Source organism: Dryas octopetala, chromosome 5 (assembly GCF_963921425.1).
Source record: "Dryas octopetala chromosome 5, drDryOcto1.1, whole genome shotgun sequence".
NCBI lineage: Eukaryota > Viridiplantae > Streptophyta > Magnoliopsida > Rosales > Rosaceae > Dryas > Dryas octopetala.
The window spans coordinates 19,051,541-19,121,225 of record NC_141370.1 but is presented as its reverse complement, the minus strand read 5'-3'; the positions used below and the strand labels follow the sequence as shown (position 1 = coordinate 19,121,225).

Genomic DNA, 69,685 nt, shown 5'->3' with positions numbered 1-69,685 from the left:
AAATAGTTTGCTCTTGTATGGTTGGGCATTTTCGCTCTAATCCTAGTATAACTTGTAAGAAGAGACTACACATCGTTCTATCAATTGTATAGACCATGACAAACCCACTTCTATATGTCTCCTAGAAAAACAAAATCTAAGAACCTTGCTCCGGGCCATGCATCTCCTGAATTGCAGATAGCAGCAACTGCTCCCCAGTAACTGATCGAAACTGTTTGAAGAAATCATTTTTTGTTACCTTTCCAGCCTGCATCAAGACATAAAGAAGTGCAAAAAACTTATTCTTACATTCGGGTTTCTTTTCCATATATATGGAAAGACAATATGAACCACAATTTCCAACAAGTGAAAAGAAGTTAACCTACCCTTAACGCGTTGAACAGAGTGGACAATTGCTGAGCTTTCGGTGGGGGAAGGGAATTCCTAATCTTCGAAACTAATTCTGTAACAGGGTATAGTCGACGAGTAGGGCCTCTCAATTGAACTGAGAGATCCGCAACACAAAACAAGTTTCCATAAATGAAAGAAAATTTACACAATCAAAACAAACCAACACAGACAGAAAGGGAATCACACATACCTGGCACAGGATTAGACCATTTGTAGCTCACAACACACTCAGGAAGAATGTGTCGATTCATATTGGTGGACCATACCACATAACGCTTAGGATCCTTAACATCATCCGCACCCGTATCGAATTCAGGGCTAGAAGGATAGCGTTGCTGAGACCCTGCCCTCACTTTCTCGACATTGCCTAGTATAACCCGGCACAAAAGAATATGTTTTTCGCCATTATCATCGCCCTCCGATAGGCCAGCACTACACAACTCATTGAATTCAACCATTTAAACACAAGAAAATGAAAAACCACAAAACCCTGAAACTCCCAAAAAAAAACAACTATATGAAACAGGTAATTACCTTACATGGGGTAAAGATAATGGTGAGAGGTGAACACCAACACCACAAGCCTCAGACCCCGAAACCTTGTCCGGCACGCCAAACCCATGTGTCAAAATGCCTTGTATGTCTCTAGCCGAAGCGCCGTACCAAGCGTAAACCGCATTGGCTGATCCCCGAGCTGCCTTGGTCATATCAGTCTGATTCCGAAAGATCTCGAAGCGAGCCCTATCCATCGGTCCATTGCGAACGCACTGACGAATTGCAGTCACAGTAGCCCCATCAGGATCAACCTTGCTCATCCCTCCGACAAACAAATTGCCCACAACATCGTAAGCTCCCTCCCCCTTTCTCAACAGCTTCACATTCGGCCATAAACAAGTGCTCGAGCTCTTGTCTTCCTTCACAAGCTGCCGTTTTGATGAGGTCACTTCCTTCTCTTCCTCCTCAACCTCCACCACCTCGCATTTTCTCTTCCCCGAATTCCGACCCGAAGCGTCGACCCGGATCTCGATTTGGATCTTCGGATTCTCCGACCCGTCGCCGCCGCCAAACTCCTCGCTGACAAACTCCCTAGGGAAAAAGCACTTCCCTTTGTCGTCAATCCAAGAAATTGACCTCTGACTCCCAGTCTCTGAATCAATCTGCAGCATTCGCACGAAGTCAAACATATAAGTTGACCCCTCGAATTTCACGTGGACCACCACCTTGCGCTCCAAGAAACCCGACCTCACCAATTCAACGACCCGGCCCGGGAAGTCGGTCCAGGACTCGTTCTGGTAGAACATGAGCCGCGCCGGCGTGCCGCTGCGCTTGAAATTGGCGGCGTATTCGATCGGACTCCGAGCGGAGCAACAACCGGAGACGAACCTGCAGGTCTTGCTAGGGTTCAGTGGTGACGATGATGAAGAAGGCAGCTGTGGAACCCTAACTGTGACCGATTCTACGAATTTCTTGGCTCCATGGTGGTTGTGGCTCGCGGTGTTGGAAGCCATGGATTCTACACAGCAACGCTAGCTCACGACAGAACAGAACTCAGAGAAACTCGTAGAATCAATAGACCTGTACGTTTGTAAACTGATTTTATAGGTGGGGTTCCAGGTAGTGTGAAATTACTTTAATGCCCCTATAAGACGGTGCCCACTCGTTAAAGTGATAAAGTTGTTGGAGTTTTTTATTAGGATTAAGCGTTGGGTCAAAAGGTATCCGCGGGGTTTTGGCATATGGGCTTTCTGTTTACTTCGGCCCAAAGAAAATCTTGATAGAGGCATAATAAATGCGTTGGGATTTCTTCTCTTTTATAGAAAATGCGTCCGGATTCCTTTTCTTTTCTTTTATAGAAAAATGCGTTTCAATTTGTATTTACAATCATTTTGGCCATTTAGCCCTTCTAGTTTGGTTTGATTTTCCACTTGCCATGTTTGTTTGACCGTAATCCAAAATTTAGAATGAGAATTGGATTTTATTCAATGAAAACTTGATATTTAATTGACTAGAAATGGAACAAAACTAAAAAAGTGACCTTATTTAACTGTAAACCAATTTCACAAAAAATGAAGAATATAAATACTATTCCATAGTTAATATGAAGAATGTAAAAATTATCATATATATTCTTTTATTATTTGGTTATATTAAAAAAGGTCCATTGATTTTAACTACTAAATTTTAATAACTTTTTAGTTTATGTACTAAAATTAAATAGCATTTTAGATTAACTACTAGTTGAAAAGTCAAACAAATTAATAAAGTAAAAGGTATTATAATTTACAAATATTACATCACATGCTACTATAATAAAAAAATAAAAATAATATTACATCACAAATATTATATTAATTTATACTATATTGTATTAAAAAAATAAAAAATCAATTCAGTCACAACTTAACTGTGACTGTCTTGGTAAATTGAAAAAGATAACTCACATCACTATACTACATATTATTTTGAGTAAAAGTATTGTTTTGACCTCTATTTATATTATATCGTAGTATAATTTCTCTAAAAAAAATTTCAATTAAGTCACAACTTAACTGTGACTGTCTCACAACTTAGATGTGACTGTCGTTCAGTCACAACTAAATTTGAAGTTGTGAGTGTCGTACAGTCACAACTAAATGTGAAATTGATATTACATTGGCAAATTTTCAAGATAATATAAAAGTCTCAAGAACAATTTTGTCAAAACCTTATAAATTTTAACTAACACTCATAATATGTGGGCCAAAGGATAAAAATGTCAAATAGAAAAGACTCAAATCAAAGGGGCCAACATATTTGTGACCTAATCTAAAAAACTACATTTAAATTTGGTAGTTCAATTGAAATAGTATATGGTTTTCATGCTATACTAAAAAATTATTGAGATTTGATATTTAATCCTAATTTTCTATATTAAAAACTTAGAAAATATAATATGAAAGATTACCAAATGTTGAGAAATATGAAATATTGGCACATAATTATGGCACATATCTTTCCTATTATATTGACTCGTGTCAATTACCCAATTAGAAAATATAATAAGAAATATTACCAAACATTAGAATGGAAACAACAAGTCTTCTTCTAATTTTGATTATGTTTTTATTTCAAACGTTGAAATATGAATTGAAAACTCATTACATTCCGGGATAGACATAAATAGGAGTGCAATTACTATTCTTATTATAAGATTTCGGTCAAACAAACGGGGCTTTATGGTCCATATAGTTTGGTTTTGACAAATTGTATCCTGTTTATAATTTAGAAGGGTGTATTCAATCATGATTTTTAAAGACTTTAAAAGATTTTTGTTAAATTAAAAAGTATGGGGTATTCAATCATGACTTTCATAGACTTTTGAAAAGTATATGAAAATCATGGGGTATTCTATCAAGACTTTATAAGACTTTATAAGACTTTTAAAAAGTCTATGAAAGTCATAGGTATTCAAAATGTCAAAAAAAAAAAAAATGGTGTAATGTCATTTTGTTTTTCAGACTTCTAATTTAAAAAAATAAGGACTCTAATTTTTTTCAATTTTACCAATTAAGGTTATTTCGTCAATTTAAATTTTTTTTAATCTAAAGCTCCGTTTATAGAGAAATAATCAACCCAAATTTAGCAGGAAATGAAATGAGGGAAAAATGATGCATGGGAAAAAAAAAAGATAAGATTTAAATTGAAGGAACCATTTTTCCATAAAAAAGGACCCAACATGATTGGCACATGGTGCTATGCAAACTAGGGGTGGGCATCAACCCGTCCGAACCCGGCCCGCTCGCCTCCACCGACCCGCCAAGCAGCAAGCCGACCCGTCAAATCACTAACGGGCCGGTGTCGGCCCGCCCCCTTCCACCGACCGTCGAAGTCGGCCCGCCCGCCAAGCTTCCAGCCACCATCTTCTCAGGCAAGCCAGTAGCCACCATCTTCTCAGGCATTGCAAGTCTGCAACCACCTCCATTTTTGTTACCGTTCACCATCGTCCACCATTGCAGCACAAGAACCACCTCCACCAGCCACCACTTCTTAGGCGAGCCACCATTTTTCAAGCGAGCCACCTTTTCCTTCTCGTCATCTTCTCTCTTCTGCTTCTGCTTCTCTTTCCCGGCCAACCCATTTTCCGACCGTCTCCAACCCGTCCCCGACTGAGATTCGAGCCGATTAGTTGGAGATGGTTTGGGCTCCCACCCGACCCACTCGCCCGATGCCCACCCCTAATGCAAACGAAAATTTGGATAGAAAATATATAAATTAAAAGAATAAGTTCAATTGGCAAAAATAAAAAAGTCAAAGTATTTTATTTTATAAATTAAAAGTATAAGGAGTAAACTGATACAAATGTAATAGTAGGAAAAACAAAATCACATTAATTACAAAAAAAAAAAAAAAAGAAATCGACACGTTTACATTAAGGTCCAGCAATAACAGCTGCATTTTTATTTGAAGAGGCATTTAAATATCCTTTTACAATTACCCAAACTATACCCCTCTCCTGCACGCAGAAACGCAGAGCACCAATACAAAGACGCAACTCACTGAAACCCTTTCCTTTGAGAAACACAAATCACTCATCTTCATTGCCAAAAACCCTCTAATTCTCCTCATCCAAGCCAAAACCCAATTGAGAGAATCTCAGAGAAAGAAAGAAAATTGAATTTTAGGGCAAATCGCAGTCTGCCATAATTTTTCGAAACCATGTCGGCTCCATTGACACCTTCGAAGAGGCCACACGATGATGAGGACCTCACAGAGCCAAATGGGAAAGGGAAGCTGCAAAAGTCGTCTGAAAATCAACCTCCTAAACTCTCTTCCGGCGACGCTGTTTTCCGGGTACTTTGCCCCGACTTCAAAATTGGTACTTTCACTGGTGAGGGTGGCTCTTATCTCACATCAAATATTCTCCAAGAAACTCTTGTAAATGTCAGAGTTGAAGAAACCGTCCCGGGATGCGATGAAAAAGTTGTTATCATTGGTGGTTCTGATAGAGAGAATGAGAATGAAGTTGAAGAGGCAAATGTGGATGAAAAGCATGATGATGATACTAAGGACCCAAGAGAGAATGATGAAACTAAGGAGTCTGTACCCCTTGAAGCTTCGAAATCCGAAAAAGTTACTCCGTCTTTGCAGAAGGCTCTGCTACTTGTTTTTGAGAGAATGGTTGAAGGGGAAACAGAGACTGATGGAGGAGGGGATGAACAAAGTAGTAAAAAGTCTTTGACAATTGTTTTTAGGTTGCTGGTTCTTTCAACCCAAGTGGGATGCATTTTGGGAAAGGGGGGTAGTGTGATCAAACAAATGTCATCTGAAAGCGGGGCGCAAATTCGGATCCTTCCAAGAGATAAGCTTCCAGTTTGTGCAACAGCTTCTGATGAACTAGTTCAGGTAACTTTGAATGACACTATATGCTGTTTATAGTTCTATACTACCATCCATAGCCATGAAAATAACTTATTTTCAGTCATGATATGAACAAGCGAGTTATTAGTTCTTATTTAATGGGTTGCCTGCCATTGGGGTTTAGTATAATCAGTAGGGTTTGTCAAAATGCTTAAGCTTTCTGATGGGATATTTAAGCATTGGGTGATTATTTTTCTGGCAATGTGACAACTATAGAAGAAATAATCATAAATGCTGTCTTGGATCTTGGCAATGAATGCACATCACAGTTCTATATCCCATGAATCATTATTCTGCTGCAGATTACAGGGGAAGTTGATGCGGTTAGGAAAGCTCTTGAATCTGTTTCTCAGCAGCTTTTGGAGAATCTATCCCGCGATAGTGACTCGTCCCTTGCCAACTCTACAGGGCCATCATCTCAGTCATTTGGCCAACCTCTTCCTAGACCAGAAGTATATCCGCCGCCCAACCGTTCTCAAGGAGAACCTCATAGTGATCAGCCTGGTGATGTTGCCAATCCTAATTCTGCTGCTCATTCACTAATCCCCAAATTTCATGGAAGTGGCATCCCTGGTAGGATGAAGCCTTCACAGGAAGTCCTAGCCTTCCGCTTATTGTGCCATGAAGAGAGAGTAGGAGGTGTAATTGGAAAGGGTGGAACCATAATAAAGACACTTAAGAAAGAGACAGGCTGTGAAATCAAAGTTATGGATGCCGTACCTGAATCGGAGGACCGCGTTATTGTTGTATCTGGTCCTGCGGTATGGTTTTGACCTTTTTTTCTTTGGACATGAAGTGTTTGTACACATAGACATAAAGACACAAACACACACACATGCATTCACACAAACAAAAGATATGCTGTTGATAACAATGAACTATTGCAGCACCCAGATGATAGGATATCAGATGTGCAAGATGCTGTTCTTCGTGTGCAGAGTAGGATAGCCAGGGCTGCACCTAATAGCAAGGAACAATCCATGATAGCGAGGCTTCTTATTTCCTCCAATCAAATTGGTTGTCTCATTGGCAAGGGTGGTGGCATCATAGCTGAAATGAGAAAGTTCTCTCGAGCGAATATCCATATATTGAGGAAGGATCAAAATCTCAAATGCGCTTCAGTTGATGATGAAGTTGTTCAGGTGTGTTTTCTGTAGTTCATGTATGGTTCTTTGAGTTTGAAGAGGTTGGATATATCTCTATCTGGGGTATCATTATGTGAAGTTACTGCTTTCCTTTTCTGGGTTCAGTTATGACAAAGTATATGTGGACTTTTGCACGTTGCTATTAATATGCCAGCTGCCATGTTATCTCTGCTTGCATTTCAGTGTCCCTAGTTTTGTCATATTTAACAATCTTAGCCATTTTTCTACTCACTGTGCTTGTTGCTATCCTGTTCCTTTCATGACAGATAAATGGAGAATTTGAAGCCGTTAAAGATGCTCTTCTGCAGATCACCACTAGGTTGCGGCTTCATTTCTTTGGCGATGGATTTCCTTCTATAAATTATACTGCAAATCCTGCATTTTTGGATCAACCTCCATTTCAATCATTTTTGAGGAGAGACTTCTCACCTCCGGGAATGCATTCTAATTTAGGCCCATCATTTCACAAGTTTGATGCTGTTGGTGGCCTGCCTCCACATGGTGGTTTTCATCCCCATGATGATCGTGCTCCTTTTATGCACAATATTCATAGGTTAGGTGGCCCCCCGCATTTGTCTGAAAGAAGACCTTGGGATCCTCAGGTATTTAGTTTCTATGGCACTTTTGCTACTAGTTTTGCCTTAAAAGGTTTTTTTTTTCCATTACATAATTCTATTTGAACTTTTGTTGAGATTTTTCTGTTTGTCGCGCCAAAGTTTTTTATCATATGTTCAGTGCTTTAAAAACTATATTAGTTTTTACACTTTCTTGTTATTTTAGTTTTTCAGGAAGTTTGTGTTTACAATTCGAAAGAGAGAAAAGAAAATGACAGTTGATATGAGTTGCTGATTTACTTTTGTATCCTAAACTGGTTCACAGGGACATCTTGAGGGTGGTGGTCCAATAGGCTTGCCGAACTTTGCAGGTGCTCCCCAAAGAAGAAGTGCACGATTTGGAGGAAGCCAGCCAGCTATAATTACCAGCACCACTGTTGAAGTTGTTGTTCCTAGTTCCCTTGTTCCTATAATAAATGGAGAAGATGGTGAATGCTTGAAACAAATCCGTCAGGTACATTCTTTGATGTGACCAAGATTGGCATAAAAGAAGTAAGCATGGATAAATAACATATATTAAATATAGGGCTATGGGATACTTGGAAATAGAATGAAATACATCAGCACACTTTATTCTTTTTGTTAGAAATAAATTAATGACTAAGAATTCTGCTCAGCTAAGCTTTATTCCTACCTGATTGAGGTTGGCTCATAATCGTCCTTCACCATTACTTCTAATTCCATTAAAAATAGTCACCATTTTGTTTTTATTGCATTTAAATAATGTTAGTGGAGGAATGTTATGTTCATAGTCCACTTCTATCTAGAATTGGTTGCCAGGATAGAGTAGTTGATGTAGAACCAATAGGGTGGCATAGAATAGATAGAGAAATAGGAGAAAGTAGTGAGGTGACACTGAGAAAAAAGAGGCACAAGATAGAGAAGAAAAAGGGAGGAGGAGGGAGGGGATAGGCTTTATTTCAAATATCATAATCAAGTCTATTTATACAATAGACCATCCAAGCCCAAAATGGACAGTTGGGTTCTTTCCTTGGTTTTGATTGCATGATAAATTTCAATTGCAGAATTTTGTTGCAAGTGTATGCGTGGATACATACATATATTTTGATTATATTTGATGTTACTACAATTTTTGTTTTAGTAAAAACATGCTTTGATGCAAAGCATTTGCACTTCTAACATGACCAACAATGTTCCAGATTTCTGATGCAAAAGTTACCATTACTGAGCCTAAGCCTGGAGCAATGGAAACTGTGATTATAATATCTGGAACACCTGAACAAACTCATGCTGCGCAGAGTCTTATTCAAGCATTTGTGATGAGTGAGGCTGACTCTTCTTGATTTGGGGTAAAATTTTTGTTGCTTCATTTGGCCATTATAATTGGGCATATACATATGCTTAATAGCACAATATTGAGAACTGGGTATATACAGATACTCTGTGGCCCAATAGTTGAAAATATGTTTTTGTTACTGTTATTAGTTAGTTCTCTTTCGCTCTCTCTAAGTTCCATTAAAAAACATTGTATATGGTTCTTAATATGTGCTATTTGAACTTGTCAGTACCTCAGTTGAAGATTTTGAAGATTTGTGATCCCCCAGAATTTTAATGTTGCAGTTCTGCGAGTACCGTGAGATTCCTCTGAACTTAACTAGGAAAATATCTCTTTGTAAGTTCATCAGTCCATACATGATAGATGAATAGATTGCCTTTTCATTCTCAATATATGTGAGGGATCCTTTTTGGTGATTGCTTCCAAATATCAATATTGGATAATGAGATTGTAGTAAAAACTGCGAGGAAGTTCTAGTATTGCATTCTGACCTGTCATGTATCTGTGCATGTGTTAAAATTTTATATATAATGTCAGATAACCTCACCACACACAAAAAAAAAAAAAAAGTTATAAAGAATCACAACTTTGTTTTACTTCTGTGTGTATGTGTGTGTATAAAAAATCATGCCTTACCATTTATTTCCAAGTACTTGCTCAACCATCCCTTTGCAATAGGAATCTAATGAATGACTTTTAGTGTTACTATTTAAGAATATTAGCTCAAACCAGATCCTAGTCTAGTGCTTAGATGAGTTAAGTTATTTACTCTGTGGCAATGGCCATTTACAATTTCGGATCTGGTTACTGTGTTTTGAAGTAAATGTCTCAAATCAGATGACATAGAATATCTCAACCTGAAGTATATATTTTCAGGCTTGTATGCTGTCTCTGATACTTGATTTGTTTTCCTCCCCAGCTGTGGATGCAACCTGCAACATAGAATTTATAACCTCCATTGTGCTAGGCTGAAAATCTGATATTAATTAAGGCCTTCCTGTTATAGTTTATTTTACAATTGGATCTGTATGGACGATATGGTGAATGGCCTTACTTACCGTTTTCTTTTATATTGTGCTAAAATCTTTTTTTGATGAGTTAACTTTTTATATTTGAGTGGTAGTAGGAATGGTAGCAACTAAGGACAAATTAAATTTTGCGTCAATTACTTCAAAGGAATTCGCATGCAAGCTTATAATGGCTATTTTGTGTGTTTAGCAAGCTTATAATGGCAGTTTTGTGTTTAGAGCATGATAACAATCTCCATTACATATCATTATGATTTATTAATTATTCCTAAGTGAAAAATGACCCATACAAGGCTTAAAGTATGTATGTGTTGATTTTTAAATTTGAAGGACACAAAAGTTGAGCTTTTGTAATTTTAAGGACAAATTATCGTGTGCTCCTGTTTTCGTAAAACTGCCGATTTATCATAGATAAAAAACTGTAGTGTAGTGATAATTGCAGGTATACTGCAGTGCAACAAATTTTTTTTACTTATTTTCTACTAGTGTCTTAATATTTTTGTGGTTAGTTAGGGCTTCCTCAAGTATGTTTAGTTATGATTTAGTTTAAGATTCAAAATTTAGAGTTTTTTTTTTTTTTATAAAAAAAATTAGGAATACATTAGTGTAACTTAAGGAATGATAAAAGGGAATAAAATAAAAAAAACAGAGGGAAAAAAAAAAAATAATAAGTGCAGGGATAATTGCTCTGCTGATTGATGTGCAAAATTCATCCTCATGGGCTTGTCTTTGTCCTTTTAACATTTTATAATTGGTGTGTCAAGTTAGAGAGTCTTCATGGGGCATGTTTATGGGGCATCTTTTGAAAAGTTGTCAGAATTTGTATGCCAAGTTATGATAATATTGAAAAGTTGTCAGGTGTCTATCAATTAAAGGCTCTAAGTTATTCTTTTTTTTTTTTTTTGGCCAGGAAGGCTCTAAGTTATTCAATTTGCCCTTTTTATTCTATTATTTAGTAAGTTCAGACTTCAGAGTTAAAGCATGGTATGGTGGGGGGAGTTGGTCAAAATAATTGCATTTGCCTTGAATTGCTAGTAGATCAGCAAGCATATTACGGAATAGTGGGAGCTTTCCCTTGGGTATCACCTCGATCGTTCTTTGTCCTATATAAAAAATTCCAACATATAACGGGTGTATTTTACATCTCTTTTACAATATATTTCTCACATGCTAGTCACTTGATTTTGACTGGATTATATATTTTGAAAGGATATTGCATACATGAGTTTCTCACCATAAACACATAGAGGTTCCCTCAACATTTTTTAACATCACATAATAATGCTTCTCTCATCCACCAGCTTCCCCTTTTTTCATTGTTGTTTTCCAGCTCTGATATCTTAGTTTAATCAGGGTTTTGTTGATTTAGGTTTTTGTTACTTGTACAATTAAAAGCTGTGGGAGGCACATGGTAGTGGTTCTAGAAGTGAGGGAACCAGGGCTGTTGAATAGTTCCCTTTCTTTTTTGTTTTTGACAAATACATAATTGGAACTTTGACCCAGTTTGATAGCTTCAAACTTTAGGGGATATATAATTAAAATACAGACCTTTATGAATAAGGTTTTACTGGAAAGAACTAATCACACACTACTGATCAAACCCTATATAAGCTTTAGAATGGTAAACAGGGATTATTATTGCTCAGTTTTGAAGGGCTTGTATTTCTTGACATCTGTTGCGAGACCTTGAATTGATGCAGCAGCTGAAACAAGTGATATTACCAAGCAGGCCCAGCTCAAAATCTTCATCCAAGTCCAAGTGAAAGAGAACCTCTTCATCTTTGTCTTGGAAATGTACATCTCTATTGGGAAGAAGACTGTCAGTGGCCAGAATGAGGCAGCTCCAAGCAAACCCAAGAAGTCATTGAAGAATGGAAACAACATGGCCAGGATTGCAGTCATCACAACATATGCAGTCCTCCACACCAATCTGAAGGAGTTGACATAATATGCTCCACAAAAGGGTATGCTAATGGCATGCTCACTTGTTATGAACTTGCTTTCAGGCCAGCGTTTGGAGCAACTGCTCTCAACAAACCCAAATATGGGCTGGCAAAATACCTGAATAAGATGATCATGCAATGCTTGTATTAGTTTAAAAACTTGAAAATGAAGGCATAATAGTGGTTAATAGGATAAAGGCTTACCTGGTAGGCGCCGATCAGGTGGACGGCGATGCAAATGTTGGCGAGGTCAACTAGCCAAAAGGGTTCGTAGAATCCGAACCCAGTGAGGAAATTTCCCGGAGCATTGTTCCCAAATGCTGCGTAACCAACGCAACCACACAGGACGTAGAACACTGTGGTGGTTGTGATGCCAATACTAGTTGCTCTCTTCATCGCTTTGTTTTCTGCGGGAGGTGATTTTAGTGTGTCCTGTAATTATTTGGCATATTTTATGAGCCTCAATCATAATAATTAAGGTAACAAGCACACTTAAATTACCATATAATATGAAAAGAAAAAATTATCGTCTTGTCAAAATACCAACCCAAAGAAAAATACAAAAAGAAAATATGCTCGATTGTAAATTTTTTTCTTGTATAGAATCCATGTCCTACTTTAAGATGATAAAGGTACAACTTTGAGGATGTGACGAATCGCAATTCATAGATGTGACAATCCCCCATCAAGGTTCCATGATGAGAAGAAAAAGGATGGAGGACATGAAAAGTAGAAAGAATTTCACTTCTTTTTTTAAAAAAAGTCCAAACTTCTTCGGTGGCCCAAATTTGGCCTTTGTGGTCCACCTTTGATTGATGGTCCACTGGGAATCTTTCCAATAGTGCTGTACGGTACACATTGATGGTCCACTGGCTCCGTGCGTGCTCAAAGACGTAAAACAGTTACTTGGAAACTCTTTCAAGCAAATGTGCATTCCCCCCTTTTTTTGGACCGAATAGACAAATCTCTTTTTTTTTCTTTTGATATTTCCGAGCGTATGAAAAAAAATTTTAGAAATTTGATGTGGACAAACACAGAATTTACAATTTCTGATTATGAAGAGAAAAAGACAAAAGAAAGTGAGAAAAAAAAAGAAGAGGGCAAAAAAGAAGAAGACAAAAGAAAGGAGAAAGTACATATTATAAAGGATTTTTTTAAAAACCTAGTGTGACACCACTTAGGATTTTTAAAGGATATATATTCTCTTTCAAAATATAAACTATACATACACTGTGTGTGCAGTGTACAATTTGTTAAGATTGGAAAGAAAGTGGAATATATTAGAGGCGAGTAAATTGGTTGAAGTAAAAAATGTGAAATTCCCACATTATCCTTAAAGTTTTAATAGTAATAAGGATATTCTTGAGGTTTCCCATATAATGGTTAACCTAGTGAAATAAAAATATATGAACTGACCATGTCATTTAGTGAGCAAATTTGATTAATTAATTTAACCATTCTAGCATTTTTATTTTTTAATTGTCTTTATATTTTAGAGCAGAATACCAATCAACTTTCTCTTGGGTCCATATCATGACTGTAAAAGAACATGGACCAAATAATATAGATATCTAGCTTTTCTCAGTAACTTCAGGACCAAAATTCTCAAATTGGCAACTTGCTCATTCACTATCACTCACCAAGACAGACCCCACAATATTAGGAACCATGCAGAAAGCCAGCCACCCCATGCTTAGAAATTTCAATTCATGCTCCCTCTTACACTTATATGTTTGTACAGACATATTCTGTTATCAAACATGATATGTCTGTACAAACATGATCATAGATTAAGTTAATTCTTGTCAAAATGTGATTATATTGATTAAGTTCATTTTAGCTCAAGATACGCATGTTCTCTTATCAGACATAACTATTGATTAGATTTATTTTTATATGAATGTTGTCTAGATTTACGATAAGTATTTTTTTTATGTCATCTAGTAAAAATAATATTACCACTTACGTATATGAGTAGATTTCATTAAAATAATATGATAATGTGTTTAGTAAACGAGGGTAGATATGCTTTCCTTTAAATTCTCACCATCATCATAATATTATATATAGGAACCAATCTTTAAATTAAGTGCAATAATATTTTTGTGGGTTACGCGACACCTGGAAAACCCCATTGCTTAGAAAAACCAGGAAAGCTATGCCATGCCGACATTGAATCAGGCACGCATTTCAAGTACTTAATTCCAGGTATGCATGGAGCCAAAACATTATGTCTACATTGTTTTGGCCAAGACAAAATAAATCATGCTGCATGTGACACCACCCTAAGCTAGCTAAGAGCCTAAGACAGATACCTCTACATGATTGAATGGATTGATATATCATATATATACAAACGTGTACGTTCTGGAAAGGAAAAATTATTGTGTGGGCTGACGTAGTATAATGAATTCTCTATAATACATGTTTAATTATTATAAATAAGATTTATAATTTAGATATTAATAAATATACACATATTATAGTTTAAGTATTCATAATAATATATACAGGGTCTAATAATAAAGGCTCTCAGCCTCTCACTGTTTTGTATACTTCTTATCTTTCCATCTTTAACATTAGCTAGGTTTTTGTTTGTGTATATGATATGCAAACGTTCATGTACTACGATGATATGTATGGTGGCCTACACATAGCTTAGAATTAATTAAAAGGTACGTAATTGGGTACTTGCCTGTATCTCCACAAGCACAGTAGAATAAGCATAAGCAAAGGCAATGTCTCCGATGGCTTGGAATGTCCTCCAAACTTTCTCTGAGCCTGACACATCCACCCCTACTGTGACTCCAGTTAAGGATGTCCTTGCAGCTGGTCCCTCTTGATTTTCCATACAATCAATAACCCACCTTCTATTAGCCACAAATTATTGAAACTAGACAAAGTCTGGTCGGTATATATATATATATATATAAAAAGGATAATATTCTCTTATATATTGACAGATTTTGTGAGTTATTAAGATCATTCAGTAGTTCATATTTATTGTAGCCTGACAATATAAAGCATCTATGATATTTTTATGTATATATGGGGAAACATATTTTTATCAGACAACTTGATATATTATATTATTAAACTGTTAATTTCGGTTATTAGGTTTACTAAATTTTTAATATATAGTATAAATTGATAATTTAACAATATTAAATATATAATTAATAAGATAGCATTACCAATCGTATAACATATCAAAAAACTATTACCTACAACTTTTGCTATAGAGAGGCCGAGGCCTATGGAAGAATAGGCAAAGGACATGACTGCTGCGAGTATAGAGAGCCATGAGAGCTTATGAAAGTTTTGTATCTGGCTGAGCAGGATCTGGATGCAAGCAAAGATGATCATGAAGGGGTTGTTTGATGTGTGACACTTCACATGATGACCATGCTTATGAAAACAATTCGACCTCTTCACCGCCCTGCAACATAAATATAACAAAACTTTGAAATTTAAAGAGATTAAAAATAAAATATTCAATATGTTATGTATATATATATAATGTTAAAAAATATAACAAAATTTTATTATACTAATTATTTAAATTATCAGTCCAACAATATAACACAACCGATCGAATATCTGAGAAAGAGGCAAAGATTTATTGTCACTTAAATACAATAGGTCAAAAAGTTGCCAGTCAAGTTGAGTATACTTACACCATGCTGATGGAGGCAGTAATTGTGTAACCGATGGTAACACCGATGAGGTTACCATACTGAGCCAACCCACATAGCTGCACTTTTCTGCCCCCTGAAGAAACACAAAAAAGCCCAAATGAATTACGAAACCATTAAATATCATCTGTAAGTAACTTTTCACTTTTCACACCAACCCAGCAATTTTCAAAAGGACAAATGAACGAAAACTTATCTTCTAGGAATTAACTACCACTTTGATAAAGGTCAAGCTGTACGTTTAATTAGTTAGACAATGTTTACTAAGCATTGCATTTATTATTAACTAAGCTAGGAGTGAGATACTGACAGATCATTTGACAAACAAAAGTAGAAAACAGCTGGTAAGTAAATCTGGGTTACCTAGATTTGCTCTGACAACATCCATGTAGGTGTAGTTTCTCTTGCCGGTGACGGGGTCCGGGGACCTGTAACAGTCGGCAAGGAGAGTGGAGGTGAAGTAGGTGATGAAGGAGAAGGCCATGAGAACAGCAGGCCCGGCAACCCAACCCAACTGGGCTATGGCCCATGCCAGAGACAGCACCCCTGACCCAATCACTGCCGTTATGATATGTGCACTTGCAGTCACCCATGTCCCTTCAATATCATTCATTCAACCAACACATATATATTATTAATTATCACAAAACCAAAATCATAGTCTATAATACATATATATAATATCATGTTCTTGTTGTGTGAGGACTTTATAATTAAGAATTTAAGATGACTGAAAAACATTCATACCAGTTCTTTTGGGTCGACCATCATCATCCAAGTTCTTGCGGAAATCACCATTTTCAATGGTTGCTGGGTTGTGCTCTATGTACATGCTAGTCTTCTGAAACTGGTCAGCCATTTCTCTTTGTGTCTCTCTCTCTCTGAGTTTCTCAGATGGGTTTGGTTTTAGCTAGTTGGCTAGGAGAGAAATGGTACTTCAACACCTAAAGGGTTTGGTTTGGTACTTGTTGGGTTATAGAGAGAAATGGGGTGCTGAGGAGTATATATTTGAAATGAGTGAAAAGGAGGGGGGGGGGGGGGGGGGGGGGACATCAAACAAGTGTGATTGGGGGTAAATGACTAAATGGAGGGTGAGGACCAAAGTCAAAATGAAAGTCTTGTGTGTACCATGGGTAGTCAAAGTGGTAGGGCAGGGGAAACGAACCATTTTATGAACTTGATATTACTTTAAAATAGTATTGCTACCCTATACATTCATTCAATTTTGTTCACAAAATGATGTCATAATATGTTTTTTATTGATATAACTTCTTGATAAGCGCTCCAAGTATGTGAATTAGGTTCATGAGAATAACTTACATGTTTCTGTTATAGGGACATATGTTATCCCTATTAGAGAGAGAGATTAGAGAGGGATACTACATGTCTCTGTGTCACCAGGACATGTAAGTTCCTCTCTAGATTCATTAATCATAGTCAATTAATTTATAAAATTTTGAATGTTTCCCTTAACCTTACATCTTAAACTTTAATTTTTTTAAAAATAAGACATATATATTGAATTATTCTTTTGAACATATAATATATTGATATATATATACCGACTTTTTTTAACAGATAAGATATGACATATATATTGACAGATAATTAACAAATTTGCTGACTTTGTTGTGATTGTTTAAAAAAAAAAAAAAAAAAAAGGAAGATCGAAAATGGCTACAATAGTAGGAGTTGAGTCTAGCTAGGCTGGTTGGTTGGCATGGAATTATTGACAGGGTTGTGCTTGTGCACCATTGATGGTGTGGGAGGCTCTAGCTGGGTCTTTTGGAACCCATGGGTCCCCACCTTTTGTATTTGGTCCATCCATTTGGAGAGTTTTAATGGCACCCACTGATTGTGGATTTTGAAAGTTAGTGACACATCTCTCTCTCTCACACTCCTTTCTTTCTTTCTGCTGGGTCGGTCCCTCTGATTAGGGGACTTGGCCGGGTTGGTCTTAGAGAGTCCACCATTCTACATCAGACTTTGAAAACCACACGGAATGTTGGGCACATGCTTCTTTCTTTTGTATTTCTATTTCTATTTCATTGACCTCCATTGAATTGTTATGATTATCAGATATGTAAGGTCTGCGGCTGCCGACTATCGGTCCACCTTTCTTTAAATATCAAAATCAATAATATTAGCTAGGCGCGCTTACCGAATTCACTCACTAAATAATGTGTGGGTATAATCAGGTACGTCATTGATGATACTAGCTTGATAGTAAGTTTTGTAAGTACAATAATAGTATTTTAATTAAATTAATATATTACACCGGACAATAATTTACTTAACCAATATATCATTTAGATGATGAGTAATATTTTCTTACTATGTATTTAATATGCTATGTTATTAAATCGTCATATATACATATATCAAAGTACGAAATCACTTTGGCCAAAAAAAAAAAAGTACGAAATCACTTGTCAATAAATTAAATTATCTAATAAAGAAAGAACCTAATATATCAAAGTATGCCAAGAGCGAGATCGAATATTTCTAAATTAGTATCAAGTAACATAAGTGCATGGTTGAAAAGGTAGAAATTGATTTTTTTTGCTATTGATTCCGGCCTTTTCTTTTTCTTAGTTGGTTGGTCAAATGCATGTTAATTAATGAAAAAAATTGGAAGTGTGTAGAAAGCGGGATTCCCAGTTCTCAACTTCTCATCAATCCTTGGAATGACAAAGTTAGAGAAAATGTGCATTTGTTCTCCCATTGCCAGTGCATGAATTAATAAAGCATATATTGTACTCTTTTAATTAAGGAAGTTATTCTCCTCCTGTTCTGGTAAACAAGTGCCATACGGAAGGAAGTTTCTTGTCAGACATATTTTATTTTTAGTACGTGTATACATTTTGTATTTACGTTTTGTTTTTGGTCGAAACTTGTTATGTCGTTTAAGCCTTTAAGGCGTACTGTATTGAAAACATCATGCGTGAGATGTTGTGAGATGTTGTCGGTGTTAACTATTAATGCCTGAAAATGGTGACATACTCATACATATACTTTGCATGCAGAGAAAGATGTATTATATTAGCTCGACAATTAATCTTGTCCCAATGCGCGCGACCAATAAGTGCCAAAGAGTAATAAATTTTACAGCATATATATATACATATTTGTTGGAGAATGACAGCATTTGTTTTGTAAAGCTGCTAAAAGATCAACGTTACAATGTTGTCAACGTACTAGTTGTAATTGGATGATCTTGTGGGTTATAATCACCAAATCTTGTGATTTGGGAAGATAAGTTTAATGGTACTACAGTAATCTTTCGATTCTTTTACGATATTGTTTAAAGATTTAACGTATGCAAACTCTCGTTATGCTTCAATTTTGCATGAGTACGGCACTACACTCATTAAATTGTTTAAATAAATTTTGTTCAGTCAAATAATGTAACAATATATTATATATTTAAATATGAGGTTACTATGACACACACCTCTGAGACATACGTGATATAATGTTGTCATGCTTTCGCGTTTTTTCAAAAGATCTTCAACAACGACACAATTGAACATTAATATTTGATGAGGCTGATCGACATATTATTTAGGATAATGCTACTTAGTGCAAATCTTTTTAAACATTTTTTTTTTGTATCAACTTATGTGGCATATTTTGATTTGGCTAGCATACTTTAAATAAATTATAATATTAGAATTTGTTTCTTACTTCAATATTAGATTTTAATTCTTCAATTTTGGGTAGCTTAACATTTGAAAGTTAAAATTTAATATTTAAGTTAATTCTGTCTAAAAAGTGAAACAGAAAATAAAGAACGAAAAGGTTTGTCATTAAAGTAGGTAAAGTAATTGGCAAAAGAGTATAATATAAGGACACATGCCATAAGCTCACTTCAAGAGAAGAGTGTGCAATGTGAATGGAAGAGAGAGATGGGGGCAGACAGATAAACAAATAATAATTAAAGAACAAAAGAACTATGTTTAGAGCATCTCCACAGTTTAACTATTTTTTTTCTCCTTAGCTATATTAGTTAGTTTCCTCCCAAATTCATTATTCGACAGATAATTAGCTATTCAATTTAGGATTTGATTTTTTATTAGCTAAATTTGGGTGATAGGAGATAGAGAAACTAATTATAACCAAAGCAACATCATAGGAATAATTTTTGAATTATTTAAATACAACAATACACGTTTATATCAAAATTTTTAAAAATAATAAAATATTAATGTCAGCTAAAATATAGAACATTGCTGGGGTAAGATTTTAAAAGTAATTAATTAGCTAAAATATATTTTCAACTTTTTTACGATCAAATCCTTGACAGTATTAACTATTGCTCTTCCTTTGGAGTATTTCAGCCCACGAAATTTGACTCAATTAATTCTCAAATGTATTGACTCCTCTATATATATATATATATATATATATATATATATATATATATGGAGAAGCTATCCACGTACTTTCTCTATTAATTTTCTCATTTATTATTCTCATTTCACAGTATACATTCATGATTGTAACCATTCAATTTTTAGATCTAACTATGAAGATCATATTTGCAAAAAATTAACCAAATCAGAAATCGTTTGGTCATGTAACTATAATCAAACCAACATACGATTTTTGTAATAATTTGATTCACCGTCAGTTTATTTGTAACGATTACATGATCAAATAATTTTTGATTTAGTTGATTTTTTGTAGAAATAGTCTTCAAATAATTATTTAAAAGATGAACGGTTCCGATTATAAAAAAATATTGTGAAATGAGAATAATAAAAAAAAGATTGGTGGAGAAGGTGAATGAAAAATATGAATAGCATGTCTCTATCTATCTATATATATATATATATATATATTTTTTTTTTATCTGTTTGGATATATTGAGGTTTCGCCCTTTCCAGTTCCCCCCCTACAAGTTTCAAAAATCAACACTTACTAATGATCCATCGACTTAAGAATCAGTTCCTCCTGGAATCAAACACAAGCAATACGCATTATCCAAACAAAACAAAAAGCATAAAAAACAAGCTGGGCACGTAATATAATCTTATGACGCAAAACATCACCATATATAGGTGATAGCTCAGGTTTTGTCACGCAAGGTTCAAAATACAAGCTAGATTACTTTTGGCCAGTCCAAATGTGCCACATCAGCGACTTGGATATAAACGAATCACTAATTTTATTGAAATAGATCCTTTTCATTAAATTAAAAGCTTCATTAATCACGGGTAGAATTCTATTATGAGTATGAGAAAAGTTAGCATGTATAAGTATGAGAATGATGAGAGTCATTAAATTAATTTTAATATTTTAATTTAAATAAAATGACTCACTCTTCTCAGGTATGCCTTTATCTTCATGTTTACAAGAGTATTTCTCTATTAATCATAGCTTACAATGTAGAAGATATTTTTCTATGTGATCAAGTTATTTCTTGAAAACTTTTACACCTACAAAAGTATGCTCATATATGTTGCTCCTACAGCCCTACTTACTCTCTTCTGCTCTCTACCATAACTACGAACTTGACTGTCGAAAAACCATTGGAAGACATCACATCGATGCCTTATCATATCTTCTTTTTTTGGGTCGAGGTGTCTTCTCATCTTCAAAAATCTACTCTTGTTTGTTTGCTTTGTAGGAATACGTACCATTGATCTTTCTGTCACTATATATTGAGGCTTCAACACAATACCTCATACCAAAGTTCAACTTCTTAACCAATGAAGCTGTCCCTTGGGGATAGATGAGATCATGATCGATCGTATGGAATTCCTATGGCATGCCATGAATTTCAAAATTAAGTTCACTATATGTATTTTCTAAATTTATATTTTATATACAAAAGTGTAAACATAGTATAACAATCAATTCAATTAGGATAAGTTTTTGCATGGGCAATAAATCAGTTTGTTAAGCAAGCTAGCAAACCAAAGGTGTTTTGTTAATTAGATAACAACAACAGTTCATTAACCTAAATTTAGATCAAAGTTGGCATGTTGATAGTGTAATGCACAAATTTGAGAATAAATAGACCAAATAGAGAATGAATGCGGTGCAACACGGTTTATAAATGTGATGAGTCTAAGACGCATATATCATCTTGATTCTTGAATTGAATGGAGAGAGAGAGAGAGAGAGAGAGAGAGAGAGAGAGAGAGAGAGAGAGAGAGAGAGAGAGAGAGAGAGAGAGAGAGAGAGAGAGAGAGAGAGAGAGAGAGAGAGAGAGAGTTGTCCAAGTCTCAAGTCCCTCTCAAGCAAAACAGTGCATGCCACAGAGCCACAAGCGGACCTCGAGCCCCAATCCACCGATCACAAATTTTCAATGGTCCATGACCCAACTTATAAAGTTAATTACACTAGCTAGCTAGAGACAACTCCATTATATATATTCTTTCTTAATTTCTACCTTGTATATACCTCTTCAAATGTTATTTTTTATGTTTTTGTTTTTATTTTTCTGAGGGACCACGTTGGCAGTTGGGACTTTGCTGTCTGTTTTTCGACTATGAAGTTTGTATGTTTGCATTCACATTCACTTTTATATATACATTGTGTCACACCAAAAATGCCAATCTAATCCACACAAGACCAAGGTCACAATCGTTTGAGATGTATATATAATATATGTATTGAGTTATTGATTATATGAAAACGAAAGGGAATGACAAGTTGAGAACTATCACTGTTTGGGTACGTGGCTTGCATTTTTTTGGCAACAATTTGCCTCCATCGTATAATAAATTTTATAACTTACACATAATTAGTTGAGTTAGCAAAGCAATTAGCTTGTGATATGTCTATTCCAAGCATATTTATATCAGAACCAAATGAATTACTTGAAAGGAAATTGGAACAAGAATTTGGTCAGATTGGATGTGTTTTTGTAGAGCACACTTTTGCCTAGTAGCGATTTTGCTAGTACCACTTTCACTAAAAGCAAAGAAAATTTCTTAATTAAAAATATAAATATTTTCTGTAATTATTCAAGCACTTCTTGAAGAAAAACATGATAGGTATTTCTAAAAAAACCACTATTAATCGTGTATTTCTATGACCTAAAGCACATTAGTTTTATAGCTTAACCTTAAAGTTGGTTGATATTTTGGCTCAATTTTCCTAATGTTTATGATTTGCACAAGTTAGATTATCTAATAGGTTAAGATTTGATTCCTTAATGAAACAAAAAAAAAAAAAAAAGTCAAAGTTAGCCGTGAGGTTGGGATGTTTATTCCAAACTCCAAAGTGTTGCATGAGGCATCAGCTCCTTCGGTTTTGAGTCTGCCATTGTAACTTTCTTAATTTCAATGTCGATGTTCCTTCATACTTTGTTTGTACCGATTGCCTTGGGCTTTGAGTGGGCTGGTTGTCGTGAAGGTCTGTTACTTTGTTGGGCTTCAAATTCTGAGCCCTTCTTGCCTTTGATGAGCGAAATCAACATTTTGCAAAGCATGCATGGCAACCATGTTTGCGTATGATGATCAGACATGCCATGAAATTATCAAATCAATTAGACAACAAATTTGTTGTAAACTCCAGCATTCAAAGCGTTTAGTATCCTTTCTAAAAACTGTTTCTTGATATCATCTATAGTTTGCTCCATCTGGTAGTCTTCTCTATTCATGCAGATATACTGAAATTATTACTCATGTTATACTGTAGATATTGTTATCAAGTCAATTTACACATTACATAAAAATTCTAAGCTCGTAAAATTGAAGTACAAGAGTCTTGAGGATCCAATTGCAAAATAGAGGTGTCCCCATGAAGCTTGCAAATGCTCAGCAGTGTTCTCCATAACATTATCATCAACTTGGCTTGACCTCTCTATATAGAATAGGAAAATACTAAGGAGACTATCTCTTTGTATCATCTAGTATATCATCTCTATAATAGAGATGAGATCCATAAGGTACACTAAATGGTACAAAGAGATGGTCTCCCTAGCATTATCCATTGTATTAGTAGGTCACACTTCTATTAGAAAGATGATACACTAAATGGTACAAAAAAATAGTCTCCCTAACACTACCCTATAGAATATATCCACCGTATATAAGTAATACATGATGCTCCAATTGTTGTTCTAAACCATATATAGCCACTAAGCATTGTCTGGCACTGTCCATAAGCTGCAATTAATAGTTGCATTCCAATTTGATTTCAAGACACAACATCTCATCGATCAAACACACACACACAATTGAGAAGCTCCAAAGTCCAAACGTACATCTTCACATTTACCATACATATCCAGAATGACATTTGCTACACATACATTTGATCTGAACTGAAACTACTTTTTAACCACGTACGTACGTACTATTAATCCTTGTAGTTGAAGCCTTACCAAATTCCCTACAAGTCCTAATTTGTTCATCAAATCAAAATTCAAAATTAATTCAAAGCCTTACACATCTTGTTTATACCACACCCAAAATGGGTCATCGCCCATGTGATTTGTTTTCAAGTTTCAAAGAAAGCTTTGTTGTGGGGCCTTAAAATATTGCTAAAGTCAACACTTGCTGCACTCTTTAAGTTGAGTGTCAACAATTGTTGAAATGAAAGGAAAGTCTCGGCTGGACATGGTTTGATATCTCTCGGCGGAAAATATTTACAAGTGACTCGTCGAAAGTTTATCCTTATCACCGATAGTTGTTCACTATTTAAAGTCACTCACTAACAGTTAGTTGTCTAGTAACTTTTAAAAAGTAAATCATTTTCAGCTATAATAAAAAAAATGGTGAATATAAAAAAAAAAGATAAGGCAGTTGAAAGAAAACAATCAAACCCCTAACATAACCCTAAAAAACTCACGCGATGTACAATCAACCAGCAACCTTTTTGCTCACAAATTCAGTCTATCAACTTTTATTTCTCAAATATGTCCTTAGTTTCATTTGTCTAGTTTTTCAAACTTCTTTTAGTTGTATTTTCATATATTTATGCAATTTCCTTGTGCTTTGGGTATTTCAAGAATTCCTTTTGTCCTTTGAATTTATTTTAAATGATATTTTCTGTCAAGCTCTCTTTTAAATTTATGTTACTCTTTTATTTACATTTTGGTTGTTCATTCTCAAAGTTCTAGGCTATCTAGGCAAGAAAAGAACCTTGATAGATTTTTCTCGTTCATTTTCTATCTCTCAATCCTTTTTTAGAAGTTAGATTTAATTTGACGCATTTAATTTAATTTCTAATTTTTTCATTTTAATTTATATTTTTCTAATCGGTTACCTCAAGCCGATTAGTGACACGCCCGCATTTACTCCAAAGGTCTGAAACCTCGCCGTCAACCCACGACGAGGTGTTGTTGCATAGATATCGACCCTCTATGTGGCCGTTGCATTTTTTGTACTTCAACATATCTCAAGCATATATATATAGTTTGTCTCTATTGCAAAAAAACTTGGGTTAAATGGTCATATCACATCATCATATCAAACAATCGTTATTAAAATATTAGGGAGACTTAAAATTTAGTCTATTTTATGAGTCTTTCTTAGACTAAAACCGGTAATGATTTAGAGTTTTTAATAAAGTTCTTTTATTTTTATTTTTTAATGGCTTTATGTTAGGTTTTAACTCCGAAATTTTGGGCTCCACCTAAAATGTAGCCTCTACAAAACCCACTCTACACCCTAGAAGGGGAAATACCCTTCAAATCAAGGAACAACTTTATTATGAATTAAAATGATTTTTTTTTTTAATAAATTAAAAGGACTTTATTATGAATTAAAAAAATTTCTTATAAATTAAAGAACTTTATTATAAATTAAAATAATTTTCTTATAAATTTTAAAACATCTCCGGTCTCCATCTAAAAATTGTTTTTCTAAAGAACCCTAGTCTAATTATCTTTTAATATTATACCCTAAAATATAAGCCTTTTGTCCATCCATATTATAATCCGTGAATTAATTATAGCACGTGACAGTTTCATACATAATATAAATGAACGTTATTAATATTATACCCTAAAGTATAAACTTTTGGTCTACCCATAATATAATAGGAACAATTTTATACACATTAAAATTTTCCTATTGATGACAACATGAGAGAAATGATTGAAATGACGGACTATCTTTTTTTTTTTTTTCTTTGTAATTGAGAGTGTCATGTTTCAACTTTTGTACACCAAATTAATTTATTGGACCGGTCAAAGACAGACAATTCACTCCGGGCCTAGGAGATTCACAAGAAATTTTACCTCACTTACTACTTAGCTCCAAAAGTCGAACTGCCTGATTTTTATTACATTAGAAATAATCAACATCATTCTTAATTCTAACTTATTATTCCATTCATTTTCACTACCCCAACGGCAAAATGATTGCCATTGCGTAGCGTCTATACATGGGCCAAGAAGTCCAGGCCTAGGCCGATGGCAGTAGCCCAAAAATTTAAGTAAAAAAAAAAAAAAACCAGTCTTGTTTCTAAGGACAAGATGGTAAAAGACCAGAAACAAAATTAGCGCATTGTACGTTGGAAAGGTCCGTGATGTTTTCCTTCCCTCCTCTGACTCCAAAGTGCTAAATCCCAAATGCTACGAACCCTAGCTGCCAGCTAATAATATCTTCAACAAAAGCTCGTACCTTTCCACACCAGATCTCATTTCCCAACGTGGTATATGCTTATTCTTCTTTTACATTTTGTCCTTCAATTCTCATCACTCTGATTTTTTTTTTTTTTATCGAGTCTTTTCCCACAACTTGCTTGTCGAAATGTCTGTGATTTTGTGTGAGTATTGCTGCAAAATTTGTGGTCTTTTTGTGTTTATGCATTCTGGGCTATTGTAGAAGCCAACCTATAAGGGTCATTGTTGGTGTTCATTTGAATGTGATAAACCCAATTGGCAACCTGCATTCCCCATTGTCATTTGGTATACTTTTACTTGCGCCTGTGTCCTGCTTTGCACAAGTTTGAATGTATTTGAACTAAAAGCACCCAGTGTTTTATTAGTATACAAGCAATGCATGATCCTACTGAAAATGATGAAATACTTGCACCCTTTACTTGATAATGCATTTTCCAAGTGTTTTGACAATGCCCATTATTAATTCTTAAGTCTGACTTTTATCAGCTTTCGGTGTATCCATCTTCGAAACTGAAGTATGTATGTTGTTTTGCAGCTGTACACATATCTCTGCTTTTCAAGATTGCCAATTGTAGGGGGAGAATCATAGAATGGACCTGCCTACACGCTCTCACGCACGTACGCACTGACAAATTTTGTGGCCTGCAATACAATTGTGTCATTTCTCAATGAGAGGAGACTTCTGAAAGGATATATATGAGGATTAGGACTGCAAGTTAGAGTTGTAAGTGGTCCTAATTGAAGGGAAGGGATGCAAATCTTGTGGATTGTGGATTACGCATGTATCAGAACCTTAGCTGGTTTGTTCGTCTAACCAGTAAGTCTTCTGCAAAAAGGTTGCCGGATGCCAAGCCTCAGCCGGCTAAGGTTAAGCCGGTTACTATGTTGGACGCTGCTCAAGAGATTGCTATTTACATTCACAGATTTCACAATCTTGACCTCTTCCAGCAAGGGTATTTGCATGTCGATTATTTGTTTATCATGAACTTGGTTGTGTTTGTTTTCCTTTATGCATATGTTTTTCTGTTTTGCTCGCCACTGTCCCTTAGTTAAATTTATGGGAATTTTTTAATTTCTTTTATTTGTTCAGATGGTACCGAATTAAGATTACCATGAGATGGGAGGACAGTGAGTACACTTCTGTTGGAACTCCAGCCAGAGTCGTTCAATATGAAGGTACTTTCCTTAGATTTAGTATGGTTGCTTTCTTCTTCTGTTTGTTTACACATCTTGTTTTTTATTTTTTTTTTTCCTTTATGGATCAAACTTATAGAAACGTTAGTTACTGTTTTAGTAAAAAATAAATTGATAAGTATATTTGAAATACCTTGCTTGTAAGTATATAATTTGAACATAGCTACTTTAGAGAGGCACGTATATAGGATTGGGCAGTGGCTTTGTTGGTATGAGTTTTTGTTAAGTTGCTTACTGATTAATCCGATTTCCAATTCAGTATAAATTAACAAATCTTACATTGTTATGATGCAATCATGGTTGTTTTTAAATAAAAGTTGAAACCTAGGTCATATTATATCATAATTTGCCTTTGAATTTTTGGCATGTCTATTTTGTAGTGAATTAACACCCCCTGTGATCTTGTCCTTGATGTATTCTAGAGTTAAAACAGATATAGCAAACAACACACAATATGGCAGCAAAAGTAAACACAAAGAACACCAAGATTTGTTATCGAGGTTCGGCTAACTTTGCCTACGTCCCCGTGTGATCCTTAGAGAATTACAGCTGCACTATGTATAGAATAAGAGTACAAGAACTTATTGAAACCCTAGACTACCCAACTCGCAGCCGCACTCTTCTCTCTTGCACAAATAGCTCTCTTGTGTTTTTCCCTCTTGAAAAACCCTTCCCTTGAAGTCACTCACCCTTGAGTCTCTAACCCGAGTCTCCCTTTGAGTTTCTTCCCTAGAAGTCTCTAGCTATATATTTTTTTTATTTATGAGACTTGCAGCAGCCTATTTATAGAGCATAGACTTACCTCTTACAATATGGATTCCTAATCCTAATAGAATTAGGTAATCTACCTATTAGCTAATTCTATTCCCTTGTACACAAGGAAAACCCTTTAGAACTCCTTCCCACACTAGGAAAGTCTTGTGCAAGTCCTATTTGTCTTCCAAAATTGTACCCCACTAGGAAAACAACAAACTACCCCACTGCCCAGTTTCCCTACTGCTCTTGGCCAGAACTGTAGCTTCCTCCAGAAATTTCCGACGAGACAAAACCACAACAATCTCCACCTTGGCGAGTCGGAACCAAAGCCATGAATGTTGTACCTTCGAGATATTCTCTAGTCTTGAAGTAACCTCGAACAAACCTCCAAAACCCCTTCACATTGGCAAAAAACCTATTGGCTCAATGCACCTTAAGTGAGAAGGTGCTCCACCTCAATCAACTAACTTTGAAGATTGAGCAAGCTCAACCCGAGCTTGTACCTTCGAATCTTAATTGCAGCCTCAAGATTCTCTTCGCCTTTTGTTCCATAAACCCATTCATAGCCAACGTTCTCCTTGGATTTAGGAACTAACTTCCAACTGAAGTTCCTTTGTAGAGACAACCTAGCACACCTCCGACGTTCCCATTCCTTACTCTCACAAGCCCCCTTGAATGTAGCCGGATTTCCCTTACTAACACCATAGTAACCTCTGTCCTTTTCCCACCAAAACTTATGAGTTAGCTTGATGGTACTTTTGGGCTTGGACTGCCTTGTGCTCTTTTTCTCCACCTGTTCTTGAACCTTTGTTGATTGTTGTTGCTGCCCAAACTCTTCAACCCTTGTGTTATGCTCCACCAGCTCAGAGTTGGCCTTCTCTTGAACTGGATTTACCTTCATAACTACCTTGATTGCCTTTATGGTTGCATCTTCCTTAACAACAATCAAACCTTCCTCATCTTTATTGACTTCCCTTGCTGCATCCTTGAAGTCAATCTTTGATGAATAACTAACCAAGCAACAATCATGATTTGTTGCTTCTTCTTCCTTAGCCGTAGCACTTATTTGATGAGACTCTTCCTTTGTGAGATGATGCCCTTGCTCTCCCTTGTTACAATGCTCCATGAGCTCAACATCCAAGCTCTCTTTGGTAGACGCAGCTGCTCCACCTATCACTGTAACCCCGGAAAGCTTGTAGAGATTATTAGATTGCACAACTCCCTTCAGGATCACACTTAATCCTTTTGAGACTTGGAGCTTCCCTGCTCTAGACTTGAATGCATACCCATTCTTCTCTAGAGTTCCAAGAGAGATAAGATTTCTTTTCAATGTAGGAATATATCGCACATTCCCAAGCAACCTAACAATTCCATCTTGCATCTTCACCTTGACTGTGCCGACGCCATGAATCTTGCACACAGAGTTATCCCCCAACAAAACTTTGCCCTTACTAGATTCCTCATATGTATGAAACCACTCCTTGTTTGCACACATATGAAAACTACATCCGGAGTCCAAATACCAAGCATGTGGAGTAGAATTACCTGAAGATACCACCAAAAGCTCCCCATCGTCGACCACGACGTTACTTGAGTTTTCATCCCTTTTCTTCTTCTTCTCCAGCCATATCTAGCAATCCCTTTTCCAGTGGTCTAGTGAACCACACTCGAAGCAACCACCTTCTTCATCGGAATCATTGGACTTCCCCTTTTTGCTAGATCTGCCCCTCCTTTCCTTCCCTCGACTCTTCTCCTTGTCCTTAGCGTAAAGGCCTTGTGATGACTGAGTGCCTTCAGTTAAATCATCTAACTTTGCATATGATTGGAGCGCTTGCACCACGTCATCAAGCTTTAGAGTCTCCTTTCCAAACATCAAAGTTGTTCGGAAGTGCTTGAAAGAAGATGGCAGGGATCTCAGCAAGATGATAGCCTTATCATCATCCTTGTAAACTTCTTCGACCTTGTCGAGATTAGCTATGCAATGCTGAAATTTGCATACATGATCCGCTACATCTCCACCTTCTTCTAGTCGAAGCTCGAAGAGTTCATCCTTCAAGAAGAGTTTATTGGACACCGTCTTGCCCATATAAACACTCTCTAACTTGTCCCATGCTTCATCGCCTCTGTGATGTGAGACCTCACGGATCTTGTGAGGTGGATCTCTATTGAACTCTTGGCCTTCTTGAGAACCTTGTTCCATGTTCCTTCTGACGTGGTTGTCGGCTTCTCACCAAGAAGTGCATCATCCAGATCCTGCTGCACCAGCACGTTCTTCATCATCCGTTGCCAATCTGTAAAATCATCCTTGCCATCATATGGCTTCAAAGCAGGCCTTAAATCCCCTAAGTCCATACTTCGACCTCCTCTAGACATCGCGGACACCTATTACCAACCTGGCTCTGATACCAATTGTAGTGAATTAACACCCCCTGTGATCTTGTCCTTGATGTATTCTAGAGTTAAAACAGATATAGCAAACAACACACAATATGGCAGCAAAAGTAAACACAAAGAACACCAAGATTTGTTATCGAGGTTCGGCTAACTTTGCCTACGTCCCCGTGTGATCCTTAGAGAATTACAGCTGCACTATGTATAGAATAAGAGTACAAGAACTTATTGAAACCCTAGACTACCCAACTCGCAGCCGCACTCTTCTCTCTTGCACAAATAGCTCTCTTGTGTTTTTCCCTCTTGAAAAACCCTTCCCTTGAAGTCACTCACCCGAGTCTCCCTTTGAGTTTCTTCCCTAGAAGTCTCTAGCTATATATTTTTTTTATTTATGAGACTTGCAGCAGCCTATTTATAGAGCATAGACTTACCTCTTACAATATGGATTCCTAATCCTAATAGAATTAGGTAATCTACCTATTAGCTAATTCTATTCCCTTGTACACAAGGAAAACCCTTTAGAACTCCTTCCCACACTAGGAAAGTCTTGTGCAAGTCCTATTTGTCTTCCAAAATTGTACCCCACTAGGAAAACAACAAACTACCCCACTGCCCAGTTTCCCTACTGCTCTTGGCCAGAACTGTAGCTTCCTCCAGAAATTTCCGACGAGACAAAACCACAACATATTTTATATCAAAAATACACATTCATCAGTCAATAGCTTCTCCTTTTGAATTTATCTGAATTTATTACAAGTTGGTTGTTATTTTTCAAGAGAAGTGATATTTTCTTAAAATATAAAGTTTAGGAGCTATTTTTCATTGCTTGTCTTATTGTAGGTTTTGTTTTGGTATATATGCAAAATGATTGACAGTGTAGAGTCAAAACTTTACATTCTTGTCATAGAAGTAGAGTCAAAACTTTAAATGACCTACCTGGGTTTAGCTATCATTGTCAACAGATCAATGTAGCTTATCCTTTTGGTTTTGGAAACAATCCTTGACATACAAAATTAAAAATAAAAAAGGAAAAGGAAAAGGAAAGAAAGAAGATTCCGCTATTATTTTTTTTTTTCCTTGACATACAGACCATTCTGCGGACTGCTTTTTACTACTGCCCACCCTTGTGGGGAAGTTATTCATAATATTTGCATCATTAACCGGTTTTTATATTATTGTTATTTAGGCACAGAGATACATTTTGCTTTACAGATGCTCTTTTCATAAACTTAGAGGCTAGAGCTTAGAAATAGTTAAATTGTTTGACTTGCAGCTCCTGATCTGGGTTCCGATGATGCATATGGCGTATGGAGGATTGATGATACAGACAACAGCTTCTCAACTCAGCCTTTTCGTATCAAATATGCAAGGCAGGACATCTTTTTATCGATCATGATATCTTTCAATCTCTCTCTTTCTGGATATGAGGTAACAATCTCTCTCTCTCTCCCTCCCTCCCTCCCTCCCTCCCTCCCTCTCTCTCTATGTGTGTGTATGTGTATGTGCGTACATTTGTGGTTTGCTAAGAAACAAATGGTCTATAAGGAATTTATTTTATGGAAAAAAAGGGAAAAAAATTTCCTGTTTTGCAAAAGAAATTAGCTTATTTTTAGAAAGATATCTTTGTTGGTTATTATTTATTATAAGTTGGGTTTTTTTTTTTTTTGGGTCCAGTAGAATGTAGAAATGTTGATATAAAGTCTTGATGTTAAAAGGGTATGTACTTTTCAGGGTCTATCCTCATCTTCTGTTATTTTGAAGTTTGAGCTTATGCATTCCCCCATATTGGGAAATAGGTGAGTTGACATGATTCATTTTTTTCTTTTCTTACATGCTTAAATTTGCGAATTGAAATTGGAGTCAGTGATTGTGTTGTATAAATTGCAGGTCTGACTTGCAGGCTTCTCTGGATGCTAGCCCTGCCGCTGTCCATGAATTCCGAATTCCTCCTAAAGCTCTTTTGGGTTTGCATTCATATTGCCCTGTTCATTTTGATGCATTCCATGCGGTGCTTGTTGATGTTAGTGTACACATCAGTCTACTGAAAGCTGGCTCTTACACACCCCGAAAGAAGGTACCCAGGTTTGTCACATATTCTAGTCCCTAAAGTAGTTTGACATTCCATTTTAATTTTCATTTGGGAGATATTAGTAGTTTTTTTGTTATATTGAGAACTAATTCTTGTGGACAACTCATTTGTTATGCTGATCCGATGATTTGAATTATTTCAGTGATCCTTGCATTGCTGAAGATGGTGGAGAAAGTTTTTCTCGGTCAAATCAAGTATGTTGTTACACATAAAATTCTACTTGATCTTATTTCTGGCCGTTGGAAAGCTTGACATTATTCACTTTTGAATGTTTGATCTTTGTGTAACAGTGTATTTTTGTGTGTTTGACATCTGTGCTTCTCTTTTTTTTTTTTTTGGTTCTCTCTTGTACTTTATGATGACAATATGTGATTTCCATCAATATGCTGTGCATACACATGTGCATTCCAAGGGCCTTCACATAATACCAGGACACCCAAACATCAGGCTATTGTCCACATGTATGCACACATTATGTTCTGCATGATTGCCTGCCCCATGCATGTGCTTTGGTGTATGCGTTGCAGGTTTCATTAGGGATGTATCAGATCCCTTTAACCAAAATATCTTTCTTGAGTCCCTAAAAATAGGGAAAAACTTGGAAGTTTAAATCTTACATTGAGAAATTCATTGAAAATAAAGGGTGCTAAGTATATCTAAAACATAGAAGTGTAGTATCACACTGCATATGAAATTAAAAATATAATTTATTTTTTTTAATTTTCTATGCTTTTGGATTGTAACTAACGTGTCTCTGGGCATATTGCTCACATATCTGTATTTAACATGCATATGAAGAGTTTTGAGTATCCTTATTAGCTTGTGATTCTTAAGTTCTTGGTTATTAATATGGTTGAACTTGTAAATTTATTTATTTGTTAATATTAATCTATGATTTATATTTTATTTTCTACTCTCTTTGAAACTATTCTATCATGTACTAAAAGTTGAGTTTTTGTGATTGACTAGGCATCAGGGCAGGTGGATTCTGCAGATGTGAATGACATCATGCTTGTTAAATCATTGCTAGCTGCTCGTGACATACTTATTGAAGAGCTCCAGCAACTTAGCAAGGCTATTGGCCAAGCAGTTGATTCAACTGATTTTATATCTAAAATGGATAACATAAAGTTTGATTCTTTGCTGCAAGAAAATTGGGTTGCAGCAGATGACAAAGTTTCAGGACAAGGCAAGCCACAAAATGGTCTTGAGGTCCTTACTTAATTCATGCAGCATAATGTGCTTATCTTTATTTTGAAATTTCTATGGTTTAAGGTTAGTGTTTTTACTTAAATTTTGTCTATTGTTCTTATTAGAAAGAAAATGGGACGTTAGACTTTGGATCAAGGGCTGCCCTGCTGGATTCTTATCATCTTTTAGGCGACCAAGTGCTATATTTATGGAACACTTTTTTGAAATTCCACAGGTTTGCTTTTATTTGATATTGATACAGCTTTCTTTTCTGTTTGATATATATGTATATGTATGTACACACACACACACACACATATATATAGAGAGAGAGAGAGAGAGTAATAGTAAGTTCCAAGAGAACCTGGAGACAAAAGTTATTCAACAACAAACATATGGCAATTTCATCAATTTGTTTTTATTGTCATCATCACAACCTGGAGACAGAAGTTATTTAACATCAACCACAACAGCAATTTCATCAATCTTGTTTTTTAAATGTCATCAAGAAATAATTCGTGCATATGAGATGCAATTCAGGATACACAAGATCAAGTAAGTTGCTCCTTAGGTGCCATATGCTCGGAATAGGGTACATATATTTTTCTAGGAGGTCCTGAGTTCCTTATAAGCTTTTGAGTAGAAAATGCTTGGGATCTCCTTCAATATGGATTTGATTAATTTTCAATTTGTGCCCACAATAAATAAAAGGAAGAGTAGCTCTGATTTAGTTTCCAGGTCATCTTTTCTTTTTTTGTATGGTGATATTTATTCATTACAGATTTAACAAAACAAAGATACTGGAATACTTGCGTGACACATGGATGAAGGATAGAAAAGCTGAATGGTCAATATGGATGGTTTACTCTAAGGTTGAGATGCCTCAAAAATTTTTAAATTATGGGGGTGATGAGTCTTCCCACAGTGGTGGCCATAAAAGAGTTTCAAGTGTGTGGAGATTAACTGATGATGTAAGTATTCTTAAATATTCCACATAATTTGTAAAACAACAAAACAATAAGTGCCCAACATGTTTTACGAAATGTCAGAAAGAAAGGGGCTGTTCGACGTAATTTATTTCCACTGTGCATAGTTCAATTATGAGCAAAATATAAATGCTCCAATGCATGTTTTATGGATTCGACTTGTGTTCTGTACAGCCTGCCCAGACTGCTGCTACTCGTGCTGAGCTTCATCGACGAAGTATTGCGCAAATGAAGGTGAGCTATTGCTTTCGGCTGGAGTGCCATATTGTCCGTTCTTCTGTTTGAAATTCATAAATAGGAGTTACTTCACTGCAGATTAACAATCGATCAATTCAAGACATGCATATATTTGGATATCCATCAAGCATTCCTATTGTCATTGTGGAGCGTGTCTTGAATGCACCTAGGCGTACTACTAGTGAAAATTCTTACTTGAGGCATTTGGATGTGATAAATCCTCCTGGCTTACTCAGTGGACCTGGCTCTGAATCCTTAAACAAGCAGTCTGGCTTTAACACACCAAAGAAAGGCCGTGTTTTAAAGATTGTCGTCTTTGTGCATGGGTTTCAGGCAAGTTTTGCTCTCTTACAGCTTCCCTTAATTTTTTATATTTCATTATTTTTTCTGTTCTTTCCTCACCCCCTCCCAATGTCTTCATTGTGTAAACAGTCCCTATGACTGGATTTTTTTTCTTACTTTTTTAAATAAAAACTTTAATGATTTTCAATATAATGTGCCAGGGTTTCAGTTTGACTTTAGGTTATTGACGAATTGTATATTTTGCTCCCTAAAGGGACTTAAATGTTACTGAATTATGGATTAAAATATTTTCTTTGTTGATCATTCTTATGCTGAAGTGTACAATTTTTTACCAGTTCAGTTAATGGAACAGCCTATTAAGTATATTCATTTGTGCTTGTGCTTTATACTGCATTGTAATTTAAGATAGATTAGTAGATACTTATTAGAATTCTCACACTGCAGGGGCATCATCTGGATTTACGGCTTATTCGGAATCAATGGCTTTTGATAGATCCCAAGGTAGAGTTTCTAATGTCAGAGGCAAATGAAGACAAAACATCTGGTGACTTCAGAGAAATGGGACAAAGGTTGGCCCAGGAAGTAATTTCTTTCGTTAAGAAGAAAATGGATAAAGTTTCAAGATCTGGAAGCATAGTTGATATTAAGCTTAGCTTTGTGGGACATTCTATTGGAAATGTCATTATAAGAACGGCACTAACAGGTATCAAAGTCTTGTATGTCATGTTTTCTCATTATTTGTAGATGGTATTAGATATTGGCCATTGTTTTTGCAGAAAGCATTATGGAGCCATTCATAAGATACCTGTACATGTATGTTTCTATATCGGGGCCACACTTGGGGTATCTGTACAGTTCAAACTCTTTATTTAACTCTGGGCTGTGGCTTTTGAAGAAGCTCAAGAACACACAGTGCATTCATCAGCTTACTTTCACAGATGATCCAGACCTTCAAAATACGTTCTTTTACCAGCTCTGTAAGGTACTGAAAGAAATATATTATTCAATGATCTTTTTTTCTTTTAATTGATTGTAGCTCAACAACCATGGTGGTTGCCTCATAACTGTTCATGATCTTGGGAAAAGTAATCAAATAATGATATAAATGTAGCTTTTTGCTTGCATTGTGTCAATAATAATATTACATATTCAATTCAGTTATTTGCAGTTCAAAATGAAGGTAAATATGATACTTTTTTCTTTTCAAAAATAACAACAGGGTTTAAGAAAAAATCTTGACAAATGTGATCTGTTTATTTGCAGAAGAAGACACTAGATAATTTCAAGCATATAATCCTGCTATCTTCACCACAGGTATCTCCATCTCTTCACTGGGGCCTTCTGGAAAATAAATTTACTCAATGAAAAAGTTCAACTTACCTAATAGAATTTGTTATGGGTACATCTCTGCTGTTTGACATTAAGTTTAATGTCAGATATGCGGTTGGTCCGTATTGCTCACATGAACCGCTGTGTTTGAACACCTACGAGCACTTAAGAATCCAATGGTTTGTGACTCGTTAATCTAAATACCCATCTGACCTTGTCATCCAGTACTCATTGAATTCGGTCCAACCACTAAGATAATTGAAACCTCCTAGGCGCTCAAAAACCAGTTGCTCATGTGAGCCTATGGACCCTGGTGAAGTGGGACCTTTCAAGCCTTCTTTGTAGTTCATTATGTTTTTCATTTACAATCCAATTTGAATTTGACATGTATTGATTTACAAGGAGGAATTGGTCATTAGGAAAAAGAAAAGGATAAAAAAATTGGATATGTGCCAACTTGTAATTGGCTAGTGATCCAGAATGCAAGGAGCCAAGCATATTTCTTCTAAATATAGTAATTTAAGAGAAAAAAAAAATTTATTCTCTCATGAATGATACTATTGGTTGCTTCAAATATCATTAAATCTAAGTTAATTATTCCAATAGGAAAAGAATTTTTGCTTCAACAATTAGTAATGTTTTTCCCGGTTACCCTTAATGTTATTAATTAATTATGCCTCGCAGGATGGTTATGTTCCCTACCATTCAGCTAGAATAGATATGTGCCAGGCTGCTTCATTGGACTTCTCAAAAAAGGGCAAAGTTTTTCAGGAAATGTTGATTAATTGCTTGGACCAGATACGGGCCGCTCATGCTGAGAATCGAGTGTTCATGCGCTGCGACGTCAACTTTGATACCTCTTCATATGGAAAGAACTTGAACACCTTCATTGGAAGGGCTGCTCATATTGAGTTTTTGGAGTCTGACACGTTTGCAAGATTCATCATGTGGTCTTTCCCAGACCTATTTCGGTAATGGCTGTTGCTAGCAATCCAGCTTCTTCTCTCACCCGTTTTATCTGGGTATCCCCCTCCCTCCAATCAAGGACCAAGTGAGGAGGGTTTTTGGAGGTGGGGTAATGAATGATGGCCACGTCCTTCTGCACATCGAGGATGAGGAATGCTTGAAGACATCGGCCATTGTAAATTATCAGCTTAGAACTCATTTTACGGGTAGAAGTTGTGCCATTTGTTTAGCTGAATGTGAAGTCCTGAAATGCCACAAGCCTTTTGGCCCAGGAAATTTAGTGTGCTTACACGAAGGTTGACAAGCCAGGTTGCTCATAGTGAAAGTTCTAAGATAAATAGTGGTGTAATTTTTGTGTTTTTCCCATTTCTAGGCTAGTTAGATTCTGTGATTATGCTTTTTATCCATCCTGTGAGATGGACCGTGTATTTTAAATCAGACAGTATAGATGGGAAATTGACCTTGAGGTTTTAAGTGTGCAGTAATAAGATTTGGTATAGAGTATTATCATTCTGCCAATATATTTGCTTTATTTGGTTTTTCCAATGAGACTCACAACAGATGAACTTTAAGTTCAAATGATCCAAAACAACACACTAGAGCCTTGGAGTGCTCAAGGCAAAGTTATAAAACGCAATTTTGTCACGGGGTATATGTGCAGGACCTGCAGCTTTCTTAAAAAACAAACCAAGAAATCCGTTGTTGTTTCCGTATTTGAATCAAAATCATAGAGTCTAGCCAATCAAGCCTCCAAAGCAGAAACTTCAACGTAATGTTAACACAGACATTTCATTACTTCCCTTTTTTTCATCAATATCCAAAATTTGATCTTTAATTTGGTACAATAACTAATTTCCCTTTCAATGCTCAAACAACTCCGAGTCTCTGATATATAAGCAAGGAAAAATAAATAAATTCTCTGATAGAGGTTGACTTGGCATTCTAAAAAATAAAAGCTTTCTTGAAATTAATTTTTTTAATTTAATTTAGTAACTTTTTTTATTTAATTAAGTATAAAAGCATAGTATCATCATATTGATAATAGGTACTAAATCAGTATTATCTATATTGCTGAATGCTGGAAGTTTTTCTCACAGACTGATATCTCATTTGGGCTAAAATAAAACATAATTTGAAGGCTTCCTTAAAAAAAAAACAAAACAAAACAGAAGTAGTGTCGATGAATGATTATGCGCAGTAGGCAAATATCGATTTCACGTAGTCTTAGGCTCTTAGCTAATGCTAACTACTATATTTCCCGTTACAGTGATACTCATACTCGTATTTGAATCCAAGAGTCAACCGAATCAAGTCTCCGAAACTTCAACATTATCGGATTTTGTTTTGGTGAGCGACGGTTTCGGGATTTTACGTCTAACATATCAATGCATTCCACAAATCAAATCAATCCATTTGTCAAATACAAATATATACACATTTGATTCCTTTCCAAATTCATCAAAAATTCTTTTACATCCTTATCCAATATCCGATCTTTAATTTGATACAAAAACTAATTCCCGTTCCAACCTCAAAGAGCTCTGATATATAAGCAAGGCAGTGAAAACTTTCACCGAGAAAGAGCAAGACCAATCTTCTTCAACTTCATTTTGGATTGGTGGTGTTGCTGAAAGCAGCAGAGTAGAATCAGTAAGGGTTGGGTTTTGCTTGTTCCAATGGCAGATTACTCTCTCCCCCAGGATTCTTATTTTCTTGGATTTGACTGTTCTACTCAGTAAGTTACAAATCCCTCACTCTTTTACACTGATTTGCCTTTGATTCTCGTCAGAAAATCAGAAATACCCATATCACCAATTCACAATTTTGATTGGTTAATGGTTATGGGGTTGTGGGTAATCATTGTTTTACTGCATTTCATTCACAGTGAAGTTAATTAGGATTATCTGTTCTTCGTATCTTTTTGATATATCTTCAATTCAGTTTTTTTCAAGTCTATGATTAATCATGAGAAAGTAGATTAGATAGGGAATTTGATCCTCTGTAATCTGAATTGGTAAAGCATGATTTTTATTTTATCAATTTATTTTGGTTTCTACTAAGGTCGTTGAAGGCAACTGTGCTAGACTCCAGTCTCAACATTGTTACTACAGAGCTTGTCCAATTTGACACCCAATTGCCCCATTACAAAACCAAAGATGGAGTTTACCGAGACCCCATGGTTGATGGTAGAATTGTTTCACCCACCCTGATGTGGGTGGAAGCTCTAGACCTCGTTCTTAATAAACTTTCCAAATCAAATTTGGATTTTGGGAAAATTACTGCGGTTTCCGGTAGTGGACAGCAACATGGTAGTGTCTATTGGAAGAATGGAAGCTCTTCGATACTATCAACATTGGACGCCGCGAAGCCATTGGTGGATCAGCTCAATGGTGCCTTCTCTGTGAAGGAATCACCAATATGGATGGATAGCAGCACCACAGCACAGTGTAGAGAGTTAGAGAAAGCTGTTGGTGGAGCATTAGAGCTAGCCCAACTTACAGGTTCGCGCGGTTATGAAAGATTCACAGGCCCACAGATTAAGAAGATATTCGAGATACAACCCGAAGTTTATAACAACACCGAGAGGATCTCCCTTGTTAGTTCTTTTATGGCGTCTCTTCTAATTGGAGAATATGCCTGCATTGATGAATCTGATGGTGCTGGGATGAACTTGATGGATATAAAGAAAAGGGCCTGGTCTAAAATACTTTTAGAGGTTTGTCATATTTTGAGAGTAATTCTTCCTGATTCATTTGAATTTCTTCACTACTTTTTGGAGTGTTGCCTCAGCGTCTCATAATTAGTTTACTGTTTTCCGTTTGACTAATTTTCTTGGTGCTTCATGTTTATTGAAGGTCACTTCCCCTGGTCTGGAGGAAAAACTTGGAAAGCTAGCCCCTGCCCATGCAGTTGCTGGTCACATTGCTCCGTATTATGTGGACAGGTTAGTGGCTGTTTGTTAAGGAATACATTGAACATTTGAAACAAGAACGTAATTTACCGTTGTTTGCACAGTCCACTTCTGTACTCTTATGTTTTTCGCTTTTTCTTTTTTTTCGATAAGCATATTTGTACTGTTATGTTATTCTACATTCTAGTATTTTTGTTGCCATTTCGGTAGTATTCTTTTATTTTTCTCTTTTGCTTTTTTGCTTTTTTGTTTTCTATTTGGTAACAGATTAACATAGTACTTGAAATGCTAGAACATGCATGATATGGCTGTGATATGTAAGGTCTACTTATCAAAAAGAAAAGAAAAAAAAGAATCTATGATATAATTTGTGATACAAGAATTTCAATATCAAAGAGTGGGTTATAAAGCCATGTTCTGGCCCTATTGTAAATGTATTCTTACTGTCTGAAAATATTTAGTTAACGTTTAAGAGATTTTAAATATCTCTTTGCAGATTTGGCTTCAACAAGAATTGCTTGGTTATTCAGTGGTCAGGAGACAACCCCAACAGCCTGGCAGGTGCCTTATTTTCTTATATCACTCATTTATGTTGCTAATGTTCCAAATATCCATTGAACTGGTGAATTTTCTTTTAACTCTTTAAGAGTTCTTCTGTTGGCTGCTGTTGCTTTCATTTTGGCTGGAGGTGGTCATATGTTTTAGTTGTTTCTTATCTTCTCATCAGCTGAAAGCATCTTGTACCTGCAGGTTTAACCCTAAGTACCCCAGGGGATCTAGCTATCAGTCTTGGTACAAGTGACACTGTAAGTTGAAATAAAAATTCTTAGGGTTTTCTTGATAGCTTTTCTGTTTTTTGTTCTCTTTATTTAATTAAAGAAGGGACAGGGGAGAGAAATGGGAGAATAGATAGAATTAGAAATGAGAAATGATGACCATTTAAAATGGTATTTCTATGCATTCTTCGTGCTCTTTCCCTTACGTCTCTCTTCTATCTCTCATATTCCTCTCCTCACTCTCCATAATTAAAAGAACAAAGAAAAATGTTACCTAATGGGCCCTTAGTGTAATCCATTGAAATGCCAATTGCCTTATCTTGTAGAGCATAGGGCAAATATGCATTTGTATAGAGGTATTCAGTGTACTTATGATATTACATGTTACAGGAGTCATGACCAGAATCTCAATTGTTTCTTCCTTGTAAATGACTATTCAAGCTACTCTTTCCGCTCACTGCTTTCTTGTGTTACAATTTGTTTGTGCCTATTGCTCAGGTCATCGGGATTACTGATGATCCTCAACCTAGATTGGAAGGACATGTTTTCCCTAATCCTGTTGACACGAAAGGCTACATGGTAATGTTGTGCTACAAGAATGGGTCTCTAATTCGTGAAGGTACTACTATGTGCTCACTGCTGACCCATATTCCTACGGGTTCAAATTGAGATGTATTTTCTAGTTTCCTAGTATGACCTCGATCTTCATTTTAGATTTTCGCAACCTCTATGCGGATGGCAGTTGGGATCAATTCAATGATTTAGTTTCGCCTACATTAACTCTAATTAGTGAGTAATGTCTTGTCTGAACTAATTTCTTTCTGGAATTATTATCATCTGTTCTCTATTTTACATTGTGGTTTCGTTTTAGCTGGACAGTTGGGTTTCTACTACAAGGAGAATGAAATCCTTCCCCCACTTCCAGGTTGGATTATTTTTTTAATTATCTTCTCCATTTATAATTGTAATCTCTTTTAGTGACCGAGGTTGGTCCATACGAACAATACTTGCCTCAGTCCTTGGTTGGAGGAGCCTCCTCCAACCCTCTCTCACAAGAGTATGTCCTTTTTGGTCTTTTCATTCCAAATAAATAAAAAATCAATTCATAAATTGAATGAAATACCAAAAAGGACATGCATCTGTGGGAGGGAGGCAAGTATTGTCCGGTCCATATTTAGTATCTGCTGGCAACTTGCCTTCTTTTATGTGTTGGTTTTCAATCAAAATACTTGTGAAGGCATCTAGCAGTTTCCAGCCTTGTAATTGGAAAAAGACCTAGTTTGACGAAATTGTTGTTTCTGATCTATTTGTTTGGTATGGGCATCAAGTAGGCCGTTACAGAAGAATATGACCAAATGGATTGTGTGCTACCAGGGAGCTTTAACTCTACAGTATTGCTTCCGTTAGTGTTTGCATGTTTGTCTTGTTTTTCTGTTTTGTTTAAGAAGATGGCATATCTAGTTTTCTATAATGCTGGGATATTTATCTGCTTTTTAACTATTTAATTCTATAATTCCATCATAATTGTACGCAACAAATAATGAACTCTAGTTTATGCTTCTAGTTGGTTTTCATCGCTACCAACTTAAAACTTCTACCGGTGAGGTTTTCACCGGTGACACTTTGGAGGGCGTGACTGAACAGGAAGTGGAGATACTTGGTGGACCAACTCATGAGGTCTGTATTTAAAATGTAAATTATACACATAGGTCAATGATATCCTACATGAACTTCCGAAGAAGACTAATTTACTAAATTTCAGTGTCGGGCATTAGTAGATGGCCAGTTCATGTCAATGCGAGGTCATGCAGAAAGAATTGGAATGCCTTTTCCTCCAAAGCGAATAATAGCCACTGGAGGTGCATCCGCAAGTCGCAACATTCTGGGCATAGCAGCTTGTGTTTTTGGATGTGAGGTGTACACAGTTGAAAGACCTGGTAAGCATTGTGTACCTTGCTGTGTTATTTCGTATTTTCTAATTAAGCAGCACCTGAATCAAGTACTAAAGCCACACCTTGCTGTTTAAGCATTGTGTACCTTGCTGTGTTATTCCATTTTGTACATCAGTACTAAAGCCACACCTCAAACAAGTTTTATCTAATGAATCAAATGTGGACACTCTGATATTGATAATAGTATCCTTATTCTTTGCTTGAAATCACTGCAACTTATTCTTTTTTTTGTTTTGCTCCCTTTACAGATTCAGCTTCTCTGGGAGCTGCATTGAGGGCTGCTCATGGTTGGCTATGCAGCCAGAAAGGCAGTTTTGTTCCCTTCTCACACGTATATGAAAATAAGTTGAAGACTTCGCCGACTCTCAAATGCAGACTCGTAGCGACACCGGACATGAGGCAATTTAACATGTATGGGTTGATGACGAAGAAGAGACTTGAAATAGAGAACCGCCTAGTTGAAAAACTGGGACGAATCTAAGATTTCAGTTGCTACTATTATGTGTTCTTAGTCTAACCTTCGGATGCTTTAGAGTTGGGATGGTTGTGTAAGGCACATGTTACTCTAATCCTTTCATAATTTTGGTGTTGGTGATTTAAATAATAATATCCATGGCTGTTTTGAGACTAATAGTTTGGTTTTTAAACTATAATTCTTGAATTGAAACCAAAGCTGTAGAATTGAATTTACAGGTTTTGAAAAACCAGTAAAAAGGATAGAGATAGAGAGCAGTAGCAGCAAACATGATGACATAACATTGAATAAAAACATAGAATAAGAACATAGAACAGTGCAGGCTATGGATATGATGCATACAGGCTATAGAGCACATACATTAGCCACACACCACAATCAGAGAACCATCGATTACAAGGCAAAGCAAAAGCAACAAACACACAAAAGCATGAACCTCCAGAATCAGTAGTCATCTCCTTCATCACCATCATCTCCCTCAGCAGACTCAGCACCAACCTCCTCATAATCCTTCTCCAGAGCAGCAAGATCCTCACGAGCCTCGGAGAACTCTCCTTCCTCCATGCCCTCACCCACATACCAATGCACAAAGGCACGCTTGGCATACATCAAATCAAACTTGTGATCAATGCGAGAAAACACCTCAGCAACACTGGTGGAGTTGGATATCATGCAAACAGCCCTCTGCACCTTAGCAAGGTCGCCGCCCGGAACAACAGTGGGGGGCTGGTAGTTGATCCCGCACTTGAACCCGGTCGGGCACCAGTCCACAAACTGAATGGTACGCTTGGTCTTGATGGTGGCCACGGCCGCGTTCACGTCCTTGGGCACCACGTCTCCTCGGTACATCAAACAGCAGGCCATGTACTTGCCATGGCGGGGATCACATTTGGCCATCATGGACGAAGGCTCGAAGGCACTGTTGGTGATCTCAGCCACCGAGAGCTGCTCGTGGTACGCCTTCTCCGCGGAAATCACTGGAGCGTAGGACGAGAGCATGAAATGGATCCTCGGGTAAGGAACCAGGTTCGTCTGGAACTCAGTCACGTCCACATTCAGAGCTCCATCGAACCTCAAAGACGCCGTCAGCGAAGAAATGACCTGCAATCCAAACAGAAAGAAAACCCCATGAATCAAACCAATCAAACCCAATCAGTATTGGCATGCTCGTAAAAAAAGTGTTTGATCAAATACCTGAGAGACGAGGCGATTGAGATTGGTGTAAGTGGGGCGCTCAATGTCCAGAGAGCGACGGCAGATGTCGTAGATGGCCTCGTTGTCGAGAAGCACGGACACGTCGGTGTGCTCAAGCAGAGAGTGCGTGGAGAGAACACTGTTATAGGGCTCTACAACGGACGTCGAAACCTGAGGCGAAGGATACACAGTGAATCCGAGCTTAGACTTCTTTCCGTAATCAACGGAGAGACGCTCCAGGAGAAGCGAGCCGAGACCCGACCCGGTTCCTCCACCGACAGCATTGAAGACGAGGAAACCCTGGAGACCGGTACAGTTGTCAGCGAGCTTTCGAATGCGGTCGAGGCAGAGATCGACGATCTCTTTGCCGATGGTGTAGTGGCCGCGGGCGAAGTTGTTGGCGGCGTCCTCCTTGCCGCTGATGAGCTGCTCGGGGTGGAAGAGCTGGCGGTAGGTGCCGGTGCGGACCTCGTCGATGACGGTGGGCTCGAGGTCGACGAAGATGGCGCGGGGGACGTGCTTGCCGGCGCCGGTCTCGCTGAAGAAGGTGTTGAAGGCGTCGTCGCCGCGGCCGATGGTCTTGTCGCTCGGCATCTGGCCGTCGGGCTGGATGCCGTGCTCCAGGCAGTAGAGCTCCCAGCAGGCATTGCCCACTTGGATTCCGGCCTGACCGATGTGGATTGAAATGCACTCTCTCATTTTCGGAGCTTGGACTTGTTTTTTGTGCTTTGCGCGAAGAACGGCAATGGCGGCGTTTACCAAGACGCCTCTGATGTTTTGGGTGGTGAATTGCAGGGACTTGGCTGTGCTTTTAAAGCGCACAGATCTAACCACAGTTTACTTGACTGCGGTTAAATTAGGGTTTGCCAGTTCAGCTCAGCTCAGATGGGGAATTCAAAATCATCGGGCCAGCCTGGCGGGCACCAACCAACTGACCGTTTACCCTTTAATTATGGAAATGGGTAATAATTTAGGGGTGTGATCCACTCTTTTATTATGCATCCTTGTCATTTTCGACTGGGTTTTCTAATTATGAATACCAATCAATCTTATTTAATTTCATTATTTCTCTTATATATCGGAAATAAAATTACAAACGTGATCCTCTTTAGAGGTCACAGACCCACAACAAGTTAACAGCTATAAGATATTTTTTGTTCATTAACCAAGAGCATCACAACACCAAGAAAAACAAAAACTAGCAAAATAGGGTAAATTATATTTTTAATCCTTGTACAATTTTAAATAAAACCAATAAATCTGCTAAGACTCACAATAAATAAAACCTAATCAAGTTCGCAAATATTAAAATTCAAATAGAAATCAAGTGGTAAATTCATATGCAACTGTCAAGTATTTGGCAATCTAATTTACTTTGATGACACGTACGAATTGTTCTTTAGCTTAATTATGTAATTAATTGTATCTATGGTTAAGAATTTTGATTGTCCATAATACTAGGGAGTAATAAACATTTTTTTTTTTTTTTTTGCATTTGGGAGGGCCAAAGTCCCAATACAAAATCTTATATCTCTAAATCTAGCAAATCCAAAAACACTTCAACCATATAATCCAATTTTAGAGAAATTTTTTAATGTAATCATAATATCATCATGTAATGTTTCTAATCCACGTGTTATGAGGTGGATGAACCGTTTATATGTTAATATATATTATTAATAAATATACACATGTTATAACAGCACTACATGACCGTATTACCATCAGAACAAAAAATTATTTTATACAAAAGAACAACTCAAAATCAAGTAATAATGAGATAAAAGACTAAAAAGATTATATATTGTAAACCAAAATTGGGGCCCAAAACATCTTTACTTCATAGGTAGGAAATAGGAATTGTAAGTTCCAAATATTGTTTAGATATGGTGCCATCACATGCTTTTGATTATCCATCTACAGTCATGTGGGTGATTTAAGCATGTAAGTCCCAGTAAGTGCAGGCTCCCAAATAAAGTGATCCGGAATGGGACCTAATGGTAGTTTACAAATATCCTATTGCCCATTTAAAATAAAATAAACCCGCACCTATCAGAAAAAGTAAAATAAAATAAAATAAAAAGTAAATGATTATAAAACCCAAATTTGGGCTCTTTATACCTTTAAAACCCTGTGCTTTTTATTAGTTTCGAAGGATGTCCAATAACATCTAACCCGATCCACATTTTAACATTCTTTCTCTTCTCCGTCTTGTTTTCTCCGTCTCTCTCTCTGACCTCACTTTGTCTCACCTTGTTAGCTCAGAGCTCGTTGTTGAATGGCTGTGCTGATGCCCTGGAAGATTTGCTCGCAGAGCTTCTTCGCGATGGCGAAGATGGTCCTGATGCAGGCCTTGGGAATCGAATCGTTTTCGGCGGAGTAGGCTTCGCCGTCTCTCTCTCTCTCTCTCTCCATCTCCCTCCTTCTCTGTTTCTCTCTCTCCGTCTCCCTCCATTTCTGTTTCTCTGCAAGTGACGGGGACACACACTCACCTTCGCTGTCATGATCGTCGTCCTTCTTTACGAGAGGCTGAGCCATGGCGAAGCGAAATGGATCTCTGAGATCTGGAGGAACTGTACGAACCTGTTGAGCTCACTCTCTATGTTTCTCTCTCGCGCGCGCTCGGTGGGTCGCTCAGCAGATCTACAAAGATCAGAAACCCAAAACCTTTGGCAACCAGATCATCGCGACCACCACTGGGCTTAGGGGACTTCGATTTACCGTTCCCCCAAGGTTTCGAGTCGCGCCACCACCAGACTCCGGCGAACGCGCACCACGCGCCTCCCCTGAGAGTGGGACTTTCCGGCGTTGTTCTGTCACTTCTAGTGTACGACCCACCATCGGCTCCACTTTATATGCACAGCAAGCTAAGGTAGGACTCATTTGTTGTTTATATCTTTTGCTTGTGAATCTCAGTCTCAATATTTAGTTTATTTTTTGGTTTTTGATTTAGCTGTGTTTATTTCAACACTCAGTGGATGTCTTTGTTCTTTCAATATTTCATCTTCTTGTGGAAGAATACAGTAATGATGGTGTAGGCAAAGAAGAGATAGTCAAGAAATGGGGGTTGGAGCTATTGAAATTTCATTGCAAACTTACTGTGTTCATTGGAACACAATAACGAAATCAAAGGAGAGAGTCTTGATTTGATTAGATATATTGACAGTAACTTTGAAGGGCCTTCCCTGTTCCCTGATGTAAGATTTGGTGAATACTTTTGTTACTAAATATTGACTTCTCTATGGTATTACTAAAGCTAATACTCTGTGAATATAGGATCCTGCAAAGAGAAAGTTTGCAGAAGAGTTGATGTCCTACACGGACTCCTTCAATAAATCTGGGTTTTCTTCATTTAAAGGAGATGGAATTGAGGCAGCTAGTGAGTGATCACTTGCTTCTTTTGTAGTTACTTTAAAGTTGAAAATGAGCTCATGTGACTATGGTTGTATGTTAAAGCAGGTGCTGCGTTTGACTATATTGAAACTGCTCTTTCCAAATTTGAAGATGGACCTTTCTTTCTTGGCAAATTCAGTCTGGTAATATGGCTGCTGTATCTGCTTGCTGCCAATTAGTGTTTTAGTTCTCATTTTTCTTAAGCTTTATTAGGCAGTTCTTCTGTACTTGTCCATCTTTTGAAAAGTTTTTAAGTTTTGTCCTTCATTTCAGGTGGATATAGCTTATGCTCCATTCATTGAAAGATTTCAACCTTTTTTATTGGATGTGAAGAAGTATGACATGATTGCAGGCAGACCTAAACTGGCAGAATGGATTGAGGTACACTTTGTATTTGGTGGTCTTTCCTTCACATAATTTCCATAATAAGTCTCAACATATCTCTCAATGTTACGTGTCACTTGCATATGACATGCCTTTGAACTTCCTCAGAAGTTAACCCAAGTTTTAAAATATAAATGCGTGTATTATATAATTGAAATCATACAAAATGAATTTGGTACTCAATAAAAAAGATCACTCATGTGAGTATATATCAATTTTGTAGGAGATGAACAAAAATGAAGCTTACAAACGAACCCGGCATGATCCCAAAGAGCTTGTTGAAAGCTACAAGAGACGTTTTTTGGTAATTTTCACTTTGGGAAGTCAATTCTAAAGGTTGCTGCTGATAATAAGAATGAAAGAGGTGGCTGTACTTATTTATTAGTATTTAACATGTTACTACTACATTTACAACTATTTTTATTGATTTGTAATTGTTACTATTCTATAGTAACAATAATATTAATGTTATAAATTGTTACTATTCGACAGTAACAATTCTATTTATCAGTAACAATATGTAAATGAGGCTATGATTGTTACTGCCAAGTAGTAATTGGTTTGGGTTTATTTCTGTTTTAGTTTGTTGTAATTGTGTCATAGGTTTATAATTCATTTGGTTGTTTATACTTTCACAAGGATTGTATTATGTTTAAATTATATCAAACAATAACAATAGGTGATTGTTACTGTCGGGCAGTAGCAATAGGAGATTGTTGTTGTCGGGCAGTGGCAATATGTGATTGTTACTATCGGGCAGTAGCAATAGGTGATTGTTACTGTCGGGCAGTAGCAATAGGTGATTGTTATTGCCGGGTAGTAGTAATAGGTGATTGTTACTTTTCGATAGTAGCAATAGGTGATTGTTACTTTTCGATAGTAACAATTATATTTACTAATAAAATGCAAAAGATTATGGATGTCTCATCTTGATTTTTTGTGTTTTATGTTAGTTATTATTTAACATGTTTATGAAATAAAAAATACTTAAATTATGATTTTTTTTTAGTAATTTATGTACTAAATGGCACTAAAATAAAGAAAAAAAAATTGCATTTTAAAAACACTGTAGCACGCTACAGTAACGGTTTTTTAAAAAGTGGGCCGCTACAGTAGTTTACTGTAGCGGTTGGGCCGAATGAATAGTAAATTTTAAAAAATGGACTTAAAAAAAAAAAACCCTAAAATAAATCCGCAACTTATCAAATATCAATCTGGGCCAATTCAACCTATTTTTTATCTGTGTTATTAAGTCGGATCATATACGAGTTTGTGTGAGATAATAATCAATTTTAATAAAAAACTCAAATGATAAGATGTTATATTGAAAATTATCATCTAATGATACTTTGATCTCCGTAGTTTATTATTGTATTACTTAAGTCCTGTTAGTTTCATTTTACTTAACAAAGTTTATGTAGCTGATATGTTGTTGCAATTAAGTTTAAAATTAGGATATCGTCTAAATTTCAAATAAAATTTTTATGTGAAAATCACGTATAGTTTAGGGGTAAAACGGTTATAAAATTTGAACAGTTGTACTATTGCGTTTATTAAAGTAAGAATTCACTGACTAAAATTTAGACAAAATTTTATATTTGATTGTAAAAAAATGTAAACTATAGAGATTTTATTAAAAAATTAAAATTATGAGAACCTAAATGAAATAAAGACCAAACTACAAAGACAGCACTAATTAATTGTTCTAATAAAAATACTTAGCCTCTTGGCACACGTCATGCGCGTGTGAATTGACATTTTTTTAAATTTTTTTAAATTTTTTTATAACTTTTCACATAACTTCCCATCATTCTCTTTACGTTTTAAGATGGTGGGGTGTTTTTTTTATTTTAATAATTATATTTTACAATTATGCCCTTATTTATTATGTTGTTTTTATAGAATTGTTTGTTGAATGAAGGGTAATTTAAACAATCTCATTTTTGATAACGCCTGTAACACCAAACCCCATATCTGGCTTTATAATATTAAAGATGTTATACGGCACAAACTTAATTTTTAAGTGACTAGCTGATAAGTGAATGACCATTTGGTCTAAGTATCAAAAGTTAATTAATAATAATAATAAAATGTGACTAATCTGGTAAAACGTTAATTAAGTGGTGAGCAGTTGGGCCATCAACGTCGAGGGCCCAAGGGACAGTAGCTCCTCCATTTATATCATTGGGTCTACATCCTTCAAGAGGATCCAAAGCTGACTCGTAACAAGAACAACAACGCATCCAATTTTGAGGCCCAATGACAACCCATGCAATTTGCACAAAAGACCCACCCAAATGTCGGACTAAACAAACCACACCAGGCAACTTGAGAGTGAGATCATTACAGCAAAACGATAAATTGTGAACTTGGCCAATGTAGTTTCTTGTGATAGAGGTGTCAAACGATAAATTGTGAACTTGGCCGATGTAGTTTTCTGGCTATTTAAGTCGGGCCCATTTGTGTTTTGTGTCGTGTTTGTGTTGGCTCATATAGCAAAATCCTAGGCCCAAATGGCCTATGGTCAATTCATGCTTGTGTCATACCTTAAACAGACTGACCCACATACCCTTTTTTTCTTTTTAGGATTAGAAACTTATTTTATGTCATTTTTTTCTTATTTTAACATTTTTTTTTTACTTTAAAAATAGAATTTTCTTGTTGAAAGTTTTTTTGAAAGATAAAAAACCAATGTTAAATAAGTCATACGTAGTTATTGCCCATTTCGTGCTCGTGTTTTGGCCCGTGTTGTGCTCATGTTTGATGGACTGAAACTTGAGCCCGACCCAGTCCATCTACTTGTGTTGTGCTTGTGCTTGAGTCGTGTCATTGCTATTTTAATCATATCGTGCTCGTACCGGCATAGCCTGTTGACACCTCTAGCATGCAAAGATTCATAAACATTACTTTACGTTATTGTTTGTGGTTTTAGTTACCTCTTACCCGACAAGATTAATATGTTAACTTGACTTGGTTTTACTCTTACCTGACAACATTATCAATTTGCTTCCAAACAACTTAGACTTTTGGGACCTAGTGATTGTCTAATATGACATTGGAGCTTTGGTCATCAGTAGTCTTGCATTCAAAACCTTCAATACCATTTCCTACTTTATTTGTTTGCAAAGTACAAGGTGAAGCTACACCTATATGTTTTTCTCTATGTGCATTCTATGCCTCTCCCATGAGGGAGGGTCTTACAATTTTGGGGTCGAATAAGTTGCATCACCTCAATTCCTGAACATGAAAACATATTGCTTTTGGCAAATGAAGGCATGTAAATATGCAGTCACATGACAACAAACAAACACAAACACATGCTCCATCAAGTTTCAAGCTAGAGCTAAACTCTGAACCCCAGAATGCCCAAAGAGTGGTTAATGTGATGCATCACCAATTTGAGAAAGACCTTGCTGATCAAAGCCTGTCAATTTCTCTAACAATGAATTGGTTTGAAGTCAAGGACAACAGAGAATAGCTAGAAACAAGTAACTTGCTTTGTTAGCAGAATGATATACTTGACCTAATAACCACAACTCACAAAGGCATTTTGTATCCATCTCTATAGGATCTCAACTTCCTAGCTAGGCAGGCCAAGGTCAGCTCATCTTGTCTTGTTTGCTGCCTTCTCTAGAGAAACATGTATGTCCTATGTATGTAAATGTTATCCAATCATCCAGGAAGAAGGGAATAAATAATTGAATACTTATTAAAATAAACAAGTAAAAGTATTCAATCCAACAAACATATCGGCCATACATAATGTATTTGTATTTATACTCTTTTTTCTCTAACTTATTTGCTAAAACAAGCAATGTGCAATGCTTATCCAAATATTCAACAACTACAGCTTCAAGACAAAAGATCCCTAGTACTAAGATGATGGATTTATCATGTATCAAACAGATGAAACCAGCTGAAAATGTCTAGCAAGGATTAAAAAGAAAAGGAGAATCTTTTAAAGTGCCATATGAAATTACAAAGTGATAGTTCCCACCACTGTGATAGATTTTGGTACCAATACTAGAGTACAGTACACAACCCTTCTAAGTAAAACAAGTTGGCAATGCTTCTATATAAAAGAGTAACCAAAACAATTCTGATGTAAATATGCTCTTGTGAATGAAGTTTGTGACAGAACCTAAACATGTTAGATACTAAGTAAACTTAAAAAGAATGATCTTTTGAGAGGCGAATTACATAAATCTAAACACAAATTTACTCAGTACTTAAACGTTATATTGAATAACCAGAGATCAAACCAAATGGTTATGGAACTAGCATGCTACAAGTTTGATAACTGGTTGTAACCTGAGAAGACTACTTCAGTTGGTAAAATGAAATATTGTTATGATGGTTCCTGCATTATAAAAGAAGGTAAACTAGAAGAGACAATTGAATGTATCAGCAATCGAGAATATAAGGATGACCTTTAGCAAACTGCATGTCAAACAAAGGAGACAACTGAAGTATGACTCTGGTAAAAGTTCAGTCAAACCATGAGTGGAATTGGTCACGAACTTTTGGAACAAGCATGGAAGTTGCTTTGTTTGATGAATAGACATGAGAGGGACAGAAAATTTTTGCAAAATCTGAAGACAAAAGACAATTTGTAACCAACAAACAATAGCTTACAAAGTTAACAATCTGAAATTAATAATTAAGACTCAAAACAGAGAATACACTGCAACTATAACAGGGAATGATATACCAATTCTGATTATTTATTTCAAAATGATTTACTTGACCCATTCTATCCATTAGCAAGGAGGTTTCAACCATTTATTTGAACTTCCACCAACATTTATAAGTTTATAACTAGATCCTCTAGGATGGACAACATTGATAGAAGGGCCAAAGAAAGAAAATGATGAGGAGAAAAAACTCATTTCTCAAGAATTGTGATTTCAGACATTTTTCCGCACCAGACCTCAAAGATAAAATAATATTTACAATGTAAGAATACAAGGAAGCACTCAAATAACATGCCTCATGAGATGCAGTGACAAGAAATTGTTTAAAAAGATCAACAACCAAAGTTACAATTCATCCTGGACCTGCTTGACTGCTAATTCTCTCTTTGGAGTTTAAACACATAATGAGAACTTACAAACAGAGATTTCCAACAGCTAGTTAGTAACTTAAAGATTCCATAAGACAACACACTGGTAAAAGACAACCCAAATGCCTAAAGACATCTATGCAACACATTGATGAAGTGATTCTACTTTTCTCACTTCCACCCTTCTATTTCTCAATAAACCGGTGGAGAAGAACTCAAATGCTACATGAAGACAAATACAGTAATTTCGTTAAATGCTATTAGAGGCAAAATGGAACAGTTTCATAATCAGGTAGCTGTTTGCAATCATTGAAAACCCCTTATTCACTCCCACAAGCAATAGACATATTCAATAAGTTTCCATATGATTGTTGAGCAAATAAAATATAAAATAAAAAAGATACTAATATGGAAAAGGAATTAAAAGCACAAGATGAGAAAAACACACATAAAAGAACTATACCGCCATATTTTATAAAATCAACTCAATGTATATGGAAAATTTGGGGAAAAATATACATACATCATCATCATCATAATCATCAGCACCATTATGACCAACAACCATGTAAGCCCACAACAACACTTGAATACATACATGGGAAGCAAAGTCTAGTAATCAAAATTCTTCACACACTGTCTTCTTCTTGACATTTCAGTATGTAGTGACAAATACCCATGATTGATGACGAACTGTATGCTCCTCCTCCGCCTTTAAAATTTCAAGAACCCTCCCCAAAAAAGAAAAATAAATAGAAAAAGAAAACAAATCCATAATATAAAAAATAAAAACCCATAAAAATGACCAAGAGGGTATGAAATTTTTTTCCTTTTTTTTGAGAAGAAAAAAACTATAATATATATAAAATTTGCCTGGCTCCATCCTGTCTGCCCATCTCCACACAATGAAGGTTGGATTTTTTTTGTTTTTTTCTTTACAGAGAGAAAGAGCTACATTGTACTGCTGCTCTCAATCTGTGAATGCAGGAATGGTGAGAAGGTACCTCAAGGGCAGCTGGGTCATTGCACAAGGTGGGAGAGAAAGAGAAAGACCGGTCTTCCACAGCCATTGCAGAACAGGAAAATGGGTCAGCCAAGCCAAGCTCGGCCAACTCTCTCAGTCTTCTATAAAAAACAATTTGTGGGTTATATTATGGGGTTTCGAGAGAGAGAAAGGTGGGTTCTTGTTGGTGTGTAATGGCAAATTTTATTGGTTGGGGAGGTAGTTTTTATGTTTTGGCAGGCATTGCGCTTTTTGGATTTGGGGAGGCCGGTGAAGTGCCATTTTCAACTTTCTCTTCGTTCCTTTTCTCCTTACAAACACTTACCCTTTTGTATCTCTTTCTTTTTTATTTTTTATTTTTTTATTTTTTTTATTTTTAAATAATAGTACAATTTGAGAGCGACAACTTTGGACATGACATGATAATACCACTCACATAAAATAAACGAATTCATGTTGAGCATAATTGTGTTTGTGCCAAAATCGTGTCAACCCGTGTGTTTACATATAATTTTGTTTGCATAAAAATCATGTCAAACCACATAACACGAAAATATTTAACATAAAAAAACTTCAAAATTTGCTTTTAATTAACATAAATTCAAAGATGAGAGATCTGCTAACACACAAGAAATTGAGTAATTTTAACAGCATGTGACTATAGCAAGCCACCCACTTCCATAGGAGTATCAATTTTGAACACGACATAATAGCACGATTCACACAAAGTAAATAGGTTTGGATTCGTGCTAATATCGTTTCAACCCATTTAACATGTCAACCTGCATAACACAAAAATGACATGAATTAACAAAACACAAATTCATAGTCATGAATAACACGAACACGATTCTAAACTACCAAGAGCCCAAAATAAAATAAAAGAAAGTGATGGGCTTCCTCTTAAGCTCTCATGTCATTGAGTAGGTAATGCTGCCTGGTAGAGGATATTGATCCTATAATTCATGTACTGTAGCTATAAGTTACTGGTTCCTGCAACTCTGCAAGTTTTTAGCCTCAAGGAGTTAGAACTTGTAGTACTATGAGTATGATTAACAACTTTAGTAATTTTTCAGACCATGTTGCTCATCAAATTCTATCTTTCCTTATTGTAAGAGATCTCACTCGTTTCGGCTGTGCATCCAAAAGATGTAGAGAACTTTTTATCTATCTACTCCATCGTTGAATTTTGATGAATTTTCCAAAACGGATGTATCCACCGGTGATAAACATTTAAAGTTGTTGAGTTCTTTAAAACTTTGTATTTTTTGGCATAATTTTCATTTGGAAAGAATAGTAAACTGATGGGAAGATGAGACATTTCGAATGATGACCTGGATCCACAATATTGCTATAAGGTGTAACATTGCATTCCTAAAGAGGAGGGATGAGGGTTGCTTGAGTTGGGGGGTTTTTTTTTTGTAATATTTTTTTGTTTTTGTTTATTTTCTTAAGGGTAAAATTTGGTTTAAAGATGGGCAAAAGCTTGGTATAGTGACAAATTGTTAGGATATGAATAAAATTACAAAATCAGCACAAACACCTTAAGATTTGCGATTAACTAAGATAAATCCAAAGATGACAAATATATTAACCTCAATAATAAATAAAGTAATTCAAAAATAGCGGGCGACAATAGAAAGCCTCGCACCTATACATGAATGGTTTAATTAGTGATAAAACTCAATTTTGTCTCTCTTTCTATTTTTCGTTTCAAATGTTAGTAAAGATAACACAATAAAATAATATGATATAAAATCAGACATTCGCCATTATTTGCGTAAATTAAAAAGTGACACATTTGCTAACACAAGTAATGAATAGACCGGTGACTATAGCAAGCCACTCGCCCATATGTGGATGGTTTAGTTAATAAAAAAAAATCAATAGGCAACTATATCATAATCCAAATGACAAAAAAGCAATTTTTCCTTTTTACCCTACTCTCATTTTCACATTTTCTGAACCCTTACACAAAGGGGCCATCAACGATGCTCTAAGCATGTCCTGGACAATGCTTATGTGTGTGAGGGTTTGGAAGGATGAGGGAAGGGGAAAAAGGTGTTTTTGGTTTTGTTTCAAGTTTAATTTTGGGTTTTGTTGTTTCAAGTTTAATTTGGTTTATGTTCTTAAACAACTATCGGTACAAGTGAATAACTTGTTATATTATATAGATTGCTAAAGGCATTGTTGTTAACATTATTTTATAAATAAATTAGAGTTAAAATAGAAGTAATTCAATTTTGACCCGAAAAACTTATTTAATTGGTATTACATAGAGAAATGCTCTTTTTCTTTTATTTCTTGACATAATATCAAATGAATTCGTATAAAATTAAAAGTATTTTTGGTTTTTGTTTTTTGTTTTTTGATTAGTTAGTATCAGTGTGAATTTTAATTTATAAATATGTATGAGCCATAAGTTCTAGTTTAGATATTAGAACCTTAAAGCATTTCCAAAGCTTTCTAAAACAATCATTTATTTCTACTTTGGAACTTTTAAGTCAAAAAAAAAACCATCTCTCATCGACATAGATGGAGAGGTTCCAAAATAGAAATATCTAAATGTTGTTCTAAATATGAAGGAAAATTTAGAAATAGAAACACCAGTTCTATTTCGAAGATCAAGAGAAATAGTTGGAGTTCACAAGCTTCTACATGTGGGTGACTCGTAAGGGCGACAATCACTTTGCTTTCAAAAGTTTCTCATCATTGTAACAACATAGTGTGACTATCTAACATGGATTAAAAAAATTTATACCATTGCAAAACTGTTTTTTATTTTATTTTTTATTGTGTTCTTATTTTTAAGTGCATTGTCATATTATACTTTTAAAAATAGTAATTGTATTGTTATTTCTTTATTTATGGAACCCCAATTAGAACAACATGTCCAAAATTTGAAATTATTTCAATTTGGGGGTTCCAAATGTATTCTAAAATAGAAATAGAACCCCTTTGGATATACTTTAGTCATGAGTTTTCGGTTGACGTGACATGTTTATCAACTGGAACACAACCCTATTAATAAACAAATCAGAAATTTTAAAAGAAAAAAAAAAAAAAAAACTACTCAACAGTTAATCGTCAGTCGTCACCGATCCTGACAATTCACCCTTTTGCATTTTCACCCTATGTTTTCAAATAAATAAATAAAATATTTTTGTTTTTGTTTTTGTTTTTTAAAAACTAAAAGGACGTGCTGATGGCCTGGTGCTGCATCGATGTCGCCATCGTGACCTCCTGACTTTTCAGTGACGTAGAATGTCTGATTCCATGGACCAAAAGGTAGTATCTTTATTGGCATTTATTTCATCCAATAGTTATTAATACACCTTGTTATGAAATTGTACTACACCCATGTCATTCTCTTTCTACCTCTAGATAGATCTGATCGTTTTTATGTAAGTAAATTATTTTAAAATCAATTTTACAGTTTTAATAATAAATGAATTTATTTTAAAAATTATAATGATAGGTAAGTTTATTTTATATAAATAAAACTCATGTTATATTTGTTTCTGTATTTTTGGTGAAGAGTGCTCGATAAATTTTTTTATTTATTTTTTAACTTGACAAATAATTATTTTTGCACAGTAATAATTAATAACAGTATAACACAGATATTTTATGTAATTATTAAATATGTAAAATATATTTTGTAAAAAAAAAAGATAAATATATGTGTATAATATTAAAGTTCATCAGGTTCTTCGGATTGCTCAGGTTAAAAATTCTTCAATCCATGTTTGCTCAAATTATAATTTGGATTGGTCGGATTAGAAATTTCTCGAGCCGCGTTACAAATTTTTTTTGTCCAAATTGCTTAGACTGCGAGGTGAATTCGGGTTGGTCGGGTTTGCCCAACCCGATGCCCACGCCTAGAGTCTGATGACTAAGTGTAGGACACCCCTAGAAAGCAGTTGACCACTGAGGCACTCACAAAGTCACAAGTCACAAATGGGAAGCGTGGTTGTTACATGTGGGCAGGCCAATTGCTGCAGAGTGTTTGAATAGTCACCTTCACATTCATCTTTTTGGAGGTTGCTACTTTTTCCTACAATTATGATTTATGACCCATGATTATCAGTGTGATGTGTTAATTTCATCTGTTGGTGGAATTTGGAGGGATTCACTTGAAACTCAACTGTACTTTGTCTTAATTTTAGAGTGTTCTTGATTGAGTTGGATTGAGAGGTTCAAAATATTTGATGGGAAAAATATCATTCCAGTTTCATCTTCTTTCTTGTCTTAATTTGTTTGAGGTCTATAGTGACCCTTTTTTCTTTTTTGTTACACTAGTAAAAATCAAGCAATTTGATGGGGAAAAAAATCAAATACTTAAATGGAGATTTTTTTTTTTTAAAACCGTCTTTTACAAATACTTAAAAAAAAAGAGTAGTACATTATCAATTAAGTGTTCCAGGTCATCTACACTCCAGCGTAAACTAGTGTCCTTTTAAAACATAATGCCTATTTAAGGGCTTTCAAAAGATTTTCACTTATCAATCTTAACACTCATATTATCAATCTTAACCCTCATATACCCAAGCTAACAAGTTCAAGTAAGACAAAGCAAACCTAATAAGCATATGCGCTACATTATTTCTAGCATTCCTAATTGTATTAGTTTATTTAGCTTATGAAGGTGTTGAAATGATGTTGATAATAATAAACTAGCTAAGCGGATTCTGATTAACTAATTTTTTAAAATGATAATCTCCGAATCCTCTTCCCTACACATCTAACTAGCTCGTGTGGTTCATCGGTTCCATATACTAGGAAAAATTCTACATTGATGTAGTGGGCGGTTAGTCACTGATCAAAAAGATTAGTGCAATACATGCCAATCACTGTGGCCTAAGATCTGATTCTACTAATATCTAAATGGTTTAAATTTTGAACATTAAAAGAGCTTTGATACAAGATCTGTAAGACATACAAATATATAAAGATTTATATCTTAATAATGAAAAAATAAACTTGTCAATATTTAAATGTCAAAATTATAATAGTATATATGGTAACTGAACTGTATTGTAGAATTCTTCAAAATCAATTAGCAAAATCCCAACTCCTAAACAAAGTCCTTTTCTTTAGATACTCCTGAACAAAGTCAAAAATGTTACTGAAAACCCACTTAAATTTCGACAAGAAAAACCCTTTGAAACTCCAAGAAAGCCCACCATCTTTTCTATATTTTTTAATGTATTTTTCTCTTCTGCTACTAATTATAAGACCAGCAAAACGCGTGGGCCAACCCAAACAAACAGGAGTCAGAGCTGATAAGCCCCACAGAATTGTTGTTGTTCCAAACATGCCATTTGATCTGTTTTTACATTTCTGATTTGTGTTGCTTCAAATATAGATAACAATAATAATAATAATAATAATAATAATAATATAGGTTGTCAGATATATTATTTCTCTGTTATTAGGTCAGCATCCGAAGGTATAAAAAGGACAATAACTTCATTAACATTGGTGGTAGACTGGTAGATGGGGGCAATTAATTAAGTGTTTAATTGGCAATAAATGTTAGTAATAACTAATAAGATAGGCCACAGCCGTCCCATGCTTATGTGTGGCAGGGGGGAAAAGTAACTGTAAAACGAACGAAAATACCAATTTACATGTTTGATCCAATACCATGATTTAGAACACTTTTTAGTGTTGTTCGCAATATTTCAATTGTTTTGAACAATATTATTGCACTGTATTAACAATACTAATGTCAAGATAATTACTAACTTTAGAATAATGTATAAGGAGAGCACAAGAAGGAGAAATTAGTTTATGTGATAGGCTGATAATGGTGTGATGTTACAATTTATTCAAATTATAACACGTGCATAATTATTAAAATATAAAATTATATTTTAAATAATATCCTTAAAAGTTATACACATGTTATAATTTGAATAAATTAATAACACCATATAAGCATATCACGTGATGTAAGATACTCTAGTCACACAATTTTTATTTTCACATGCTTTATTTTAGATGGGTTTAAGTTGGTTTCATTGATAAATGATGTCAAACCATTTAACACATAAAAGATAGATTTAGGGTTTCTTGAGATTTTTTTATTAACCTAACTCTACCCTTTTTACTATGTTTTTTATTTATTTAATTTTTTTTGGGGTGGATACCCTGTTTAGTTTTTACTGTTGAATGATCGATATCAACTAAATGGACTTATATCCACTAAAAAAACGTATATGCCCCTTTACATGTCCATCGTTTGTTTTCTTACTAAAAATTGTCAATTACTCTAACATTGGTAACTTTAATAAGTCATAAGTATATTATTAAAAAAAATTGAAATAACATGAACAATATTACAAATTGGCTTAAATAAAAAGATCAAGCATGAAATTTAATCAAATAAAAAGAGTAAATAATAAAGCTGTTGTGCCCTAACGTCACTTGGGCTGGTGGCATTGAAATTGAAATAAATGCAATGAATACAGCCTCTTATTAATGAAAGAAGCCCCAGAGCCCCAAACCCATCTATGCATTTTCATTTTTCAGATAAGTGGGGCCTCCAAAAAGTCCAAATCAACCGAAAATGGAGAATTGGACATCCTCTTTTTTTTTTTTTTTTTTTTTTCTTGAAAAAAAAAAGAGACATCCTCTTTTCTTGAATTGGAAACACCAACGGTTTGAGGCTTGAAAGAGCTTTGAAACAATTAAAACATACAGCCTGACAAACAGACTCTGCCACCCCATTCTTTTGTAACCTTTTTTGTTTTTGTTTTGTTTTGTTTTTTGCTTTACATTTCTTATTAGGTAAACAATAATGAATGTGAAAAAGATGACCATCATTGCATATTGATTTGCATTGCATGCAATGGGTGGCTAATCCACATCCAAGTCCAACAATTATGAAATTTTATGAGTTGGTGACAACTTATTAAGTTTTAACTCTTAATTGTCTCACACTAATATGATTTTTATAGCATTTGTATTATGTGATTTAGTCTGAAGGAGAGAGAGAGACACCCATCATTTCATTGTAGGGTTTTGACATTAACTGTGTTAAGGATGAATTATGAAAGTTCAGTTAGAGTTCCTTAGTCAACTAATCAAGTGATGGTGAATCGATGATGATTCACTTGTAAGGATAGAGGAGAAAGAAGAGGTAGATCAACCATTATATAAAAGAAGTTGGATTCTTTTTAGGGAAATTTGTGAAATAACATCTTACTAGAATTACTTTTTTTGACTCTCACCTCTAAAACTAATCTTTTTTTTTTACTATTTGGACACTTTTTGGACTAAACACCCTTTTAAGAAATTCTAATTTTAAAAAGGTTATTTTACAAAATTTCCCTTCCTTTTTATGGTGCATGAGTGCATCATCTATATATACAAAAGAATATTTATAGATCAATGTGTTAGCAAGCACTTAAGAAGTGGTACAAGAAAGTTCAACTCTTTTATGGTGGGTCATGGGTACAACATATTGATAGTTGTGTTTACTTGAGACAATTTTATGGTGGTAGCTAGTTTTTTTTAATTCTACTATATGACAAAGTAATTTAGTGACATTCAAAGGGCAGAGCCCGGTATTTACACAAGAGGATTGCATTAAAAGATGCAAGCTAAGAGTAATTAAAGAAGACAATCGAGAGAACAAGTAGAGGAATTAACCAATCTACTGGCATCCATAGATCCTGACGGAGTAGAAAGTGTAGAAGCAGCAAGAGAGTTGTACCAAAGATAGCCAGAACTTGTTTCATCATCTCTTGGATTTATTTAGTAGTGAAAGCACAAGAAGTGGGTTTATGACCTCAATAGTTGCAAACTTGGGCTTGACCAAAATATCCTAACTGTGACATTGGGATGGGTAGCAATGCAATCTTGGGCTTGGACTCATCACCGACGGCTCTCCATTTTGCGCAAACAGGAGATTTTGATTTTTGGGTTTGTTAGGATTTTAGCCTTGAATATTGATTATAATAAGAGATACTTAGACTTAAATTATTTAGAAGAAAATACTTTTAATTCATAATAAAGTCATTTAATTTATAAGAAATTTTTTTAAATTTATAAGAAAATCTTTTTAATTCATAATAAAGTCATCCTCCGATTTGAAAGGTATTTCCCCTTATTTAAAGGGTATTTTCTCTCCTAAGGTGTAGAGTGAGCTTTGTAGAGGTTGTGCTCAAAAATTCCGGAGTTAAAACCTAACATAAAGCCGTCAAACAAGAAAAATAAACGTATTTGATTAAAAATCCTAAATCACTATCAATCTTAATTTAATAAAGACTCATAAAATGGATTGAATTTTAAGTTTCCCTTATAATAATTACCTTAAAGGTTAAAAACAAAAATGAAATATTCTGCTCTGCAAAGTCAACTTTGATTATATTAAAGTGTATCGCATTCTCTTTGTGTATATGCTGCGCCTTTTTATTTTCTTGATGAAGTATATATGCTTTATTGTGCACTTCACAAACATTGCCACGGCATAAAGCCACTGTACAAAAACACACTCAGAACATTCATCAGCTTGAAGGAGTGTCGAGTTTTTAATTGCATTACTATTTCTTTCCATTCTTCTTCTTAATGATCATGTCCCTAAGGTACTACTAAAATTCAGCATGTAGTAGCTAGTGTGAAGAAGTGGAATGCATGTAAAAGTTCTCCTATGGCATGATTTTTTACCCATTTAAACCACACCATTACTTGGGTGCATGACTGTTGTTCTGGCATCATGGAGCACACATTACATTAACACTTAAATTACTTGCTTCAGTGACTCAATGGTGGGCATAGTAATCATTGTCATAATTGTGTATTACTTCTATTTATTTGTGAATGTCATTGTTCAGCCAACAATCACTAATTTATTATTATCCTTAATGCCCATTTTTTAATTTCAGGTGGTGGAGTGGCTTCAAATATGCAATCCCTTGCCGTACACATATCAGGTATAAATTTTCAAATAGACATTCACAACTTTGTTTGCTAGGACTGTGCAGTGAAAGTGATCATTAGTTGCTTTCTATTTCATGGTAAGAACATAAAACAACTTTGAAAATTAAGAAGTCAATGATCACTCATAAGATGACTGCAAAGTGTATGTAGTAATTACTGAATCTTCTTATAATTTCTTGCCTGCTTTGGTCTTTGCTTCTTGTACTTGTGGTCTCTTGGAGGACATATTTGTCCTAGAATGGAGCTTCCTACTACAGCTATGCATGCCTTGATACCCTGTCTTTTCATTCAAGAACTATTCCTTTAAAACTGATATATCAAATTCAAAGCTTCTTGCTTTTCTCCATGGGCGCTCTCTCCACCATGCCAAAAGAAAAAAAAAATATTTGTCTCCATGAATCTTATTCTTCTAAGAGGATCCAGCATGCCACTCACAAAGTTAGACACACGTATCTGCAAGTGTGCTCATATACACAGAGTTGCAAACACATGCACATGTAGTCATGAATCATGCTATATATATGCTTGTCACAACTTGTCTTTGCAGATGACTCTAATATGCACCAAATGGCCGACTGCTTTTTTATCTCAACGTTTCTATGACATGACCTGACTGGTATGAGACTGTTTATTATTATTATTATTTTTTTAAAGATATGCTTTTAGAAGAAAATGGTTGAAAATCTCAATATGCCTCTGGCAAGTGACATTATAAATCCTAAAAAATGATTCAGTTTTGGGTTGAACATGATGTTGTCTATAACATGATCTAGGTAGCTATAAGAGCAGCACTAAAGAAAACTAGCCAGTGGTAGAATATTTAGATGAAATGAATCTGAGAGAAATAGAAGAATCCCATGTCTCATTTAGAATACCTTTAATCATTAAAGACTTTTCCACCTTGTGAGTGGAGGTTCTTGGCTCACTATCTATGGTGAAACAAGGTTGGTGCATTTCCATGCATACACCCCATTCCAACAAATCAATCAAATTTATGTAGAAAAGAAAAGAAGAAACACCAGAAAAAAGAACAAAGGATTTACTACTTTTTCTCCTCTGTCCCTAACTTAAATGGATACAAAAGATGCTCAGCTATGAATCAGGCCCAATTATCTATCCAATGGATAGCTAAGCTCAAGTGGCCCCTCCACATAAGAAACATGGCTCATTACCTTTAAATTCAGAATCAGGAACCCACTTTTTGATGCATAATTAAAGAAAAGCTTCTCACGATTCAAAACCTTCCACTCCTCACCACTGTATGTGCCTTTTTTTCTCCACTCTAATAGAAAAGAGAAAAGATAAAGAGGAAAAAACAAAACTCACAAAGCTAGGGAATGATTTCATTAGTAGGTCTCTGAAATATATGGATGCTTGGCGTTACTGTAAAGCAGTTATAGTGACTAAATTCCTCATATCCTTACAAGAGCAAATATACAAAATAGAAAAGAAGATAAAAAAGAAAGAAAAATAAAGAGAGTGAGACAGAATATACAAACCACTTTAATGAAAAACTAAGAGAGTAAGTTATCTTTATGACCGAGTCCCCCAATCAGTTTGAGAGGGACCATGGTTATGATCTGATACTATAATACTTCACCTGGGACTGTGACCCCACCAAACTCTTCATGCAAATCATAGCTCAAATGGGTTCTTGATCTTTGTGGCATTTGATGCTTCTTTGGTCTTAGTTGATGACTTGCATGAATCAAATCTGCAAGGGTCTGCCTCAATCAGTAGCTGAACCACCTCCTTCATAGTTGGACGTAGAGCCGGGGCCTTGTAGGTACAACGAACAGCAATGCGAAGAACCTGGATCATCTCCTCCCTGAATGACTCTGATAATCGCTTGTCTAACACCTCCATGGCTCCTTCTTTAGTGTCCACTTTGTTTGAAACCCAGTATATGATATTCTTGTTGTCTCCAAACTCTGCCTCCACTGGCTTCTTCCCAGTTATCAGTTCCATTAGAACTACCCCAAAACTGTAGACATCACACTTGGTTGTTGCTTTGGAAGAATATGCATATTCTGTCACAAACACCAATTAAACTTTAGTGAAACATCCTGTGTAATCTTTTCAAGACTGATTTGGACAAATGGCTAACTTAAACTAAATGAAAATTATAAATATATGATAATCTGGATAAGTGATTTAATGATAAAAAATTGAGCATGAGACAAACTGTAAACTCCTACACCTTAGATTTGAACACAAAAACACCGGATTTACCTAATAAGTGTGATTTGTAAATAATTGTACATATTCGGCCTTTACTTGAAGGCCTTGTACCGAAAAAAAGATATGCAACTGCTGATTTGAAGAACTATTTTTTACTTAAAGATATGACACTGTTGTGTAGGCATAGGACTTTCATACAGTATTAAAACACAGCTTATCATGCCTATAGTACTTGCTTAGCTTTTAAAAGCAACAACTAAGAGCAGTTATAAAAAGTGGCTACACAACATTTACCAATGCAAAATATGATACACAAAGTGACATATAAAAGCATTTCTGGTATGATAATGATTTTCATGTAACTGTGAGTGTTAGTAGGGTCAGAAATTAATTACCTGGGGCTAAGTATCCATATGTCCCAGCAATAACAGTGGTGGTGGAATCCTTCCCTCCTCTTGCTTGCAAAACCTTGGCTATGCCAAAATCTGCAACCTTTGGCTGGTAATTGACATCAAGCAGGATGTTGGTGGACTTAATATCTCTGTGAATAATTGGAGGCATCAGATCATGGTGGAGGTATGACAAACCCTGTGCAATCCCAAGGGCAATCTGGTGACGAGTAGGCCAATCCAAATTGATCCAACCTTTGTGAAGAGCATCCCAAAGGTTGCCGTTGGGCATATACTCGTAAACCAGCAGGCTGCAATCCAAACTTGAGAAGTAGCAATACAATTTGACAATGTTTTTGTGCCTTATACTTCCCAGTGTTTCCACCTCAGTTTTCAACTCCCGGTTTATAATGAACTGATCTTCTGCAGAATCTTTTGTTTTTCTACTCCACAGCCTCTTCACTGCAACTACATCCCCAGTGCTCAACTCAATCTTGTACACTGTCCCAGATCCTCCATGGCCTACTATGTTCTTATCAACCATGGCTTCAATGACCTCCCGGTGGTCGAAACTGATTCGATGAAAGCTCTTTACATCATATGAGAAGAATGATGAGGATAGGGTCTCATCATGTTCCACCTCTGCTCTTTCTTTTCCAAACTGGCGCTTTACGAACAGCAGAGCTCCAATGAGGATGATGACCGCTGAAACTGTAACTACCAAAAAGGAGTTTAGTTTCTTTCTGTTGAAGGGTTGCGAACAAATGGGAAAATTATTTTGATCAGATGAATTAGCAGAGACTGAAACACAGAGACCTGGGTTGCCTGAAAAGCTTTCCACCAACCCTCCTTCTATCAGTGAAGGGGGAATTGGACCAGAAAGCTTATTGTTTGAGAAGTTGATAGAGTTTGGTAACAATTCAATGAGACTCTCTGGGATGTTTCCTGTCAAGAGGTTGTTGGAGAGATCAAGAACATTGAGAGATTTTAGTGAAGAAAGCGAATCAGGAATGGAAGAATTGAGCTTGTTGCCTTGCAACATGAGCAAATTTAGCTTCTTTAGATTGCCAATTTCAGAAGGAATTGGACCAGAAATAAGGTTATTGCTGAGATCAATCTTCACTAGACTGATTGCTCCAGAGATTCCAGGGGGTAGAACACCTGAAATCCTGTTGCTCTGTATAAACAGTTCTGACAAATTTCTAGCTCTTCCAATTGTATCAGCAATCGGACCACTCAAATTGTTGTAACCCAAATCAAAGATTGAAACATGGGGAAGACTAAGAAGGCCTGCAGGTATTGAACCCTCCAAACGATTATAGCTAAGTCGAAATCGAAGAAGAGACTGGCATTCTGCATAACTCTCTGGTATCTCCCCAGAAAACTTATTGTCCAAGATAAGAAAGTACAGCAACTGACCTCCTTTGCAAACCTCTGTTGGCAGTGGACCAGAAAGTTGGTTCTCAGACAAGTCCAGGACAACCATAGGTGATGATTGCCCCAGATTTCTTGGAACTTCCCCAGTCAGAAAATTGTCATAAAGTGATAACATGCTCAGGGTTTTTGAGTCTGCTATCACACTTGGGATTTCTCCTGAAAGGCTGTTGTTGTAAAGCTGCAGGACTTGGAGCTTCGGAAGGCGACAAATAGATTCAGGAATCTTCCCCGTCAACTTATTGACTGACATGTCTAAATCTTTGAGCTCTGTGAGATTTCCAAGCTCCTCAGGTATAGTTCCAACAAGTTGGTTGTAGTAAAGCTCCAATTGTTTCAAGTTCTTGAGCAAACCAATCTCTTTTGGAATTTGACCCCCCAGGAAATTTCCACTCAGTTCAAGATCAACAAGGGAAGTCATGTTTCCTATTGATGTTGGGATCTTTCCTTGTACCATGCATGTTGTCAAGACCATGGATTTGAGCTTTGTCAGCCTGTGCATATTCTCCGGCAGCCGCCAGAAGTTGAAAGCTCCATTCTCATTGAAGTTGAGCACCTCAAGATTGGTGAGATTGAATACTGACATGGGGAAATTGCCTTCAAACAAGTTGTAAGACAGGTCAAGTATCCTTAGAGATTTCAAGGGCGAAAAATCTGGAAGTGTTCCTCTGAGATACAAATGATCCATGCTTAGCTCTTCCAAGAATGAGCAGTTGGTGATGCTGTCCACAAAGTCATGACTCTGGAGATTGTTACGACCAAGGCGGAGAACGCGCAGCTCCGGCAGGTAAGAGCATATGTCTGGCGGAAAGTAGCCAGAGAGTGACAGGCCGGAGATATCAATCTGGACAACATACCCTTTATTGTTGCAGCTAACCCCAGAGAAGTTACAGTAAGACTTCCCACCTGTGACGTCCCAATCTGACAAGGAGTTGCCTGAAGCTGAGAGAGACTTTATTATGAGCCCAAAAAAGTGTGACTGGTTAGCACTGATCATGGCTTGAGAAGGATGACAAACCAAGAACATTATAAGTAGCATAGAAAGGAGGTAGGTGGTATGACTATGAGGATTGGCCATTTGAAATATATTTTGAATAGATCAAAGTTGAAGAGAGAGAGGGAAATAAAGAGGTAGTTAATAAACTGGTACTTGTTGCAGGGAAGGAGGTGAGGAAGAGAAGATGTATATAAACGTGATGATTGTGGGGATCATTGGGTGCAGCAGTAACAAGCCTTGATGATGATGATGAAAAAGGAGGTTCGTGCAGTAGTACAGATTAGTGAGAGAGAGATAGAGAGAGGTGCTGGCATATCTTTGCATAAAGAGGCTTTACGTTTATACTCCCACTAGATGTACGTAGGAGAATAACATCAGTGCCAACTACTTTATACTGAAAACCACATGCCAAATTAAAGAAATTATATTTGTTTTCATGAATCTCATTCTTTGAAGAGGACCCCTCTTACCACTCACAAAGCTAGACACAGACACTCCTTCTGATCGATTGTGATGCATAATGTAGTGTAGGTTCGACTACTGAGAGTCTGAGACACCAATTCTTGTGATTGTACAAACTACTGGTCAGAGAGGATGTACAAGTATCTAGTGGTACAGAGGATATGTGAAAGAGGACCAAAGCAAATAGATGAGGGTTAATAGACTGATCTTTCTTTGCCATACTTTTGTTTTTTGGCCCTGGGATTTGTACTTTTTAATTATATGAGTGTGTACTCCAAATATATGAGGGATCACATTTATACTTTATACAAGTCGATCACTTGTACAGTTGTACAATTGAACAGTGTTGTACTTACAATGATGCAACTTAAGACATGAAGTAAAGTATCAGATCAGTGGAGGTAATGTCTTTAGCTTAATAATTAAAGGTTCACAAGCATTTTTGTGTGTGCATGGTGGGAGAAATCCCTACATATAACTGGTGTACATAGTATATCTTTCACAATAACTAGTGATCACATCACCAGTACATGATGGGAAAGTAGCTGTGAGAGGGATACCCTCATACCCCTCCCATAATAACT

The 69,685-nt window shown here is 35.9% G+C and overlaps 8 protein-coding genes across 14 annotated transcripts in view; 4 read left to right on the top strand and 4 right to left on the bottom strand.

Moving 5' to 3' along the window:
* Positions 1–1,945, bottom strand: part of LOC147285321 (putative inactive poly [ADP-ribose] polymerase SRO2) — a 5,385-nt gene extending 3,440 nt beyond the window's left edge. For both annotated transcript variants that reach the window (XM_086245176.1, XM_086245177.1), the window contains exons 1-4: positions 925–1,945; positions 581–822; positions 366–484; positions 1–247 (exon numbers count right to left, since the gene is read on the bottom strand). The exon at positions 1–247 is cut by the window's left edge and continues 1,608 nt beyond it. In XM_086245176.1, coding sequence (XP_086101302.1) covers positions 137–247; positions 366–484; positions 581–822; positions 925–1,898 — 1,446 coding nt within the window. In that variant the 5' untranslated portion in view covers positions 1,899–1,945 and the 3' untranslated portion in view covers positions 1–136. The remainder of the gene's footprint in view (positions 248–365; positions 485–580; positions 823–924) is intronic.
* A 2,945-nt stretch (positions 1,946–4,890) lies between these two features.
* LOC147285320 (RNA-binding KH domain-containing protein RCF3-like) lies at positions 4,891–9,937 on the top strand. 5 transcript variants are annotated; one of them, XR_015122492.1, is made up of 8 exons: positions 4,891–5,772; positions 6,090–6,548; positions 6,675–6,929; positions 7,199–7,534; positions 7,812–8,000; positions 8,707–8,856; positions 9,081–9,140; positions 9,763–9,937. XR_015122492.1 is itself a non-coding variant. In XM_086245491.1 (7 exons), the coding sequence occupies exons 1-6, from the start codon at positions 5,086–5,088 to the stop codon at positions 8,848–8,850; spliced, it is 2,070 nt and encodes a 689-aa protein (XP_086101617.1). In that variant the 5' UTR covers positions 4,891–5,085; the 3' UTR covers positions 8,851–8,856; positions 9,081–9,751. The 5 variants fall into 5 exon arrangements, 2 of the variants coding, with proteins under 2 accessions (XP_086101617.1, XP_086101616.1); XR_015122490.1 differs by having other exon boundaries at positions 9,073–9,140; XR_015122491.1 differs by having other exon boundaries at positions 9,073–9,179.
* A 1,349-nt stretch (positions 9,938–11,286) lies between these two features.
* On the bottom strand, positions 11,287–16,505 carry LOC147285319 (amino acid permease 6-like). Its single transcript, XM_086245492.1, has 7 exons — positions 16,257–16,505; positions 15,873–16,106; positions 15,492–15,585; positions 15,039–15,253; positions 14,510–14,652; positions 12,019–12,246; positions 11,287–11,932 (listed from the first exon to the last, which is right to left on the bottom strand). The coding sequence occupies exons 1-7, from the start codon at positions 16,366–16,368 to the stop codon at positions 11,507–11,509; spliced, it is 1,452 nt and encodes a 483-aa protein (XP_086101618.1). The 5' UTR covers positions 16,369–16,505; the 3' UTR covers positions 11,287–11,506.
* A 9,494-nt stretch (positions 16,506–25,999) lies between these two features.
* LOC147285318 (uncharacterized) lies at positions 26,000–38,053 on the top strand. 2 transcript variants are annotated; one of them, XM_086245145.1, is made up of 16 exons: positions 26,000–26,126; positions 26,633–27,050; positions 27,188–27,273; positions 31,712–31,866; positions 32,170–32,234; positions 32,326–32,520; positions 32,670–32,721; positions 33,497–33,716; positions 33,844–33,953; positions 34,516–34,689; positions 34,879–34,938; positions 35,020–35,274; positions 35,689–35,947; positions 36,021–36,226; positions 36,508–36,558; positions 37,258–38,053. In XM_086245145.1, the coding sequence occupies exons 2-16, from the start codon at positions 26,878–26,880 to the stop codon at positions 37,546–37,548; spliced, it is 2,352 nt and encodes a 783-aa protein (XP_086101271.1). In that variant the 5' UTR covers positions 26,000–26,126; positions 26,633–26,877; the 3' UTR covers positions 37,549–38,053. The 2 variants fall into 2 exon arrangements, with proteins under 2 accessions (XP_086101271.1, XP_086101270.1); XM_086245144.1 differs by having other exon boundaries at positions 33,497–33,739; positions 34,500–34,689.
* Positions 38,054–38,728: 675 nt separating this feature from the next.
* On the top strand, positions 38,729–43,962 carry XK-2 (xylulose kinase-2). The gene is made up of 11 exons (XM_086245512.1): positions 38,729–39,274; positions 39,601–40,255; positions 40,395–40,483; positions 40,947–41,011; positions 41,201–41,256; positions 41,725–41,845; positions 41,941–42,015; positions 42,098–42,151; positions 42,791–42,903; positions 42,989–43,163; positions 43,427–43,962. Exons 1-11 carry the CDS (start codon positions 39,216–39,218, stop codon positions 43,657–43,659), a joined length of 1,695 nt encoding a protein of 564 aa, XP_086101638.1. The 5' UTR covers positions 38,729–39,215; the 3' UTR covers positions 43,660–43,962.
* LOC147285316 (tubulin alpha-1 chain-like) lies at positions 43,912–45,639 on the bottom strand. The gene is made up of 2 exons (XM_086245513.1): positions 44,848–45,639; positions 43,912–44,754 (listed from the first exon to the last, which is right to left on the bottom strand). The coding sequence occupies exons 1-2, from the start codon at positions 45,544–45,546 to the stop codon at positions 44,098–44,100; spliced, it is 1,356 nt and encodes a 451-aa protein (XP_086101639.1). The 5' UTR covers positions 45,547–45,639; the 3' UTR covers positions 43,912–44,097.
* Positions 45,640–47,383: 1,744 nt separating this feature from the next.
* On the top strand, positions 47,384–48,958 carry LOC147285315 (glutathione S-transferase L2, chloroplastic-like). Its single transcript, XM_086245788.1, has 7 exons — positions 47,384–47,422; positions 47,528–47,719; positions 47,934–48,044; positions 48,124–48,226; positions 48,307–48,383; positions 48,514–48,621; positions 48,848–48,958. Exons 1-7 carry the CDS (start codon positions 47,384–47,386, stop codon positions 48,956–48,958), a joined length of 741 nt encoding a protein of 246 aa, XP_086101914.1.
* Positions 48,959–64,295: 15,337 nt separating this feature from the next.
* On the bottom strand, positions 64,296–68,865 carry XIP1 (Leucine-rich repeat transmembrane protein kinase family protein). The gene is made up of 2 exons (XM_086243248.1): positions 66,215–68,865; positions 64,296–65,668 (listed from the first exon to the last, which is right to left on the bottom strand). Exons 1-2 carry the CDS (start codon positions 68,718–68,720, stop codon positions 65,274–65,276), a joined length of 2,901 nt encoding a protein of 966 aa, XP_086099374.1. The 5' UTR covers positions 68,721–68,865; the 3' UTR covers positions 64,296–65,273.
* Positions 68,866–69,685: the final 820 nt, after the last annotated feature.

What these genes read in the sequence shown, in the direction of transcription:
- XIP1 (XM_086243248.1), bottom strand. Translation starts at nt 68,720, where the DNA reads ATGGCCAATCCTCATAGTCATACCACCTACCTCCTTTCTATGCTACTT. An exon ending in ATATGGATACTTAGCCCCAG is followed by an intron (nt 65,669 to 66,214) that starts GTAATTAATTTC and finishes TGTTTGTGACAG; the next exon opens with AATATGCATATTCTTCCAAA.
- LOC147285320 (XM_086245491.1), top strand. Translation starts at nt 5,086, where the DNA reads ATGTCGGCTCCATTGACACCTTCGAAGAGGCCACACGATGATGAGGAC. An exon ending in CTTCTGATGAACTAGTTCAG is followed by an intron (nt 5,773 to 6,089) that starts GTAACTTTGAAT and finishes ATTCTGCTGCAG; the next exon opens with ATTACAGGGGAAGTTGATGC. An exon ending in TTGATGATGAAGTTGTTCAG is followed by an intron (nt 6,930 to 7,198) that starts GTGTGTTTTCTG and finishes CTTTCATGACAG; the next exon opens with ATAAATGGAGAATTTGAAGC.
- LOC147285315 (XM_086245788.1), top strand. Translation starts at nt 47,384, where the DNA reads ATGGCGAAGCGAAATGGATCTCTGAGATCTGGAGGAACT. An exon ending in CTCTGAGATCTGGAGGAACT is followed by an intron (nt 47,423 to 47,527) that starts GTACGAACCTGT and finishes TTTGGCAACCAG; the next exon opens with ATCATCGCGACCACCACTGG. An exon ending in TTCTTGGCAAATTCAGTCTG is followed by an intron (nt 48,384 to 48,513) that starts GTAATATGGCTG and finishes CCTTCATTTCAG; the next exon opens with GTGGATATAGCTTATGCTCC.
- LOC147285319 (XM_086245492.1), bottom strand. Translation starts at nt 16,368, where the DNA reads ATGGCTGACCAGTTTCAGAAGACTAGCATGTACATAGAGCACAACCCA. An exon ending in TGGTCGACCCAAAAGAACTG is followed by an intron (nt 16,107 to 16,256) that starts GTATGAATGTTT and finishes ATGATATTGAAG; the next exon opens with GGACATGGGTGACTGCAAGT. An exon ending in ACTGCCTCCATCAGCATGGT is followed by an intron (nt 15,254 to 15,491) that starts GTAAGTATACTC and finishes TTTATGTTGCAG; the next exon opens with GGCGGTGAAGAGGTCGAATT.
- LOC147285318 (XM_086245144.1), top strand. Translation starts at nt 26,878, where the DNA reads ATGTATCAGAACCTTAGCTGGTTTGTTCGTCTAACCAGTAAGTCTTCT. An exon ending in TGTGGAGATTAACTGATGAT is followed by an intron (nt 34,690 to 34,878) that starts GTAAGTATTCTT and finishes TGTTCTGTACAG; the next exon opens with CCTGCCCAGACTGCTGCTAC. An exon ending in GAAGTATTGCGCAAATGAAG is followed by an intron (nt 34,939 to 35,019) that starts GTGAGCTATTGC and finishes ACTTCACTGCAG; the next exon opens with ATTAACAATCGATCAATTCA.
- XK-2 (XM_086245512.1), top strand. Translation starts at nt 39,216, where the DNA reads ATGGCAGATTACTCTCTCCCCCAGGATTCTTATTTTCTTGGATTTGAC. An exon ending in GTCTTGGTACAAGTGACACT is followed by an intron (nt 41,257 to 41,724) that starts GTAAGTTGAAAT and finishes CCTATTGCTCAG; the next exon opens with GTCATCGGGATTACTGATGA. An exon ending in GCCTACATTAACTCTAATTA is followed by an intron (nt 42,016 to 42,097) that starts GTGAGTAATGTC and finishes GTTTCGTTTTAG; the next exon opens with CTGGACAGTTGGGTTTCTAC.
- LOC147285316 (XM_086245513.1), bottom strand. Translation starts at nt 45,546, where the DNA reads ATGAGAGAGTGCATTTCAATCCACATCGGTCAGGCCGGAATCCAAGTG. An exon ending in TCAATCGCCTCGTCTCTCAG is followed by an intron (nt 44,755 to 44,847) that starts GTATTTGATCAA and finishes TTTGGATTGCAG; the next exon opens with GTCATTTCTTCGCTGACGGC.